Source organism: Mesocricetus auratus, unplaced genomic scaffold (genome assembly GCF_017639785.1).
Source record: "Mesocricetus auratus isolate SY011 unplaced genomic scaffold, BCM_Maur_2.0 Super-Scaffold_15014, whole genome shotgun sequence".
In the NCBI taxonomy this organism is placed as follows: Eukaryota; Metazoa; Chordata; class Mammalia; order Rodentia; family Cricetidae; genus Mesocricetus; species Mesocricetus auratus.
This window is the reverse complement of record NW_024429186.1, coordinates 63,541,059-63,602,006: the sequence shown is the minus strand read 5'-3', so window position 1 is coordinate 63,602,006 and position 60,948 is coordinate 63,541,059. Positions and strand designations below refer to the sequence as shown.

Sequence of the window (60,948 nt, the reverse complement as noted above, 5' to 3'; positions counted from 1 at the left end):
GTTTGGGGATGCCACGACTGTGTCTACCTCTAACTCTGCCTGTAGGAGGAAAACATTGCCGCCATTAACCATGTGACTTACAGATGAGGTAATAAAAGAGCGGTTTACCACACCGCTAACCACACCCACTTTAAGCATGACTAAAGATGAATACGGACATAGGCGGTGAACTACGTCACTAGCCATGCCCATGGCTATGGGCGTTACGGGGGAAGGTATAAAAGACTTAACAACGGAAGTCTCGGTCTCTTTTTCCGGCTTTCAGCTTCCATTTCGGCAGCAGAAAACTACTTGGCTCATCTGGGTTACTTGTTTGGTCTCTTGTGAGTAATTTCTACAATAAATACTTACTCTTTCAGTAAGTGCACCGGTTATCGTTGCGGCATCATCCACCTGTTCTTTTTGAGGTGAGTTCTCTCTCAGACTCTGCCCCACCCCCACCCCCAGCTTCAGTTACAGGCATATATGTGTGTGTGGTTCCCAGCTTATTACATGGTGCTGGGTTCAGAGCTTTGCGTCTGATGATCACACAGCGAGTATTCTTACCATGAGTCATCTCTCTAGATTCTCAAAAGTTTTTATGTTTAAAAATGTGCACACCAGCCGGGCGGTGGTGGCACACGCCTTTAATCCCAGCACTCGAGAGGCAGAGGCAGGCGGATCTCTGTGAGTTCGAGGCCGGGCTGGACCGATAGCCTCCGAAACAATACAGAGAAACCCTGTCTTGTAAAAACCAAAAAAAAAAAAAAAAAAAAAAAAAAATGTGCACACCTTTGGCGTAAAATCGAGAAGATACAAAAAGGCTTTCACGAAACGTAATTCTCCCTCTTATAAGTGTCCACTTCTTTTTTTTTTTTTTTTGGTTTTCATTTTTATGTGAAAGAAAAGGTCTAAGAATCCCAGAAACCCAGCCTGACTGAAAATCTATTGTGATTTGGGATTTTGGGTTGATTAAGTGTTATAAAATTGAAAAAAATAGAAATCTTAGGAATAGTCCATGCATATTTGGACACCTGAGCTATGACAAAATGGTATTGCTGAGGTATGTAGAAAGAGAATGAACCCTGTCACATGCTATGTAAAATCAATTTTTAAGGCAAAGATTTAAAACCAAGGGGAGAAAAGGGTATTTTGTGACCACAGGAAAGAGGGATCCCTTATTAGATTACAAAAGACACTGGTTATGAAAGGAGAGATTATGTCCAGTGAAGATGCCTCTTTGGTAAAAGAGAACATACAAAATGAGCAGACAGGACACAGCCAGTATGGTACCAGGTATCTGGAATAATTCAAGAACTCTTGTAAAGCAACAGAGGGAAAATGTATTTCAGCTGAAAACCAGCTAATAGCAGCGAAAAGCATTTGATAGAGGAAAAAAATGTCAACAGATAGTAAGCGTAAGAAAAGCTCAAAAGAAAGCCAGTGATATGCCCTTTCATACCCACTAGATGCTAAAAGTCAGAAGTCTAAGCAAGGGTTGAAAGATATGTGACTTGCTGGGAATGCAGAAAAAAAAAAAAAAACATTGGTGCAATGCTACAATAAGGTCCCTAACCACTGCTCCCGGAACACCTGGAGGTGTATATACATGTCACTTGAAGATACCCATAATGTTTAGGGCAGCACTGTTGAAAATATCAAAGACCTGCAGACAACTCAGCTGTCTGCTGCTGCTGCGGTTTGAACACACGTGCTGTCCTCTTGTTTGGCTGTAGTTTCCATGCCCCACAAGGGCCCACTGTGGTAGATAGTCTGGTCCACAGATGGTGCTGTGAGGTGGTAGAACCTTAGGAGGCGGGGCCTTGTGGAGGTTCATGGTCACTGGGGATGACTGTGCTTCAGAACATAGTTCTTGTGAGGCTTGGAAGTTCTCCAGCACTCTGTGCCTGCGATGAGATGCACACGCTTGCTCACTCCTGCCACTGCTGTCTCCTGGGATAGCATGCTGACAAGAAGTGAGCCCATGCAGGTGCCATGCCGTTGAATTTCCAAAACCGCGAGCTTAGTAAACATTGTCTGCTTCTCAAGTATTTCACTGTGGTGACCAAAACCGGACTAATGCTAACGGATGCTCCAAAATTCATGATGACATCCTAACTCAAAGAGTGATAGTATTAAGACACAGGGCTTCTGGGAGATGGGGACTCCATAGACTTAACGCCTTTGTGGAGAGATCCCAGAAAGCTAGCTGCTGCCTCCCACCATTTGAAGTTACAGCGATGATTAACTGTCTGCAATACAGTAATGCACCTTCAGCCGAAAGCTTTATCTTAGACTTTTCAGCCTCTAATTTATAGGATTTGCATCCTATATAGTGTCTTTTTTTGTTTGTTTGTTTGTTTGTTTTGCATCTTAAACAGACTAAGACATCTGATGACAGAAGAGTGGATAAAGTCACTGTAAGAGTCACACAGAAAACTATACACCAGTGCCTGATGCCTCCGAAACTGGAGTTATAAACAGTTGTGAGCCATGTGAATGCTGGGGATTGAACCCAGGTCCTCTGCAAGAGCAGCCAGTGGTCTTCATCACTGAATCATTTCTTCATCCCCAACAAGTGCTACTTTTAAAGAATGGATGAGTCTCAAAAAGCAAAACAAAACAAAAAACTGCATGTTAAACAATTTTCAATAAAGCATTTCATAAAATTTAATTTCAACTTAGTTCTAAGTTAGCCATATGTAATATGTGTGATAAAACGTTTAAAACATAGGATTAAAAAAAATAAAATCATGCCAGGCATTGGTGGCGCACACCTTTAATCCCAGCATTCAGGAGGCAGAGGCAGGCAGATCTCTATGAGTTTGAGACCAGCCTGGTCTATAGAGTGAGTGCCAGGATAGGCTCCAAAATTACACAGAGATACCCTGCCTCGAAAAACAAACAAACAAATAAATAAAAAACAAATTCATGTAAAATTGCAGCAGAAGCATGCTGACCCACAGGATCAGATACAAGTTATTTTGGGTGTGTGAAACAGAAGCATCAGAATGTCTTGGCCTCCAGATTCCCATGCATACCTGTGCACACACAGCCTGTGCACAGACACACCCATATACACACATACTCACAAGAGAGTGAGACAACACAAAGGATCTGGACTGCAGTAATAAGAAAGTATGTGGAATGCTACAATTTGCATTAAAACATGGGACACAAGTATTTATCTTTTAAAGGTTACCAAGAATTGGCACTCATAAGTTCTTGCCTCTTGACATGACTTATAAAAACTAATTTTTTTTAAGAATGAAAACCGTATGTAGGAAATGAGATGTTAATGATGGCATGAGAGAGTGGGATTCAGTATCAAGGCTAGTGAAACCCATCACAGGGATGTAACTGAGAGAGCAAGGACCTGGAAGGGGATGGCAGCTGGGGACGTATGAACACATGCCTACTTGTGCCAGATAGGAACCAGTGACAGGCGAGTCCAACGTGGTGCATTAGTGAGTTTATTACTTATAGGACTGTTGGTGGGGGGTTAGTTACAAGAGTATAAGTGAATCAAAGGTAAATGTGTCACTGAAAGTCCCCCAAGCATAGGTGAATGACCCTTTCACAGGGCTCACCTAAGACCATCAGAAAACATAGATGTTAACATTGTAATTCATAACAGTAGCAAAATTGCAGTCATGAAGGAGCAACAAAAATAATGTTATGGTTAGGGTCACCACAACGCGAGGATCTGTATTAAAGGGTCACAACGTGTGGAAGGTTCAGAACCACTGCCATCATAACTGCATGCCTGAAGCCCTGTGCACAACTTGCAGGCAGCTGCAGACTCCTTACCAACAGTTGTTTGCTCTTTGTATGACTTTGGGAAGTGGTTTTTATGAATGTTTTAAGTTTCAGGAGCCATCTGAGACATGTTGAGTTTTGTTTACTTCCTGAATCTTGGAGCCTTCATGGGCCTCTCTCCAGGACAGAATATTTCATTTTGGAGGACAATGCTACCCAACATTCTATTCTTGTATTTGACTCTTGTATTATTTCTTCCCCCCTCTTCTACAGTGTTTCCTGAGCTTTGAAGACTATGCCTACGCCTATACCATAGTATAGATGTCAGACTATTTTCCTCAGTATATGACTGAGAACTATACCACACTAACAGTCAATCTCAGGAGACTGACTAGTTATGAGTCTCTGCAGTATACCTCCCATTGCAAAACAGAATTTTCCTTCCATGCCTGATTGATACTAATGGCAACAACAATCTATAGGTATAAGCATGAATGTTTAGAAAGCAGAGTGAAAATTATATCACATCAATTCAAGTACCAGTTGCTTTCCAAGTGGTCTTATGACCACCTTATAATCATGAGCTTTTTCTGTTGCTTAAAATATCAGATGTGAGTTCTTTCTTGTGTAGCAAGCCTTAAATCCAATTGTGAAATTGTTGCTTGTACCCATAACAAGCCACTACTACACCTGTGGACACATCTTGCCTAACACGTTGGTATTATAGCACACACAGTCTATAACTGTGGTGGTTTGAAGAGAAACACGTGTTCAAATGCTTGGTCCACAGGGAGTGGCACCATTAGGAGGTGTGGCCTTGTTGAAGTGCGTGTGATCTTGTTGGAGGAAGTGTGCCACTGTAGAAATGGGCTTTGAGGTGTTATGTGCTCAAGCTAATCCTAGTGTGTCATACAGTCTCCTTCTACTGCCTGCAGATCAAGAGATAGCACTCTCAGATCCTTCTCCAACACTATCTGCCTGCATGCCATCATGCTTCCAGTCATGACAACAAAGGACTAAACCTCTGAAACTGTAAGCCAGCTCCAACTAAATGTTTCCTTTATAAGAGCTGCTGTGGTCATGGCATCTCTTCATGGCAATAGAATACTAAGACAGAAGTTGCTATCAGGAACTGGGGGTATTGCTGCGATAGGCCTGAACATGTTTTTGTTTGGAGGAATATGGACTTTGGGTTAGAAAAGCAGTTGAATACTTTAAGTGGGGCTTAATGGGCTATTCTAGTAGGAACATGGAAGACAGTGGTGCTGAGGGTGATTTGAAGTGTGTGGACCCAGCTCAAGAGGTTTCAGAGGAGATTAATGTTAGTAGGTGATCTAGAGGCTGGCCTGTGATATTTTGGTGAAAAACAGGGCTGCTTTTTGCCCTTGTCTGAAAAGTCTGCCAGTGCTAAAGAGTTTGGATTCATTCTGTTGGCAGAGGAAATCTCAAACAGCCCAGTATTGACTTGTTGTGTAGTTATTACTGTTCACTCTTATAAAGATCTATAAAGAATAGGAACAAACCCGGGCAGGTGATGAAAATACAAAATGTACAGATTGAGGAGAAAAGGGGTACCCAGAAGTGGAATGGAGATAAGTCCGTGTTCAAGGAGATAAACAGATTAATAAATGGAATAAAGAGTATGTTGACCTCAGGACAAGGCCCCACCCAGCTAAGCTTCCTACTTGTGAAAAGGAATTAAAGAAAAGTTTAGTGCCACGTGTGATGGTACACAGAAGGCAGATGCTGGAGGATCTCTGAGTTTGAGGCCAGGCTGGTCTACTGAGCAAGTTCCAGGACATCCAAGCTTAGTCAGTGAAGGAAACCACTGAAGACAGAAAGCTGGTAAAGATGTAATGGAGAGATCTCTGATTTCAAGGCCAGAGAAAGTTCCAGGATAGCTAAGCTTAGCCAGTGAAGGAAATCATCAAAAAACAGGAAGCTGGTGGAGATGTAATTGAACAAGGGCCATGTTCCAGCCTCAGCAAAGTAGCAGAACTTGGCAGCTTGGCCACATGCTTCTGGCTTTAGAATCAGACAGATGAACCAGGTTGTGGAATCTCCTTCTGAGACTAAGGAAAGTCACTGGGGCAAGCCTCCATTAATTTTTTTTCATTTGTACGAGTTGCTGTGATCATGATGTCTTTTCACAGCAATAAAACCCTAACTAAGACAATAACTAAGCAAGACTATTGATGAAAATGTTCCCCCAGCAGTCCTCCTGGTACCTTCGAGCACTGTGAAATCCTGCCATCAGGAAGAAGCTTCTCATTCAGTCCTAGCTTGGTTTCTCCAAATCCTGTAACCAAAGCGTGAGATGTTGTGGTGGTTTGAATAAAAATGGCTTCTATGGGCTCTTGTATTTAAATGCTCGATCATTAGGGAGTGGTGCTATTTGACACAGATTAGGAGGTGTGGCCTTGTTGGAGGAAGTGTGTCATTGGGAGTGGGCTTTCAAATGCTTTAAGCCAGGTCCAGTGTCTCTCTTTCTCCTGTCTGTCCATCCGATGTAGAACTCTCAGCTACCTCTCCAGCACCATGTCTGCCTGTGTGCTGCATGAGGATAATGGAGCAAATCCCTGTAAGCCAGCCTCAAATAAATGTTTTCCTTTATAAGAGTTGCTGTGGTTACAGCAATGTAACTGACCAAGACAGATTGTATCTGTAACAGGAACTTGTAATGCTGTTCTTGCATGTAACCAATAGCAGTAACAATGGTTTGTAGGGCCAGGGGAACCTCCTTGGCCAACAACTTCAAAGTGAACATTTGTTGTCTATCTGGAATGAGTAGACATTTGTCTCCCCAGGAAGAGTTGTACATCATGACTGGTACCCAAACAGGGACCAGTAGAACCCAAGATAGCTTGGGGAGGAGTGGATGCATGGCCCCTACAGTGAGTGCCAAGACATGCACCCAAACACCCTGCCTAATTGCTGTTGTCAAAATCCAGCAGTCTAAAAGATCACATAAAAGTCTATTTTAGACCTGTCAAATGTATATATTTTATTATTAATGGCCTGTTAGAGTCAAGGTGTGACTATGATTTCTGACATCATAAATGGTCTTCAGATCTTGTGGACTCTCCTTTTATATTAATGTCAAAGGGAGTGAATCTTCCTTGATTTGCTCAATAAGCTACTCTCAATCATCATAACAAGGTTTAATGGATGCATTTTTGGTGAGATTTGAAAAATGTTCGCCTCTTCATGTGCCCTAAGGATCCATGTCACAGCCCCTCTTCTAATCGGGCACCTAATTTAAGTGAGGGAACTTTTAAGCAGAAAAGGGTGTCAGGGTTTATTCTCTTGACATCTATAATTAAATTTAATGAAGCTTCTATTTTAGTCCATTTGGGATAATAGAGCTAAGTATCCCAGACTGGGTAATTTGTAAATAATAGCAGTTTATTTCTCATGTGGCTGGAGCTTAGAGTATAATATCAAATTACCAGCAGATTTGGTGCCTGGTAAAGATGTCTTTTATTTAAAGTCGGTACCTTATTGTCTTCATGTAGTAGAAGAGAAGGGCTATTAATATATTATTACTTCTATAAAATAATGAGTCGTTAATATTATTACTCATGTTTATAATATACCTTGATAACATTCACTCCACCCCTTTAATCCCCTATTCCATTCCTAAAAATTCCCTTTCTGTTTTCATGTCTTTTAAACAGTGTGTATAAATTATTTTTCATAATATTTACAATGAAATATAAAAAACCTTCCAGTCATCCCTAATACTACCCCTGCTAAGTTCAACACACACACACACACACACACACACACACACACACACACACACACACGATGTGGCTGTTACTCTCATGAACTCAGTAGCTGTGGCTACTTGTACAAGATCCCATCTTTGAGGATGTGGGCCCGGGTAGGGGTCCCATGCTCCGGTGGATGCCCCACACCCTTGTACATATGGACAGTGTTAATTGGATTCAGTGGGTCATCAAAACTATTTTAATTGAGTTTTTGAGACAGGGTCTCATATGGCCCCATTTCACCTCAAACTTGCTATGTCGCTGAAGACGACCTTCAAATGGGCCTCTTGCCTTCTTCTCCCGAGATCCGGGGTCACAGGCTTGCACCTGGTTTTTATGAAGTGGAGGGGATTGGTTACCCAGGGCTTTGTGCCTGATACGCAAGCATATACCCTGGCCTTACATCCCCAGGCCTTCCTTGTCTTTATTATTATTTTAATCCAGTGTCTGGATATGAAAGAAAACATGGTATTTGTTTTTCTGAATCTGACTTTTCTTAATGTGTTGACTCCCAGTTCCATTTCCCTTAAAATGACATGATTTTGCTCTTTATAGCTAAATAGTGCTCAATTATGATATATATCACACTCTAGCCATTCATCTGTTGATGGTCACGTAGACTCATTCCATAGTTGGCTAATATGAATCATGGCAGGCTTCTGTTTTTAGAGGTGTGTGTGTGTGTGTGTGTGTGTGTGTGTGTGTGTGTGTGTGTGTGTGTGTGTGTGTGTTTATGTGTACCATCTGCATGCAGCTGCCTGAGGAGGCCAGAGAGCATTGGATCCCCTGGAACTGAAGTTACTGGCTATTGTGTGTTTCTAGGTGTTGGTTCTGGGGACTGAATTCCAATCCTCTGGAAAAGCAATGTGTGCCCCTAACTGCTGAGTCATCTCTCCAGCCCCCAGGACACTTTTATAATGGCATCAATCCAACTCTTGATAGCAGAGGTCTGTTATCCTAATCGTCTGATTAAGAGTCCATCTTAACCTGAGCATAGACACACTCCAGGCACAGCATATTATAAACTTTGCCTCTTTCCAGTTACTGTTTGTTATGATATGGATTTTCACATTGTAGGACTGTTCATTTTTCTTAATTTGTCCTATCAGTGTTAGCACACACACCTTTCTGCTAACTTTTATTAAAAACAGAAAAGCAGCTGGCATTTGTCACACCTCTCCTCATTTCTTGTACACCTCACCATCATGGCTGTCCTCACAGTTCGTGTTTAGCCAGTGCGAGCCTGGAGCTAGCTGTATTCAGATATTGATTGTGATGTTTTGTGTGGCGGCCTCCTGTCGTCTCCTTGGGGCCCTCAGGTAGAGTTGTCACTGGAGATAAACAGATGCTTTTTTGGAGATCTTTGCACATCTGTTGCACAACTTCACCCCATTTGTGTCACCCAGACACCCACCTAAAGGTTTCTCTCTCACACCACTGGGGTTTCTTGAATTCCTGCTCTTTCCTGTGGCTCAGATTGTTTCGTTTTTTTTTCCAGCAGAAGACCTGAGGAAGGATCTAAATGCTTCCTTTGATCGAATAAAGTTTATTTTGGGAACTGGAATTGGAGGTCTTCCCTCCCTGTTTACTCGATGTTTCCTTGCGGAAGAACGTGTGGGACCTTAGGTGGGTCACATGCTTCTGCACCAACCAGCGTTTCTCTCTCTGACAAGAAAACGTGTCCTGACCTTGTGCTTCAAATGCCTACCTAGGTGAGTTTTGGAGGAGGGACAAACATCCTCTCCGTGTCTCCTCACTGGCATCATCAACCTCCAGGAGTGCTTACATCAGAAGCACTTTAGTCCCCCTGTGCCGTTTTATGAACATTAGCTGCGACCTCACCAATAAGCAAAACCATGCAAACTCATTATTAGTTTGTCAGTGTTTTCTGATGAAGGAAGTTCTTCTGTCTTGAATTAGTGAGTGATTACTTTCTATTGACCCACAATGGAGGAATTTTCATATAAACAAGCCTCCGTTATCTATCTCAGGCTTCTGAATAATGACAGTTTTCATTATGTTATCAAAAATGAGGAATCACAATACCCCTCCTCATGGGTATGGAGCAGCTTAGGAGGAGTGCTGGGTTGGAAAGACATGTCACCTCACCACCGAGGCTAGGACCTGAATCAGCTTATTTTGGAATGATGGCTTTTGCATCACAGGCTTCTAGAAGCAAGTGTGGTTGTGGCCCATATACATATTCCTGAGCATATTTTCCAGACATGGATTTTGTGATGTCCTTTGGTTTTGGTTTTACTTTACAGCTCTATTAATAAAAATCCTTGTTTCAAACTTATTGTCTTTGACAAATCCTAGCAGCCCTAGTAGGCTACTGTTTAATATAATAGAGTTATTGGTTCCCACTTAAGTAAGAACACTTCAGTTGACTGAAGAAGGAAGAGGGGTTAATATTTTGATAAAGGAGAGACCAAATTATGGGCATAATTTCCTTTTTGTGTGGTTAATTTATCTGTATGTGACCATACTTAACAACATGGATTTTTAAAAATTAATTCTTTGGAAATTTCATACACGTGTATATTATATTTGATCACATCTACCCCTTTCCTTCCCTCAAATCACAAGGCTTCCTTCCCAACAGGTTTCCCTCCCTACTTCATGTTCATTTTTTAAAAATGTGAAACCCACTGGGTTCAATTAGTATTCCATATATTCACATTAATGTGGGGTCATCCATTGGGTCAACCTACCGGTAGCTACCCCCCAAAATGACTTTCCCTCCCCCAGTAGCTATCAGATGTCAATAGCTCCTCGGTTGGGGTGGGGGTGCCAGGGGGTGCTTATAAGCTCCTTCCACTTCATGTCGAGATTTTTACCTCATTTAATCTTGGACAGGTCTTGAGAAGGTACCCACAGCTGCTGTGAATTCACAGTGCTGCAGCCATGGCATCTCCAGAGGACAGTTTTTCCCAGCACCCTGTCCCTCATCCTCCAGCTCTTTGAATCTTTCTGTCATCTCTCCCGTGATGTTCCGTCAGCATTTGTGGAGGAGGGTTGCTATCACATCCCATTGGCTAAGCACTCACAATTGCTTATGTTCAGCACTTCCAACTAATGTATCTCCATATTAACCATTATCCACTCTAAAAAAAAAAAGGTCTCTGATCAAGGTTTGGAGGAGTACAAAAACAAGTATTTTGAAAGTAGTTTGATCACCTAGCAAAACAATATCAATACATCCTCGTCTTGAGGCTATGACATCCCTAGTTATGGACCATGTTGACAGTAGCAGATATGAATTTCCTCCTGTGGTGCAGGCCTCAAATCCAACCAAGAGAGTGGTTGGTTATCCTATACCCTACTTTGTCTCTATTGTATCAATGAGCACATCTTGCCTAAAAGGTTGTAACCGTTTGCAGCAGGCAGGATCCGGTGTTAGGTAATGGATGTCTTTTCTCTCCCAGCAGCCTACATTGCTCTTTCCAGGACTGAGAGCTAGCCAGTGGGGAGAGCTTCCTAGCCAATTCAAGATTGATTTTTCTATGCTCTGCATCCAAAGCATGTGGTTTCTTCTGCAATGGGGTTTTCCTATCCAGTTATGGTGGACTTCTAAGAGCAGTGCAATAACCTGTATTATGTGGATTGCTTTGGGGCCTCCCTGACCAATAAGCCATGGGGAGGTGATTCTCAACATGAGTGTTTTTTCCTTGTATTTTCTCCATTTACTGTTGAGTGTAAGATACTTGCTTTCAGGTGGAAGAAGGAGGTTTAGAAAGGCCCATCAATTTACTCTGGTTTAACTATTAAAGAGGACTACACTCAGGAATTATGACACGCCTATATTCTTTGGAATAGTCTATAGTAAGAAATAGGTATCTGTTGATGGGATCTTTATTTTTAATGTGTAAATCAAATCAAAGCCTGCGCTTGCTAAACAAGCACTACACCACTGAGCTCTGTCTTCAGCCTTGTGTGACTCAGATACCATATACCTCACCCCGTGTTACTCATTTGTATTACCTTAATGTACTTCCTGGAGTACTAAATATGAACCCCAAGAGAAATTTTAACTCAAACAAACCTAATGATAAATTGGAAAATGTTTAAGTGCCATTCTTGCTGTACTAAGTGCTAGTCAAGAATTTATTTACTTATTGCTCTTACTCGTTTACTAAAACCATCCTCTAGAAGATTTATTGTGTAGCTTACAGTAACACTTTCTTTTTCCAACTTTATTTTTCATGCATATCTGTTTTTTATAATTGTGTTGTGAAAGTTTTCAGGCCATGTTGGCATCTGGGAGAAATGAGTTTGTCTCTTGGTTCTGCCATCATGAATTCTGGTGGAGAGGAAGTGTGGAATGCTTGAAGTGATTAAATTTTCTGGGCCATCTGGTCATCAAGAAAAGACTGTGTTTTCAATTTCACAGTGAATAAGAAGTTATTAAGGAAAGAGAATATTTAGTTTAAGGAAGAAAGAAATCATACTTTACGCCTACCTCTAAATGCTTCCTCCTGCTTTAACTGTGGACAGAAGGGCAAGCTAGGAGGAGCAGCCTTAGGTGGAGCTACATGGTGGTGCTGTCCGTGCCTCAAAGGAAAGCGTGGAGGCCATGGTCTCTGATAGATGGACAAAGTGTAAGGGGCAGCCACTCGCAAAGCAATCATTCCTAATGGTCTCCTTTCTCCCCAAACAATTCTTATGGAAGGAAAGTGAATCACAGGGGTGAATTTTTCTCATGCCACAAAGGAAGTTAGAGCACCTGGCTCCTTCAAGTGTGCTGCCAGGGCCTCTGATGCATGCATCAGTTGGGGAGTGATGAGTCACATGCAATTGGTGAGCATCTGTCCACTCCTCTGCTTATCGTACTACTTCATGCTTTAAACATCCAAACAAGGCTTATGTTTTATTTACTACTCCGTAAGTACAGCACCAACTTCAAAAGAGACTTGGAAAATCAACACAGAAAGCACTAAACATTGAAATCGGAAATCTGGTAGAGATGATGGTAGACAAGATTATAAAAAAGAAAAGCGCTTGGAAATGAGCTTGTCTACTGCCTGCTCTTGCATGCCACCATCTCTGCAAGTCCCCCTTGTTCCACCTAACACACACACACACACACACACACACACACACACACACACACACACACACACACACGGAGTTCACACCCTAGGGCGTGCGTGGGATGGGGCCACCCACAACTTCGCGATAGATTTGTAGCCCCGCGGCTATACAGATGTGGTTGACTTCCTTCAAAGTTCACTTAGTTACCAAGCACAGAAAGACTGGTTCTTGACGGTTGCCCTGATAGCCTTTGGAACACTGGAGTGCCTCTCAATGCAAGAATCCTCCTGGGTTTCATTCAAAGCCTCCATAAGGAAAGCAAGGGATAGGGCAGGAGCAGAGGCCAGACAAGAGGACTAGAATGGGGAGTCTTGACAGCCAAGAGTGCAGTCAGTTTCCAGATGAGTGGCTGAAACCAGGCTGGGCTGGGGCTTGACAGAGCTGATCTGGGATGGCGCAAAGGACCGAGTCAGGGAGGGAGGACCTTCATCCAACGTGAAGACATTAGACCATATTCCCAGCTAATAGTGGAGAATTTTAACGGCACTGTCCCTGCCTGCAACATGACTCACATTTCCCTGTCTTCCCAAACCCATCATTCAAGCTGGGGCACAGATCCTCAGCTTGTGGGGCCCCTCCAGATGCAAGAGTACTGTGTCCAGCACAAGCCTCGAGGTTCTCTCATGTCCTCTCTACTGCTCATGTGTACTCTGCACTTGAAATCTGAGCCTTTCCTAAAGCCGGGTGTAATGACCCCCAGCCTTCCTGCTCCCATCCTTCCTTCTGCCTCCTGACTTACTCCCATGTTAACCAGGGTTCTTTGGAGAAGTGGAACTAGCAGGAGGTGTGGATAAAGGCAGATGCTTGCTTTAAGGGGTTAGCTTCTGCAAGTATAGAGAATGGTAAGTCTAGATTCTATGGGTGGGCTGGCAGGCCAGAGACCCAGAAGGACTCCATATTATGGTCCAGGTCTACAGCTATCTGTGAACAGAATTCCTTCTTGCTTGGATGAAAAGCAGTCTCCTCATTAGGTTTTCTAAGAATGGAGTAAGGCCTACATTATGGGTGACAGAGTACTCAGAATCCACAGTTTCCACCCATCTGCCCCCCATGCACAAATATACCTCACTTTGTGTTTGACCGAGTATTTGGTCTCTGTAGCCCATTCATATTGACATAAGAAGATCACCATCACACTGTTTCTTTTCTAGCTGTGACTACCTAGTAACTGGTTTCCTTCCCTTCTTTCTCTCTCACTGTGTAAGCACTGAATCTGCTGTATGTCTGTCAACACTTACGTCACTCCTGGATCTTACATCACTCTTGGATCTTATGTCACTCCTCAGATCTTACATCACTCCTCAGATCTTATGTCACTCCTGGATCTTATGTCACTCCTTAGATCTTACATCACTCCTCAGATCTTACGTCACTCCTCAGATCTTACGTCATTCCTGGGTCTTACGTCACTCCTCAGATCTCACACCACTCTCGGATCTGCCTTTCTGCTGAAGCTGCTTCACACAGAAAACAAAACAAAAAAAAGCCCAAGTGCAACAGTGACACAAGCATGTGGTTTCTGGCCCGTGGGGTTGATGGGAAGGCAGTACATGATTCACAAATCAACCTCCTCTTTCAGACACAGAGAGTTGCATGGATATTCCAGATTCTGGCCTAATGCACCACCCACTGCTCAACTCTCTGCTCTTCCTCACTGCCCTGGACCTTTGAGTGGTCTTGCTTCAGTTGCAGGAGACAAGTCAGGAGCTGATAAAGCCCAGTAGCTGTTCACACCCTTTCTTCAGAATACACCCAGAGCTCTGCCTCTTCTCCATTTTAACTTTCCCAGTGAAGAATTTCCCGCATTAGCTCCTCACCAGTGTTCTCTCAGTGTGCTAACTTCTGACTTTTGTACTGCTCAAGGTTATGTTTGATGGCTGCTTCATTCAGAAAGTCACAGGATGCAGTAGCTAAAATATCCGGGCTTCAATACCTGGCTCTCTGTGTTCCACCAGAGAACACAGTTGATCATCTAACCCTGAGACCAGTGTCTGCAGCAATTACACACATCCGGGAGACTTCTGACATCCTCTAGTGCCTACTCCTGAGGTTTCTCTTTGGAGGCCTGAAGCCATTATCACCTGACTTCTGATTCTATTGTCCCTGCTGTGGTAGTCTATTCTGTCTTTCAACTTGACTTCCCTGTCAGATGTCCACCTTTCACTCATACATTTGTCCCAACAACTCAAGAGCAGGCAACCTCCAATATGTTTGGAAGTGATAGGGCACGACAGTGTGTAGTTAGGCAGATGCTACCAGTCACAGAGTAACAATGGGAGGAAGAGGAGCTGGTGTGTTAGAAGGAATATGCTGTATGTTGGCCTTGTTACGTCTCAGGTATTTGAGGAGCATGTGTAACTGTTGTGACCTCTTTAGGACTTTTATTATTCTAGATCAAATTCCTACCAGAAAGGCCATGGAGTTCACTTTTCATCTGAAAAGTATAAATGAAAGGGACAGTGATAATTTCTCACCCCAGTAACGTAAAGAAGAAAGGATTTGTTCTATGTAACTGAAGTCTCTCCTACAGCAGGGATGCTATGCACACTCTTCAGAGGAAAGACTTAACTCCAGCAGTTTCAGCCATCTCTCCTCTATGATATCTCCCTTACGACCTTTGCATAACTGCTAGTGTGCTGAAGTTCATTGTGAAGGCGTGGACTCTGAGGCCAGTGAGCTAAGAGCAGGGGGAAGACACCTCTGAAAGCAGCAAGTTTTATTATTTTATTATTACTAGTTTCTGTGGAATTATCCAATAAGGTTCCTTTAAAAATGTCTCTACCATTTATTCATCAGTTTTTCTGGGCATGTGATACCATTTCTTTTTCAAAAGTGTTAGCCAACAGGGAGAGTAATGAGGATCCACAGGCATCTAAAGGAGTCCATCACTTGGCCACTGGTAACACTAGCTTTGCCTCCAAGACAGGCTTGACAGAAAACATGTGCTCAGACAACTGACTCTGGCTCCCATCCTGTATAGACTCATCGGCCACATGTCCACATTTCACTCCTGCACATGGCGCTGCTCAAGGGTAAGGGGCCTCCAGAACGTTTGGAAGTGGTAGGGCACGATGATGTGTATGTGATGTGCTCTCACCCTTCAGGGCCATTTCCGGGATCAATGATAGCAGATACTAAGTGTTACATATGTGCATATGTGCCCATGCACATGTAATGTGATGGCTGAGCATTTGAAACAGGCCTTGTCTCCTCTGACCTGCCACAGAGATCGTGTCAGGATGGCAGGTACATGTGCAGCCTCAACAGGAGCTCACAGATCATGGCATGCTGGGCGTGGGGCAGAAGGCTTTGTTATTTCTTAGGTACTTTCCCCATTCTTCTGCACCCAAGTCCCTTCATACAAGAGCTTCAGGAGACAGTACAACTCTTTAAAAATAAGGGATGTGGCCATTTTCCCCATTATCACACTGTTATGAACACACTGCTATAGGAAATCAATAACTCTTTCAGTGGGATATTGTAAAATTTTAAATGAGGAACATTTTAAAACTATTTTTAGTTTCGGCGAGACTGGAGAGGGAATAGAAGACTGGAGAGGTCCTGTAGATGTCCTACAAGCCTGATCCTTGATGCATTTACACTCAGAAAGGAGTCAGTAGAATGTGAAGAAAAGGAGAGAAGTCAACTGACCTGCTTTCAAATACTGAAGTATATCTAATGGTACACCCAAGTCCCAAAATGACAGAACTAGGTGGCGAATACATGAATGAGTCCGCCAGTGATTCTGAGAGTAAGTTGGGCTCTGTGGGATGTCCCTTATCCTCATCAGCTAACTTACAAATTATTGCCATGTGCTCTAGAGCCTGGGGGCTCCTTGCTATTCCTAAAATGGAAGTGAAAAATGATGGTGCTAACATCCTCATTAATTCATTAGCTAATTCTGCCACCAAGTAATCATTGTCACTCACCTAGTTTTTGTCTTTTTCTCTAATGTATAGAGTCACTCCACATAATATATGCTTGTCATTCAGTCTGTGTGTCAATATTCCAGAAGCAGTAGTGTCCCTGGGCCAGGAAGCTAACCTTCTGAAGCTGGTGACAATAGATCTTTCATTGATGAAACCAAATACATTCTACTAAGAATATTGATGAAGCTGTGGGAGCAGCTTCCACAGAGGCTATCCATACAGATAAATCAGGAGAAGACATATAGCAAATATGGGTGATCCTGGTGTCATGGCCTTTGACAGTTTCTTATTACTTTAATATTTTTTTCTATCATCTATGGGTGTGAGTATGTGCCAGGCTACACTGAATTTTCCTCTGCTTCCTGGAATTGCAATGGTCAATTTTATGTATTAATTCTTAAAGAATAATGTATTTTTCTGTGAGGAGGTGGTATTTCAACTCAGTAATATGACTTTACTTTCTAAATACACTAAACTAAATTAGTTGAAACATTGAATTATTGGAGCCATCCTAAACAAAATTTTTATTTATCCATGCTATAAATTATTTTTCAGTCTATTCAATTTGTCATCTACTGATTAATTCACATTTTCTTATACTTCAGGATATGAAGCAATCATTTATGTTTCAACTGTAATTAATGTCTACTTATACATATATGCATATATGAGAAAGTAATTACATTCTCTTTATTTCCAAGATAAAGTCTGAGAATTGGAGTTAAAACAACACTAGTATCCTGTATTCCCACTTGTTTCCCTTTGGTTGCCTCTTTAACCTCAGGGCTCACTGAGTACTGTCTCAAATTCAATTTGGGGATTTAGTTAGTTGAGGTTTTCAGATCGCTCTTAATATTTTCCCATCTCGACTGGAAGTTGGGCATTTTAATAAAATATGTTTAAGTTGCTGACTAAGGCAAAGACATAAGTTCTACCAAGAATTTCTTAAAACTAAATCCTAAATTAGATTACCTTAGATGTGAGCTACCTGATGATTGAATACTGTAATCGTCTCCGGCTTTTCTCCTAACTGCTCATCCATTGTTGAGGCTATGAATATTTATCAAGTGTCTACAACCTGTCAGACAGCGTGAGATGCTGGGGAAATGTAGATGACAAACCACAGTCTATGCCCTCAGTTGTACTTAGGAGGCTGGCAAGGCTGTGTGGGAATTCACTGGCTAATGGAATCAAGGCTAGATTTCAAGTTTTTGTTCTCTGTCAATTAAAACAAAATTTAGCAGCCTTCCTGGAAAAATCAAGCTTGCCTCTGGCCGCCAAAGTTTCCAAGAGACTTGCAATATGGTTGTTGTAAATCAATATTCTCACACCCGAAACGGGCCTAATCTTACCGTGGGGCCTGATAAATAGATTCCCATGCCCTGTGCAAGTGGTCTGACTCAGTAGATCTGAGGTTGGAGTGACATTAATTTGGGTTTCTTTTTTTTCATATTTTTTTATTTAACTTTTTACTAATTTGGGTTTCTAGCAGGTCCACAGGCCAAGCAGTGGACTCTAGGGAGCTCAGTTTGGTCACCCTTGCTCTAAATTATCATGTTGCTTGATGGTCTATTCTTAGGGACAGCAGCGATGCTAACAACGGCGATGAGAAGAGAGAACATTTAGTGAGCGTTTGTGGAATGTCAACTGTTTTGCCCCTTGTGTTGACCCTTATGTTTAACCCTCACAACAATTGTGACGTGGACTCTGCCAGTTCTTTCTATAAGTGAGAAAATGAGTTTGTGGAGGGGCCAATGTTCACAAGGTTCCAGGGTTCATAAGTGGCAGAGGTCAGGACTTAATCTTTAGGTCATTCATGTACTCCAACCATCAGGCTCTCCTACCCTCCTGTGATAGCCAGCACATCTGTGCAGTGAACACTGTGATGCCCCTTGACAGATGCATGGGCAGGGGCTAGACCTGTCTGCACTCAACCCTGCACCTTGTAGGATTCTGAATAGATCGCTCTCCAGGCTCCTGGGGAAGAGCTTCAGTCAGTTGTCTATTCTAGTGGCTAGGAGGCTTTTGAGATGGGAACTTCCTGTTTAATTAGGAAAAATTCTTCCCTTTTACAGATTTTTAAAACATTAAATGACTTTTTTAAAGATTAAAAATGATTTTAAAAAAGCTAACTATAGCACAGTACACTGGTGAATGAACGCATCTCTAGACCAAAGCAAACATGACCAGGAGGGCTGGAACGAGGTTTGCTGCCTCTTCTGGAAGGTCAGACAACCCCTTCCCGAAGCTCCTTGTCCACATTCGGCCTGTTGACAAGGTGTCTGCAGAGTGAGGCTTCATTCTCCTGACCTGTCCCCATTAAAGTTCGTTTCTGTTCTTGTCCTGATGTGAAAATAGCAGGTATCTGCTATATTAATTAACAGTTCTCTGGGGAGGGTTCAATGGCTCTCCTTCCCCCAGGGTAAGGAACGGCAAAGAATGTGCTAGAGTGTCCGTCAACAAGCCAGGAAGGGTGTCTTGTTTCCTGGTTAGATGCTGTGGCTTTCACTGCAGGGTTACTAACCAGAGTCTGCTCCCACCCACAGAGCAGGGAGCGCTTTCAGTGCGTGCTCAGAAACACGGCCGGCTATGCAACTCCGTCCTGACTCTTCCCTTTCCCTTCATATTTTATCCTTCTATTTTTTTTTCCACAAACTATTACTAAGTCCCATCACTCTTCAAGGGATTACATTGTTTCCCATATCTGGTGGCTGATCGTTCTCTGTGTCTCTTGTCTTTTCAGTGATAATTATACACCTACATTGTGTTGAGTGGAGACTGGCTGTCTTTATTTACCAGACACCAAGCTTTAAAAATGAACTCCTGTCCAAGAGACTATCTCATAGCCTGTCCAGTCCAGCTGTTAAGCTCAAGGAGACCATGATGATGACAGTTATTACAAGTAAAGCGTGGGTACAGGAAAAAGCCACGGAAAGATTGTAGACTGACCAAGTTATTCTGAATTTGACGTTCATGAAAATGGGGTCCGATCGAAGAACAGAACTTTGTCACTCGGCCCCTCCCGTATGTATGCCCCATTCCATCACAGGTCCCTCGGCCCTAATAAAAGTCACCATGTCCTAGCTGTGTCACAATCAATCTTGTATCCTCACGGTGTGGTTCTGCAAGCTGACCTCTACACCCGCGCCAAGGCGTGCTTGTATGTGCACATCATGCGTATTGACTAACTAAAGACACAGCTCAAGCAGGGAAAGGGCAAATGCTTGTTCTCCTTTGTTTACTAAAGCCCAAGGCAAGGAACTGGTCTTTATCGTGTTTCAAAGGCTGCTAATTCCTTTCTAGAAGGCCATCCTAAGAACTCTGTAGGTGGAGGCTGGAGGAATGACTCAATAGTTATGAGCACGTGTTACTCTTTTTTTTTTCCGAGACAGGATTTCTCTGTGGCTTTGGAGGCTGTCCTGGAACTCACTCTATAGACCAGGTTGGTCTCGAACTCACAGAGATCCGCCTGCCTCTGCCTCCCGAGTGCTGGGATTAAAGGCGTGCTCCACCACCACTCGGCTATACGTGTTATTGTAGAGGATAGGGGTTCAGTTCTCAGCAACTACATAGAGGCTCACAAACACCTTTAATTACAGTTCCAGGGGATCCAGCATCTGCTTCTGACCTCTTCGGGAACAAGCACACATGTAGCAAAATGCTTATACACATAAAATAAATCTTATTTAAAAAAAACAAGAAACAAAACCTCATGGATGTAAACTCATTTAACAGATTTCAATATTCTGCATTTAATACCACACTGCAGCTTAAAACTGTAACATCTCTGACCCTCAGAAGTCTCTTCATAGTGCTCCCAAGCCCCTCCCACACAATCCATGTGATTAATGAAACTTCTCCAATGAGATGTTCTAGGCTTACCTTGTAGCCTCTCTGCACCCCACCTGGAATCTGCTGTTTCTTTGCCAAGGCTGGGTTCTTTTAGTGAGACAATAGGTCTTTCAACTGCTTCTTCCAATGTGTTCTGCATCATTGGGGAAAGTTTTCTGACTTCCCCAAGCTCCCTCCACTGTAGCTTGATGTGGTGGTTTGAAAGAAAATGATCCCCAAAAGGAGTGGCACTATTAGCAGGTGTGGCCTTGCTGGAGGAAGTGTGCCACTGTAGGGGTGGGCTTTGAGATCTCTTTTTCTTTATGTGCATGTGTGCCTGTGTGGGAGTATTGCACGCCAGTGCAGGTACTCCCAGACACCAGAGAGTGCCAGTCACACTGAAGCAGTTACAGGCAGTTGTACCTCACCTGGCATGGGCGTGGGAACCAAACTTGATTGAGTTCTTAGCTTCTGATCCTTCTCCCCAGCCCCAAGAAGTGTTCTTAACACATACGTTCCATGGGGGAAATGGGAGGGCTAGGATTTATTCTTTTATGTATGAAACGGCCTCTCATGAGCATAAAAATGCAGACTTGCTGCAAGATGGCTCCTCTCTCTTGCCTCTGGAGGACGGCAGCCCTGAAATTGAAGTCAACATTCTCTCCTCCAGCCTGGCAGGCCCTGTGTCCTTGTAAGGGACTGTGAAGTCACAGCCTCTGTAGTTTTCTGAGCTGGTGCTGGCCGTCTTCGCTGATCCCAGTGCCGTGCTGCTTGGAGCTGTTGCTGACGGTTTCTTTTGAGTATGGACAAGGCCGGAGGCCACCTTTGATTGGCATTTCCTTTATTAGCTGGGAACACTGAAACAATAGGCCCTTAGACTGCGTGCCAGCGCTGGTGTTTGGCCCACAAGTGTCTCTTGGTGACCTTTATTTGCATTGGCCTGCAGATAATAGTCAGTTTCCTTAGTGAGGAGGAGGTAAGAGGCACATGCGAAGCCTAAGTATCAACTCTGAGGACTTAAGTATAGGATGTTCGGAGGGCGCTGGCAGCCTCTGTTCCTCTGCCTTTTATGAAATGGACAAAGGCTGTGTCGTTAGCTGCCTGGCCAGGCATCGCCACTGGGCACTGATGGGTCAAAGACTGTAGAGATTAAGCCACCAGTGTCTTCAGGAGGTCCCCAGAACAGGGGCCACACCTGGTAAGTCAGGAAGGGTGTCAAACCTTGCCAGTTGCCAACCAGCAGCCTGCAGAGGAGCTGCGCCTGGCCACCACGGAGTTAAAGATACTTAAAGATCTGCCAGCATTTAAATATCAGGAGACTTCATGCTTTTGTGTCAAGATAAAGGTCAATCTTGAGCTCTCTGAGAAGGCAGAGGGCCTGGTGCTACACTCGGCAGGTGCTGACTGGCAGGCATTTCCTGCTGTCATGGTCCTATGTCCTCTTTTCTCTGGATTGTTCCTGTGAGCACATGAGCAGATTGGTATTTCTCCTTTCTTAAAAAAATCATCAAACTCTCCCTACCGCACATCATGGACCATTCCGTTGGCTTTCTTCTCTTGGCAGCAAGAGCTCAAAAGAGTTGTTCACAGGCAGTGGGAGCCACTGTTTCCACATTTGCTAGCATGTTCTGCTTGCAGCTTTGGCCCCCAGGCTCCTCCCCCGCAGAGTACACTGGGAGCTGCCCGAGGTGGGCATCGCCCACCTGTCAGACTCTTGCTCCCGCTGCCCCTTCTCTCTGGCCCCTGTGCTAGGTAAAACCTTTCTGTCCATGGCATCCACCTCTCCCCTTTGTGAAGAGGGCTGTATGGCTTTGCCCCTAGTTCATTTCTCCAGCTGAAGCTGGAGACCCGGCTGTCTGCCCGACCTTCTCCTTTATGTTTCACAATGCTCTTGATCTGACACATCAGAACTGAGCTCTCTCCTCCCTGCCTCTGGTGGCGTCGGTGTGTTTCTCCGCTGCCTTCCTGGGGGAGCGGAGGGGTGCGTGCTCTGCAACTCTCTAGTTTCTGCCTTAACAAATGCCAGCAGACAGGGGAAGGAGTCATGGTGTTCATTCTTCAGGGTGGCCCTGGGCTGGGTGTGTCCCTCTCTCAGAGGTAGTTAGTTCAGCACTGCCATCTCCACGGGATTCTTTCCTGTCTGGATTTCCTAAGTCTCCCTCAAGCCCACGGTTGGTCACAGTCCAACTGTTGCTTTCCCTGAACCCTGCCCACACCTGTGTAAACGGCCCCTTCATTATGCCCTCTATTAATTTTCTCGACGCGTACCATCTGTTGCCTGGTGGACCTTGCCTGTACACCATATTGTCACCAATTCTATTTGAAAAGGTGGTACAGAGAGTGGATAGCCGCTGTGTACGGACAGTTAGATACACGTGTCCATCATTTCCCATCACTAGAAGCCTGAGGGGAAGACAGAGCGACATGCTCATCCCAAGAAATGTCTGTGATGAGACGTTTTCCCTGGACAAGTGAGAGCCCAGGGCCAGAGCACAGGAGCTGAGAGCAGGGGCCTCAGACGTGGTCTGTACAGCACTCCACGCAGGCATCCCCTGCTAAGTGGTCCACGCCAGCCATTGGAATGCATACTAAGTTGTAACTCAGTGAAACCTTCAAAGAAGTCTGGGACCTGCAATCCTGTGCATTTCCTGCCTTGTTTTACCAAGATGCATGTCACAGAGGCTGTCACGTTTCCATAATTCGAATTATGGGCACTCACTAGCCGTCCAAGATAGAAACATTATTAAGTTATATACAGGCACTGACCCAGGCCACTCAATAAGCAGGGGACCAATGAGAGGCTCCCGTTTGACTGAGACCGTTGTTTACCTTGGCTGATGCTGTTTATGGCCTCAGGAAAGACAGAAGCTAGAGCTCTACCTTTTGAAGCTTCTCCTTCGAAATGTTCTTTTTTTTTTTTGTTTTGTTTTTGTTTTTACGAGACAGGGTTTCTCTGTATTGTTTTGGAGGCTATCGGTCCAGCCCAGCCTCGAACTCACAGAGATCCGCCTGCCTCTGCCTCCCGAGTGCTGGGATTAAAGGCGTGCGCCACCACCGCCCGGCTCCTTCGCACTGTTCTAAAAGCCCAGGTGTGGTGGTTCCTCCTGGATGGTTGGGGCACCCAGGAGAGGCTTCCGTGACAGGAACAAGTTTGAAGTAGAGAGTTTATTTCTAACTTCACATCCATGTCCACTACCTCCTCGTCTCCTCAGAGCCACCGCACCTGCAGCTTCTAGGACTCAGATGCGACCTCTCTTCTTCAGTCTGCAAACTAAACAGCTTGTAGAATGAATTAATGTAAAAGCCTGAGAGAGAAAAATCTACAGGCAAAGGGGCCAGTTTTGTTTTTAAAATACAAGAAAAATGCTATAAAGAATCCTATGAAATGTCAATCAAGATAAAATAAATATAGGTTATTTGTATTATCTGGGAAGGTCAAAAATTAATTTTTTTAAAATTCCGTTTTGGAGAAGCTTAAATAAGAATGGAAGGAAAGAGAGCAAAAGTCAAAGAGTTACATCCTTGGGGATTTGTTCCAGTGGAGCAACAGAAATATTCTGTAATAGAGGAATTCTTAGATAAACTCACATAAATACATATATGTATCAGCTAAATATATATACATATATGTTAGTTAAATGTGTTTTCACACACAAGCACACATCGAGCATTATTTTCTCAATATTTATTTGAATGAATAATAAGGTAAAAATTAGGAAGAAAAACATCTGTATGTTTATTATTGTAACTGTTCTGATTATATATGTGTACCTCTGTATTATAGCTAAGAAATTGGAGGCACATGTGACAAACTATTAGCAGTGCTTACCTCTTAGATAACTAGCTTTCTAGTGCTGAGATGAAAAGCAGCTTGGAGAGAAAGGGGTTGTTTCACTTACATTTCCTATCACAGCCCTTGTCCAAGGCAGGAGCTGAAGGCAGGAACTGAAGCAGAGGCCACAGGGGATGCTGATTCGTTCCCTGGTGTGCTGAGCCTGCCTCCTCCTACATCCAGGACCACCAGCCCAGGGGAACAGCCACTCACAATGGACTGGGTCCTCCACGTCAATCATCAATCAAGAAGATGCCCCACGGGCTTGCCCACCGGCCAGTCTGCGGCATTTCTCAACTGAGGTTCCCTCTTCCCAAATGACTCTATCTGTGCTAAGTTGACATATAACTAAGCGGCACATCTTTGGATGAGGATGCATCTGGTTGCTTCTAAGTTTGCATTTTAGTTTTTTAATTAATTTTTTATCTACTTAGTGTATATGTGTGCATTTGTCAGGGAGTCAGCTTCTGCCATGCGGGTGCTGGGAATCAAATTCAGGTCCCTGGGTTTGGCATCAGGTGTGGTCTCACTGGCTCACTGTATATTTTACATCTTTTCCCAGTTGCCATGCATATGTATCAGCTTAATAACTGAACGCGAAAAATAACTCTTGGAAGGAGATGTCGTTGCTCTACAAAAAGGGCTGGTGGCTACAAGGAAGGGTATTTTGTGTGCCTTCTACTACACACAATAGATGACTGTAATTAGCAGGATTCATAGAAGAATAAATAGTGGACCTTTATTGCACACCTGCCATGTGCAGGCACCGACACACCTTGGGCTGACTCTGTTACACTGACTCCTTCACAGATTCTCTTTAATTCTTTTCTAACAGCACCATGAAGGTAGATACTAGAATAGTCTGGAGAGGCAGCTGGGGTTTAGAGAAGTTAAGTAGACTTATTAGGATAAAGCCAATGCTGTGACAAACTTATTTTTTTAAGCATCTAAAAATCCATTGGCAGCAACACCGGGACTGAGGGTGGGTTTAGTTTCCACTCTGTATACTGACGGGGCCTCTGCTGGACTCCAGTGCTGCTCGAGATATTCCTCCCAGGCCAGTGGTCAGGATAATTGAGACAGCGGAGGCCAGTGTGGCATTTATGGCTTGGCCCTGGAAGTGGTGTCTGGAAATGAGCCACGTGGTCACTTCTACCTGCAGGGGAAACTAGAAAGAGTCTGGTTGTGTCCCAGAAGGGAAAAACAAGCATTCCCGGGTGTTCTGCGATGCTTTGCATTCTGTGAGTGATCTTCCCAGAGTCAACGATAGCGAGGCTGTGAGTGTAGTCGGTCCTGTTAAACTCAGAGCCAGGCAGCCACACTAAGAGATGTGTTTGTAGATGGTGCCACCATGATGTCTGGCTTCGTCCCCACCACTGCCACCCCTGCTGCCCTGAGCTGGTCTCACCTCACTCGGTATTTTATTTTTTAGAAGTGTTTAGTGTAAAGGGAGGCTTTCCCGCCAGCCTGTTCCAGAGCCGCATCAGTCCCAAATGAACACACAGGAGGCTATATTAATTATGAAGCTGTTGGCCTTGCTTGTTTCTTACTGGCTAGCTCTGACTTAAGTAATTACCTCATAATTGTTAATCTAAGTATTTCTCTTACCGGAGAAGTTTCCGGGCTTCCTACCCCATGGTGTTACATCTTGACTCCTGTGTTTCTCTTTCCCAGAGTCCTCCTGGACTCCTAGTCCCACCTATCTTGGTTCCCTATTGGCCAACAGTGCTTTATTGACATATACACAGGAGTTCCCCCATCAGTTTAGGACTTGCCTCTTTTGCTTTTTGTGTGTGAATTCTTGGCCTGCATACACGTGTGTGCAATTCCATGCGTGCCTGCTGGATTCCCTGGAACTGGGGAGTGGCTGGGATCCACCATGTGGGAGCTGAGAATGAAACCCAGGTCCTCTGTGTGCGCTGGGAACCAAACCTGGGCCTCTGCAAGAGCAGCAAGTGCCCTTAGCCACTGAGCCACCTCTCCAGGCCCCTTTGGTCAGGGTTTCTTGCCAGGATCCGTTCAGTCTCCTTTAGATGTGCCGCAGCGCCAGCTGCGCTAGCCTCTGTGTCACAGCTCTGCAAGCATGTCCTATGAGCATGCAAATATGCTTATATAACTTCTGGGCTTACAAGTTCCAGTAAGTTCCACGAATAAAACTCAGCATGCCGGGCTAACACAGGCCCTGAGGAATGCACGCCTGCCCGCCCCCTTTCTGGTCCTTTTCGTGAACCCCACCCAGTTCTCTGGACACCTCACTCTCTTCTTCACCTCCCTGGCTTTCACTGGACTACATTTCCCGCTTCTCCACTTGTCTGAGTTACATGCATCCCTCAATGCCATCAAGCGTTATCTTTCCAGGGACCTTTTCCCGACCACCTCCAGCTAACACTAACTGTCCCTTTGCTTCACTTGGGGATTAGCTGCAGCTAACAGCAGTCAGCAGCAACTGTTCAGCCAGCTTTAGGAAAAGCCAGTCAGTGGAGAGGATTAGGCGCCCATAAAATTATTGGGAGGGTAGAGGAGTAGGAAGGGTGTAGGCATTTTCCAGGAACAATTCCCAAGTTGACACTGCAGAATTTGCCCACCAAGGGCATATGCCTCAGCCACAACTGGAACTCTAGGAAACGCGGAAGGTACTGAAGGCAGAGGGGGTTCACACTGCCTCTGGTGAGGTCAGCATCAGCGTGGGACCCAAAGCTAGGGGCAGTACACCCGCACTGTGGCCAGGACAATGGGCTTAGTCTCTCACTGGCTCACTAGCAAAATACTCTTATAACACCACACACACACACACACACACACACACACACACACACACACACACACACACACACACCAGACATCCCCCCCCAAAGCTCTCATCGTCTCTCTACTGTGCTAGCCTCATACTGAGTTCTGTGATCTTGCTCCTTTCTGTAGCATAAACTCAGTATCACCACTATGCCCACCCTTCTAAACCACAGGTGTCATTATGTCTCTCCAAGCTCCCAGTAACTGATGCTTCCTTTAGGAAAAGTACAGATTCTTCAGCTTAACACTCGCGCTATTCTTCTTTCCTCCACCGTGGCCCGTGGCTTCAGCTCACACCCCTGTCTGCTAAAGTGCCTGGCCGCTGTGTTTGCCCAGTTTCCTAGCCTTATTCATCCTGGAGACCGGACTTGAATGTCCTCCCACTGGGGATGGTGGCTGTTACCTGCCCTTAACCCCGCACTCCACATCACATGGGCAGGTCTTTTCGTACTGAAGTTCCACAGCACCGGCTTGTACAGTGTGTGCAGGGCCGTCAGGCCCCATGAAAATGTGTCTAGGACCTCTAAAGGGAATAGAGAAAGACCAGCAAGGGACGTTCTGACCTCCCTGTCATAGTTCAGCCAGCACAGCTCTGCTCAGCCGAATTCATCTGTTGTTTCCTCTAATTTTCATGACAAAAGTTTTTATTTCCATGGAAAAGAGAAAAACACTTTTAAATGGAAGTTTGGGTGAGGAGTGTGTGTGTGTGTGTGTGTGTGTGTGTGTGTGTGCGTGCCCGTGCGCGCACATTGCATAGGTGTGCACGTTTGTTTAGATATACACACCTACACGTGCACATTTGAAGGCCAGTTGATGTCTGGTGACTTCCTTTGTCATTCTCTAGTGTTTTGACACAGCGTTCCTCACCAAACCCGGAAGTCTGCTGTTTAAGCCAGACTGGCTGATCAGCAAGTCCCAGAATCAACCTGACTTCTCCCTCCCCCCAGTGCTAGCAATGTAAACTGAGGTCCTGATACTTCACCCACTCAGCCATCCCCCTCGCCCTTGGTATTGTTTCTCATAGTATTGGGAGTTGAGCCCCTGCTCGCCCTTGGTATTGTTTCTCATAGTATTGGGAGTTGAGCCCCTGCTCGCCCTTGGTATTGTTTCTCATAGTATTGGGAGTTGAACCCCTTCTTGCCCTTGGTATTGTTTCTCATAGTATTGGGAGTTGAGCCCCTGCTCGCCCTTGGTATTGTTTCTCATAGTATTGGGAGTTGAACCCCTTCTTGCCCTTGGTATTGTTTCTCATAGTATTGGGAGTTGAGCCCCTGCTCGCCCTTGGTATTGTTTCTCATAGTATTGGGAGTTGAGCCCCTGCTCGCCCTTGGTATTGTTTCTCATAGTATTGGGAGTTGAGCCCCTGGTATAATGTGTGATAGGCAAGCACCCTTCCGCTAGGCTACACTGCCAACCGGAAAGTGAGTTTTAAAGGAGCTTGTAGGCATAGCACTCATCCTTGTGCATGAAGTTTAATTCTGTGTGTCTACCACTTGGTCTTGCTTGAAGCACTTGTGTGTAATCAGATGGAGACAGCCAAGATACATGTGTTCATTTGAAGTGGGGAGATAAGGCTTAGGGAAAACAATGGACACCATGTAAAGGCATTTGTTTTAAGTTTCTCCATTACAGCTGAAGTGGCTTCCAGAGGCTGTGTTATAGGACTGTGAGTCCCAATGCACCCAGCAAATGTCAGGTTGCACCAAGCAGTGAGAGGCTGCCTTCCAAAGGCTCCCTGAAGGGAGGGTCAGCACCATGAATGACACGGATCTCACAGTGACGCTGGCCCTTCTACAGAGGACCCTGGAGGTCCTTTTGACCTCAATGCCCCCCTAGTCTCCTGTTGTAATTAGAGACAGGCCACACTGAGCCTCCAGATGGCCCAGTCTCAGGGTGGTTTTTGAGACTGTAATATCAGCAGTATTTCTTTTTTAACTTGGAAAACAAATTGGTCTGATGCCTTTATATTGAATTGCTTGTTGTTTGCCTCTGACTAAATGTCCCCCAAGGCAATTTTAGGAAGGCAGCCCTAAGCCTGCCATGTCTGGTACTTGGGCCAATGCAGTTTCTGAGGCCAGCTTGGCATCCTCTGGGCAAAGATTTGCTGGGGCAGCACATTTAGAGGAGGATTTAGAGCTTTTGCTCCTTAGTAGTAAATGGGAACTCACTGGAAGGCAGCGGTGAATCGTGGGGCCCTTAGCTCTCTCTGTGGGTGAGCTGAGTGTTTCGCTTGCCCATTTCACATGGGCTTTGACGAGTTTTAATCCCCCCACTTACAGGTTGAGTAAACATAAATTTCATTCCCAGAACAACTAGCTCTCTACCAGAAACCAAGAAAATTGTGTTTTATTTCCTGTCTTGGGACCTTCCTTGGGCATTTTGGAACATATGAGCAGGGGGAAATTAAGGTAATCTTAGGATTGCCACAGTTCTAAAAGAGTTTTGACACAGTAAATTTAGAAACAATTTATTTGTTTTCTTAACTGGAACAAATCTCAATCTTTTCTGGAAATATTTTATAGAATGAGTAAGTATTAGGTGTACCTTGATAATTTAGTTTTATTAATATCATTTCAAGTAATTATTAAATACCTGCCTAATGTCTTCAGGGAAGAATGGTTGGCCCAATTAATTCATTGAATTTCATTTTACCTTTCTATTTACAGAGATGTTGGCTTAATTAAAGGCTAATTGCATCATATTTTTGTTAATAGAGAGAAGTATTTGATTTCATTACTTTCATGTGTTAGATTAAGGAAACATATTCAGCAAATCATCTTTGAAGAACTTACCTTCATATCAAGACAGAATACCCTTTTACTCAGCCTCGTGGTAAAAGACTGCCCAGAAGTAGAATGTATGAATCACATTATAGATATTGGCCGACACTGACAGTTATGTTAAATGCGTGGCTTACATGCACATTGTGGATTTGTGATATCAGAATAATTTTTCAGTGGCTTACTCTGTCTGCTGTCCCTTAGCTTGTTTTATACATATGCTCCATTCTGTCTTTGCTTCCTAATCCTGGCTGTTGCCCTGCTGCCTTTGAACTGGTCACTGTGGGATGGATTTTCCTTTGCACTCATCCACTGTCCTATACCTAAGTATCCCTTCTCAAAGTCTGGAAAAATCATTAGGTATTCCACTGCTTATATTTGATGCTTCATTAACAAAATAGTTCTGTAAAATCTCTGACTTAGTGAATAAGAATTTATTTAATTGCCCATGTCTTAAGTTAATAGGATTAGAAACCCAGATAGTATATGTTATAAACATATGGCCCCTCTCTATGACTCATCACTTGAGATATGTAAATGGTGTCACCATGGAAGCAGCAGAAGGAAATATGAAAATATGTGATATAATTATGTTTCCGAAAAGAAATAGCCAATTATGTTATCCAAGACCAGCTCTAAAAGAATCAAGAAACTTCTTGTGTGGCTAAAGATAAAACAGTGCTTTATTTTGTATGCTCAAACAAGTAAGTTCCAAATGCAAAGTCCAGGATTAAAAGGACTGTCATAAGGGATGCAGAAATGCTCAGCACAGACGCAATCTTGCATGCAAATGTCACAGTTCCAAAAATCCTCTGGTAGCACTAGGCAGCCTTTGAAATTTGGTTCATGTGCTGGGCTCGTCAATAACCCACCCATTCTGTCAGAGGCTTAAAACTGGTTCATTTTAGGTTCATACAGGATGGAGGAAGAAATGTAAGAGTTGTTGCTTATTCATCATGTGTTCAAGGCAACATCTGTTCTCTGCTAATGTTTTGCTTGTACTTCTGCTTCCTGAGTACATTAGGTAACCATAGAAATGAACTTTCTGGTAACCCGAAGGTGCAAATAGATAGGAGGACACACTGCTTAGACTAATGTCAGCTGAGATGCACCGAATGTGAAGATGCAGAACCCTTCCCTGTGGTAGGTAAATGATTATGATCCTATACCCACCTCCCTGTCTAATAGTTCTGCCTGCCCTACCCGCTGTGTCAGACTCTCTAGACCTTCTGCAATAGCAACTGAAGGGATAATATCTAACACACGAGAGGCTCCAGAATGCTGCTGGAGCATTAATGATCTTTGCTAGCACTCTGGAATGTTACCAAATTTTTCAGAAAGTTGACTTCCAAAACAAGAGTAGAACATTTCTGCCCCTCAGTTTGGAACAATACAGCATCACCCAGTTATGGTCCTAACTGGAAAGGGATGGCATTACTGAAAATAAGATAATCTAGTAATATTTTCAGAGATATACATGGGTTGGTGTAGAAAAATCACATGACTATTCCATGTATAACCTGGCACTAGAGCAGCGAAATTGACTGCACCCTGGGCCTTTTTGATAGGGAGAAGTGAACTTAAGTCAAGGGCAGTAGTCAAGAAACAAGTCAGGGACCTGGGATTTCTGGTTAGTTGTGGAATGGATTTGGACATGACCATGCAGAAGCTATCGGCAGCTCACAGAGAGCTTTCTCTATCATGTCCAAAGCCTAGTGGGTAGCTGGGAATGCCAGTGCCCAGTGACCATCTGTAGGTTTTCTCTCCTGGGGTAGTGCTGAATAAAGGGGTGGGAAAGATTAGGGGAAGACACCAGTCCACCATCTAAATGTCCTATGACATTTTCAAATAGTTCATGTCCTACCCCCCCACCCCCATGAAATGCTCTACACTTCATAAGGAGGATATGTTAAAGATTTTACTTGTGTCTATTGTTTTGGATTAAGAAATGTATTCTTTTATTCTATTAACTCACTTCATTCTTGGTATTATGTTTAATACCAAATCTAAGGCTTATCTGTCAAGTTGATTTTCACAGTTGGCCAGGGTCTCGGAAAGTTTCGGTATTAGGATGCTAACAACAACCAAAAGGCATGCAGTTCTCTGCAGAGATTCTTGAAAACAGAGTTCCAGAAACCAGTAGATGGCAAGGTTCCAGGGATTGAGTCGGGTGATCATTCATTTGCAGTAAGATCCGGGAGAGTCCTCCCTCGTCAAACACACCCCTGTCTTAAAGAGGTCAGTTACTTCTGACAACACTGCCCCATTTTCTCGTCCATGCAAGAGCAGACATTCTGCCTATTAGAACAAGAAGTGGATGATAGGCCCAAAGGACATTATGGTGCTGCTGAGCCACTGCCCCTCCTCCTCTTCCCTCCTCCTCCTCTTCCCTCCTCCCCTTCTTCCCTCCTTCTCTCCTTCCCTCCTCCTCTTCTTCCCTCCTCCTCCTCTTCTTCCCTCCTCCTCCTCTTCCCTCCTCTTCTTATTCCCTCCTTCTCTCCTTCCCTCCTCCTCTTCTTCCCTCCTCCTCTTCTTCCCTCCTCCCCTTCTCTTCCTCCTCCTCCTCTTTTTCTTCTTCTCCACTCTGTTCTTTCTAGTCACCCTTCCACGATGTTGGCCACACAGGGATTATACTGCCTGCCCTTCGCCTCCGGGTTCCCACAAGTTGCTGTAGCCATATGAGTTCTTTGGGCAGCTTTGGTCTTTGAGGAGGCATCACAGGATGAAGCACCTGGTGGTACAGCAATTGGGAGTGCTAAGAGTCTATATCTCTATAGCTGGTGACAAAGAGTTGAGTTCTAGATCGTTTGCCCTCTTGCAAGATCAGGGCTCTTATTTGACTTTGATGCTCACAGATGGGCATAGTAGAATGCACTTGAACACCCAACTACATGAGAACTGTGACAGAGTGAAGCCTTAAATCCAAGGGTTTAAAGCCAGCCTGGGTAACATAGCAAGACTCCCATCTATTAAAAATAAGAATGATTGATTTTTAAAGAGAGGATGATTCAGTAACATAGTGTCTTCCCTGACTAGAGGGAGCACATTTCTTTCTCCAAGGTCCTAAGAGGCCATGTTTACTTCTCTGTTATCTGCAGATTTGTGTTCATGATGATCTCAGCCCTCCTTGGCGCTGCACTCAGACAATTATAATGCCCTCACTTCCTAGGGATGTAATCGAATACAAAGACATACACACAGCCTCGTATTTGGACAAGTGTTTCTTCCAAACGGAGGGGAAAGGAAAGTGAGTTTCGAAGTTTCCTAAACACAGAGGGTTTCCCCCCAACCCCAGCTCTTTGTATCAATTGTATAACCAAAAAACAGACAATGGAAAAATTACAAGTAATTATAAGTCATTAATTGTGAAGGACCTACTAGAGTGCCCAGCTAAGACAGTGATGAACTGTGATGCTGAGCTTGGTCTCAAGGAGCTCATAGTCTGGAAGAGAAGATATTTACACTTGGGTCCACAGAGGGTAGAGTTGGGAATGTTTAGCTGTTAGAGTAGAAACAGAAAAAGATTCTTAGAAGGGGTAACATCTGGCCGGGTGGTGGTGGCACACGCCTTTAATCCCAGCACTCGGGAGGCAGAGGCAGGTGGATCTCTGTGAATTCAAGGCCAGGCTGGACTGGCAGCCTCCAAAATAATACAGAGAAACCCTGTCTCGTAAAACAAAAAAAAAAAAAAAAAAAAAAAAACAAAGAAGAAGGGGTAACATCTGAGATGGACTTTGGAGGATGAATATTAAGCAGAAAGTTGAGCAAAAGCACAAGGCGTGGAAAACTGAGTGGTTGGTCCAAAGAAGGCATGGTTGGGAGGATGGCTGTAGTCGGTAAGGAGACTGTAAGGGAGGAAGGACCTAGTGCCGGGGGTTTGGACTTCATCATTCTAAGGAGAACCAGTCAGTGTATGGTTTTAACCAGGTGGAGGCAAAGCCAGTTTGACATTCTCAAAGCCATCAGCCTCATGTGTGTATAAGGACAAGCTAGATATCCCTAATTCTAAACATGGCCTTGGACCTTAGCTTATACTAAAAAGATTTCTAATTTGCTGTAATTTAAGTCCATAACAGAATTAACTGCATATAAGTTGGGCAACAGAAACCACATTGGTTATTTTAACGGGGAGAATTTAACATAAATTATTAAGAAAACACTGAAGAACCAAAGGGCAAACAGTGTGGTAAATAACATGGTTCTAGTTGCCAGAGGAAATATTACCAGCTCTGAGGTTGGAGAAACACTGGAAGAGGCCAGAGTTATTAACACGGTGCATTCTTTCACGGTGGCCACTCTGCAGGTTTAGAATACATTACAGTTCCTGAAGTAGAAGCTATTATGGCCAGGGTGGAGAAGAAGGCCTGTGGAGGCCCAGGCAAATAAAGCACAACCAAGCAAACAGGAAGAAAATGGGGCCTTTCTCCCCTCCCCAACCTTTCTTCTCTGCTCAGCTCTCCGTGGCAGAGAGCCTGCGAGGGAGTTGGCAGGCCAGACTCCCAGGGCAGAACCACAAAGCAGAATGAGAGATTAGAGCTAAGCATCCAGGTCCCAGGGTGTGTGGCTCTGCTGGGAGGAAATGGGCTGGGTGTCCCAGAAACTGAGTCCCCTAAAATGCTAGCGGGTAATAAATCACCTTTGGACTTGCTTTCATTCTCAGCCTGGGAGCGGCAGTTGTGGCCTCTGATTTTCTTTTTCTTCGGTGTCTTAGGAATTCTTTTTTTTTTTTCAGTGAATTCATTGATTTTATTTTTGAGACAGAGTCACACCCCATAGCCCAGGCTGACTTACATTGCACAGCAGTCCACTTGCCCCAGATCCCAAGGGCTGGGGTTCTAGGCATGAACCACCAAACCTGATGTTCCTAGGGCTTTCTGATCACAGCTTCTGGACTTGTCCGATGCCAAGCCATGTCCTGCAGATTACAGAACACCATTCTGTCCAGGAGTCCCTGCAGTGGGCCAGCACCATCTGTGCAAGGCTTAGTTTAGCCACCAGGTGACAGTCTTCTCAGCCCAGTGCTGCCTGGTGAGTTTAGTCACTGGAATTAAGTTCAAATCCCAGCTCTGATAGGAATTAAACAACTGCAGACAGTAATCTCTGAAGCGCAGCTCCTCATTTTCAAAATAATTTGCACTGTCATCCTCCAAACCCAGAACTTGGCACTTGGGCATATTCAGGCAGTCAACTCTCCTTCTCTTATTTGTTGTCATTAACATTCAGGACCAAATTGCCAAAACAGAGAAACTTAGTCTTTTTTGGAGGAAAACTGAAATATAGTCGTTATGTAGTTCTTCTCTCCAGGCATCTAGAACACTGAGTACACCAACAACAGTTTTAAAAATATATAGAGAATAGCTGGAAGTTATTTCTAAAGAGGAAGGCTGTCTTCAGTGTATGCAGACACCAGCGGATCCCCTGTAAGAACAATAGCTTTTCATTGTATTTCAAAGCTGCCACCAGCAGCCAGTGTTCCAGTGTAATTCCCATACAAACAAATCTCCAGCAAACTTTCCATGACCGTGTGACTTGGTGTAAACAGCTCTGTAGCAAGTGCTTCCTACATGGATGCCCGTGCTGTCCATGCAAATGTGCCGGTTCCGAGGGAGTCTTAGAAACACCGTTTCAGAGTTGATGATTTTTACAAAACAAGACAGAAAACAAATTCTCCTCAGCCCTGCCCTCGGGACTGTGGTTTGCTGCAGAGGACACCTGGGAAAAGGTCCCTTCCATCAGAGCTGTGGATAGAAGGTGCAGCATTGGAACAATTCTTTAACGTCACCAAGGCCCGGAAAGGCTGACCAAGGCATGCAGGCTGCCAACAGTCCTGACTCTTGGGCCAATGAATAATGGCAGGCTTTTTATTTTTAAGTAGTAGTTAGAATTTGATGGCACTTAATATTTGCAGTGACCTTTACAGCTATTGTTATTAGCTATTCCTCCCAGAGGCTCTTTGAACTAAAGGACATAACTATTTTTACTCAGCAAGCCCCCCCTCCCACTTCTTCTGTGAGCGTGGTGGGCTCTCTGAATGTAATAATGACATTTGCCTGGAGGTAAGCGTCATTTCCTGTGGGCCGTGGTGTCAGTGATAAAATACATTTCCAAGTGAATACAGTGTGTTTAAATATACTCCATGTAAATCAATTCATATTGTTTCCCTGCTTAAAATCCTGCTATAGTTTACTACTCAGTGAGGAGCCCGTCTCAGGCTTGAAAGGCCTTTAGTCCCTCTTTGCACCTCGCTTCCTCCCCCTGGCACTGTCCTAGTCCATTACCTCTTTGCCACAGCTCCCTGCTGACTCTTGGACTAGGCGTCTGTGCCGGTAGATTCCTGGACCTGACATGCTCGCCCTCCAGGTATGGCTACCTCCTTTGCCCCTAGGAGTTCTTTGCTTAGATGTCACCTCCTCCGTGAGGCCTCTCATGCTGACACAATTTCAAACTGCAGTGGTCAAGTCCTCCCTGCCTGCTAGAATGTAATACATAGCTCACCTGGTTATCACGTTTTCCTGGTTATTTTCTCTCTCCTTCACCTGACATAAAGCAGGGATCTATGGCGGTGTAATTCACTACAGCACACTAAGCATCTAGACCAATAAATGCATGTAGAGAGCATCTAATAAATATTTGTCAAGTGAACAGATACTAGTTCCTTAAAGGTTGTTGTCACGAGGCCTCACCTGCCGGCTGCAATTTCTCAATGTGTGCTTCGTATTCATTTTCCTTAGTGAAGGCCCCTGGGCTACTTTTCCAGCCCTGACAAGCGACTCATTCTCATAGCAGTTTTGTTCAGCTAAACGAAACCCACCAATCCCTAAGGTTGGAAGGAAGTGTGAAATCTCAGTGTTACAGCACAGAAAATGCCTTAGCGAGTGTTACCCCACCGACCCATCACCATGTGGCAGGGTTGCATCAGGCCTCTGAAGGGAGGTGGGCATGTGCAGGACTTGAATGCTCAAGGTCTACTGATGGGTGGTGCAGGTGAGTTCTGCTTCCACAGGTGCCCTCTGCATGACCTTGAGCAGCACTGTAGCCTCTGGACCTCCACTTCCTTTTCTATGAAATAAAGGTAAGGAGAAGTTTCCGCGACGCCATGGGGGTGTAAGGATACATATTTAGATCGTCAGTTATGCTGGGTTAGTAGCGTGGCTGCTCTAGCTTTTCCTTTCATGAGTTCACTAGCCCTGGGTAGTTGGCTGGGTTTCCCTCTGTTTGATCCAGCCTGAAGTCCAAATAGAAACTGTCAGCCACCAGCAAGTATGTATGTCACTACCGCATTCCTAGGGTTATTGCAGCGCCATGCTGGTCATTGCTGTGGTTCACAGCATCATAGCTGCTTAGGACTGTTGGTTGCTTCCTTCCCTTGGAAGCTTGCATTCTGCCTTCTGACACCGTGAAAGCTAGTCCTCGGGGAGGAGGCTTTCAGGTCGGATCCAAGCTCGGTCCTCTCCAAAGTGCATGGTATCTTCAGCAATAGAGATTTATCTTCTACTCCTGGACAGCAACCAAGGGCAACAATAGCCAACAATGTTTTAGGAATCTATTGGACAACCCTGACCTAGAACTCGAAAGGAGCTGTCTCATGTCTGGTGTTAGGGGTCATTACAGAAAACCACAACCCATTGAAATGCAGAGATCAAGTGATCACGTGGTGCTCAGCCCCCAACTGATATATCCACAACACAATTCCCACACCCAAGGCTGGGGCCCTTGTGTAAAAGGAGACAGATGATAAAAATCAGAGGAATAAGAAGCTAACTGTGAGCTTGTGTCTCCTAGAAGTGTCTGTGAGGCTACCCCCAAGAAGTCTCACCAACATGGCTGTCTAAACAAGACCTGAACAATGGACATGGTAATCTGGAAGGTGGAAAATTTGCAGGGCCTCAACCCAAATCAAAGAATCGCACATAACTAGGGTATCCTGGGAGCAGAAGTGTTCTTCAGAGAAGAATCCTTCCAAAGGACTATCTAATCAATACCAAGTGGTCAGCCCCAAGATCATGTACATCCCGGTAACATGATATGGACTGAGGAGATTGTAGTCATGTATTTAGGAATATTTATTATATGAAACCAATAAAGGAAAAAAGAGGTCATGAACTTGAGAGCAAAGGTTGCATGGAAGGGGCTGGAGGGAAGAAAGAGAAGAGAAAATATGGTGATTATAGTATAATTTCAAAAAATAAGAAAATATAAAAAAGAAAATTAATGTAATAATTGTCTAGTTTGTAAAGTTTTCCTGGTTTTTGAATTTCTGATTTTAAAAAACTGTTGGGGCCCATAAAGATGGGACCACTTCATCTTGCCTCAAGGTCGGAGAGTTCAAAACTGTCCTTAGTAAGTCTAAAGACCTAAAGGCCTAACACTTGGTTACTGCAGGATGTCTTATCCAAATAACAACAGACTTGGGCTCAGGTGTGTTTACTCTTGACCCTGAAGCTCAGCTGAATGCCTGGAGGATTAAGGGAAGTAAATCTGTTTGCTCCTTATTCATAATAATAGAAGTCTTCTGTCATGCCCTCCCCACTCCCCCCACCCGAATAAACTAGAGGCGGTCAGTGTTCACTGAGTTGTCCTCCTGACTCTGTCCTATGTCACTGTTTCTCTTAATGTCTTTACCTACCCTTTCTCAATCTACACTCCTCCTCTGAGGTTCAGCCAGGCAAGTTGGCTCACACTGTCTATAGCCCCACAAAGACAGCTTACCACAAAAAAAAACCACACACACAAATTAACCAGTTAACCATATTAACCAATTTTATCTGTGAAGTTCAGTGATAACCCATAATGTGGCACAGTCATTATCACCCATCATTGCAACTTTTCACCTTGCAAAACTAACAGCATGATCACTAAACAGTAGCTCTCCAACCATCCCTCTCTATAGCCCCTGGAAACTACTGTCCTCCCTGTCTGTATGATTTTGTCTCCTAGGAGTCCTTTGTGTAAGTGGCAGCCTATAGCTTTTGTGAGAGTATCTTGAAGATTCATTCATGCTTTAGCATATGTTAGTATTTCTTTCCTTTTTAAGGTTGAACAGTAGTCCATCATACATGTTCACCGTATTTTGTTTATCCATTATCTGCCTCTGGCCACTTGACTTGCTTCCATAACCATGGTTTTGTGATGATTAGTGAGCTAAGGCATGTAAAAGAGTTTGGCATACAATAGGCACTGAATAAATATTGGCTGACATTATTGCTAATATTAACTCTGATTTCTAGACTGTCCTTCAAATTCAGCTCAACCAAGTCTTCAGCTTATAAGACCTGTGTCAACAGATTTGAGGTGGGAAGGGATAAGTCTCTCTCTCTCTCTCTCTCTCTCTCTCTCTCTCTCTCTCTCTCTCTCTCTCTCTCTCACACACACACACACACACACACACACACACACACACTATGATACCACAATTTCCTTTTTGGTGGATAGTGGGGTTCTCAATAAGTAGCCTAGATGCTTCTGAGATCTGCCCACCTCAGCCTCCTGAATTCTAGGGGGCATCCCACCACATGCAGCCGTACACCACAACTCATCTGTTGATGGGCATGTCAGTTGTGTCCATATCTAGGCTGTTGGGAATACCGATTAATGAACACCTAATGCAAACATCTTTGTAAATTAGTGATTTCCTTTGGGGAGGGTCCATAGCTATAGAGAGACTGATGAATCATGAGGTGATTCTATTTTTAGCTTTAGGAACTCCCTGATGATTAGTCATGCTGAGCACCTTTTCACATACTCATTGCCATTTTTATGTCTTCCTTTAAAATGTCTTATTTATGTAGTGTGGGATGTGTATAGGGGAGCATGGCCTATGGGTAGAGCTCAGAGAACAATTTACAAGAGTCACTTCTCTCCTCTGCCATGTGCTGTCAAGGACTGAGCTCCAGCCATCAAGCTTGACAGCAAGCCCTTTGTATTGCGAAGACTTTGTCTGCTTGACGCAAACCTAGACAATCTCTGGGAAGTAGGAATCTTAGTTGGAAAAATGTCTCCATCAGATTATCTTGTGGGCCAGTCAGTGGGGACACTTTTTTGATTAATGGAATCAATGTGGGAGAGTCCAGCCAGCTTTGGGTGGTGCCACCCATGGGCAGGTGGTCCTGGGTTATTGAAGAAAGCAAGCAAAGTGATCTTGAGGAGCAAGCCAGGAAGCAGCTTTCTCTGTGGTCTCTGTGTCAGTTCCTGCCTCCAGACTCCTACGTTGAGTTCTGGCCTGAATTCCCTAAGTGATAGACTGTGATCCTAACCTGTAAGCTATATAGTAGTGAACTGGGTTTCTAGTACCAGGCATGGTTAGCCTTAGGTCCAGCCAGACAGGTGTTGGTTACTGCCAGGATAGAAGTCCCGTTTGTTGCACCTTTTGGGATATTTTGCCATCCTGGTCAGTGTTGTGGTTCGGAGGCATCAATCTGGGTAGGACTACTGACTGCTTTCCTCTCTTGGCAGCTAGCATATCTCCTTGTAGTTCAGTACTGTGAGAGCTAACCCTCAGGGAGGAATTCCAGCACAAGACCTCCGAGTCCTCTGTCCAGATTGTGGTGTTTTCAATGACAGGATCATACCTTCAATTTCTGGGAAGCAACCAAGGGCAATGCAATAGCCTATGTTGTTTTGGAAGTCTCTTGGACTCTACTGACCAATAACTTGAAGGGAGGCTTCCCGTGCCTGGCACTGAAATTCTTGTTGGCTAGTCTATGGCTTTTAGGGTGACACTGTTGCCTCCAAGTGGCATAACCTCATTTAAACTATGTGTATGATTTATGCAAATACACTGGCATATATATAATTTTACATACACTGAGAAGTTCTCTACCACCATGTCCAGTAAGTGGTAGAACTGAGATTCGTCTCTGCTTGGGTTCCATAGCTTGAAGTCACACCTTCCATCTGAGCAGCTGTTTCCTGGTCTTTCACCCAGCAGATGTCAGCAAACTTCCTTTTCCCTCCGAGTCACCTCTGCCCTCTGGAAGACAGGTATTCATAACTGAGTTATGTGCTACTAAGTTCCTTCCACAGACAAATGCTGTCTCCAATCTTTGGTCACTGTCCTTGCAGTTGCCATGGGTGTCTTCAGTGATGCTGCCATGGAGCCTGTGTATCCATGCCTGCCTCACCGAGACTGTGTAGTCTTGTCTATACTATTTCCAGACTAGACAGTGGCTATGGAACACAGGTACCATCTGACATGAGCTTGGCACACAGTGTTTATCTTCCTGGGTCCACAGAAGTATCTCTTCTATGCTAGAATTTTACCAGAAGTTTTGTTTTGTTGTTTTGAGATAGAGTCTCTCTGTGTAGTCCAGGCAGGCCTAGAACTCACTGTAGATCAAGTTGGCTTCAAAGTTAGAGATCTGCCTGACTTTGACTGTCTCCCAAGTGCTGAGATGGAAGGTAGCACCACCACACCAGGCTAGAAGTTTCTACTGATAAAACTGAGACATTTGTGTCTGAATGTTTCTGGGATTATACCACACTTCTCTAGTTTTCATGTGTCATCATCTTGCCAGTATTACCAGGTGATATTAGTGTCCTGGCTAGTTTTTTGTCAACTTGACACGAATTAGTTGTCTGGGAACAGGACTCTCAATTGAGAAAATGCCTCCATAGCTTGCCTGTAGGTAAGTCTGTAGGGCATTTCCTTGATTAAAAATTGAATTGGGAAGACTCAACACACTGTGGGTGGTACCACTCCCTGTCCCATGGTCCTAGATAGTATAAGAAAGCAGGCTAAGCAAACCATAGGGAACAAGCAATGGGGAACAAGCTACTAAGGAGATTTCCTCCATGGCTTCTGCTTTAGTTCCTGCCATGAGTTCCTGTCTCAACTTCCCTCAGTGATGGAGTGTGAACTAAGAGTTAGTTGTAAGCTGAAATAATCCCATTCCTCCACAAGTTGCTTTTGATCGTGGTGCCTTATCAATAGAAACACCATTGAAGACAGAAATTGGTATTGCTATGGCAGACCCAGCCATCTTATTTTGGGGAGGATTGGGGAGAGAGTTTGAAACTTTGGGATAGGAAAGCCATTGAGTATTGAGAGCTTAATGAGCTACTTGGAAGACAATGCTGAGAGCAGTCAGACAATGGAGATGTGGCTTGTGCAGTTCAGAAAGAAGTTTGAGCCCCCCTTAAAGACTCTACTGGGGCTGTTCAATAGTTTGAATTAAGAATCTGGCTGTTCTGGTCAACCAGGGCTTAAAGAATTGGCTATGGCCAACAAGAGACCAGAAATGCAAAAGTGAAATCTTTGCTTTTCCAGGACAGTTTGAAATTGCTGTCATGATTTCTTGTTCTTACAGGGACCTTGGACTCTCTCTCTCTGGCCCTGGCTCTGGCTCTGGCTGTTGTTTGTTTCTCTTATTGCAGTATCTGGGTACATGTTCAGAATAAAGACTGCTGTGGGATGTCATTCATTCAAGCCTGGAGACTGAGGTACCACGGCCAGGTGCCCTCTCCCCATTGCTGCCCTGTCTCAGACTTTCATTTCCTCTTGGCTGGGGTTTTGCTCTCCTTGCTGGCTGAAGATTGTTCTTTATAGAGAAGATGAAAACCAAGTAAGAACTGAGAAAATCTGCTATCACTGTGTCATCTCTAAATTAGCTGTGTCGTCTGCTCAAACAGGAGGCCACTGCGTCTCTTATTCTTTTGCTTATCTTGAGCATCTGCCGGTGGCTCTTAGTGCTATTTGTATGTGCTACCTCACCCCAGCCTTCCAGTTCCATGACTTTGCATCTCTCCTCTGTATCTGCTCTTGACAGCAGAGTCCTTCTTTTGGCCTTAGTGACTGTCATATGGACATAACGATTTCTTTGGCTACCTTTCTCTCCAGAATTATGCATGAATGGATAGGCAGAATAAATTACATGGAGCTTTCTAGAATGAAGTTCTATATGATTGAAGTCACCGGCCAAGGTCTCTCAGAGCATCCGGCCTCATAACTTACGCATTCCCACTAATGACTAACCTTTGCTGAGCATTCACCACACCCTGCGTTCTGTGTTGGGGATTTTCTGTGCACTACCTCATCTCACTGTCAGGAACCATTATGGTTGGTCTAACCATGCGTGATTCAGTGTGGAAGGTGAGATTTGCATGTTTGTGAGAACAAGGCCCAAGTCCTGGTTTCTCCATGATCCTGTGGTAAGCATTAACCTCCACAGAGTTTAGCCTTCCAATCACTTTCTTTTCGGTGGATTTGTGGAGCTATACTCCCTTACAGTCTTGAGAACAGAACACTGTTCATATTCCCTTCACCAACCCTGCAAGTTATGGGATGACAATCCCTATTCAGTCTAGATGCCAGTCACCTCTACTCTAATAATCATCTAGATGGCCAAGAAACGGTCCAGACAGCAGCCCTCGCCATGGCACCCATGTCCCTCTGTCACGTGAAACTATCAACAGAAACAGCCTGAAGAAATGAGATGCTCCTGGCAGGGCTGGCCTCACCTCTGCATAGTTGCTCCTTCACAAAGCACAGATCCTAGCAGGGAATGACAGGTGCGCCCAGTCAGGTGGGCCTGAGGGAGGCCAGCCCTCGCTTCACCTCCTGCTCTATGAATACCACGTTGGTTTGGGGGGCTGTCTTCCAGTGCGATTTATATAGTGCCTTTTTTCTCAGGAAGAAAGTGAAATGGTTCACAATAAAACATGTCTGAAATAGGACAGTTGAAACATATTTTCAAAAGACAGACAGACAAAGAAGGGTCAGAAATCACTTGGTTTGAATCCCTGACAAGAAGTTTTATAGAACAAATGTATTTGATCAATCTCCGGTACAAATGTCTAGGTGTGTGGGGATGGAGGAAAACAAATCCCTCTGCATTTGGGAGAAACACAGAACTCTTCAGCCGGTTCCCTTAAACGCATGTATCTCAGTCAATAGCATCTTGCCTAATGGCATCCATGGAGATGCAGGTCCTCATCTCAGAAAGTCCCAGGGGAAGACAACAGAGGGTGTTCCCAAGCCTTATGGCAGCCGATCTGCCCAGAGGTCAAAGTTACAGCAATTCATCACTGTCACTGACAGAGGACCACAATAAATTTGTCTTTAAATATTAATATCTAGTACTCATCTTAGACAGTAGAGCTCACACTATCCATTTATCTCTTTGTTTTTGAGTACAGAACAGTATATATTATAATGAAACTTCAAAAAAACCATCACAAGGGCCACTTCTTCCCTGGCTTGTCTGTGAAATAATTTTCCAGGAGCAGATGGATAAGCAAGGAATGAATGAATTTGTGCCCACCAGACTTCGTGGTACTGGTGAGTGGATGAGTCTCACATTAGCTGTGTTTCTGCATTCAGGGCCAAGCTTGACCTTGGACATCACTCAGTGTCGTGATGTAGGCTGGCACGAAGACAACCTGAGTCATAGCCAGCAAGATGACATGGGTGTCATAGGGCATGTGAAGGAGCACCGGGCCTCTCTGCCCCCTGTCTGCACACATGTCCACCCTCACCCTGATAGTTTACCCATGACCATGTCTATGCTCTAGCTACATGAGAAAATACACAAGAAATGTTAGTGAGGAGAACTGGCTTCTGAATTTCAGTTTCAAGACATACATCAAAAGGAGATTCACTGACATTTCCGGTGGACATTTTTCTTCTCCCCTCTAATTCCATAGGGGTTTCCATTTCATGTGCATGTATGTGCTATGTCTATGCATGTATGTATGTTTGTACCTGTATGTACACATGTAAATGCCCATGTACATGTGAAGGCTTGGGATTGATATTGGAAGTCTCCCTCAATTACTCTTCACTTTTTTCTTTGAGGCAGGTTTAATCCAAATCAGAACTCTAGGCTGGGCTAGTCTCACTAGCCAGCTTGCTGCAGGGATCTCTGTGCCAGCCTTCTGAATCTGGAATTACAAGCAGGCTGCCATGTCACCCAGCCATCATTTCCATGGGTTCCAGGGATCTGAACTTTGGTTCTCTTGCTCGTGTTGCTTTAAGTACTGAACCATCTTTCCAACCCTCCATAAGGACAAAGGTTGTAGAGCAGAGTCAGCATACTAAGGCAACCTAGAAACTAAATATTGACAAGCTTCCGTTAAAAGCAAATAAACAATAAAATGCCAGGCAATGAGTCTACCTAAAACTGTATTCTTGCTGTAATGTGAGGGTTCTAAGAATGTAGGTGTCTGTGGGAAAGTAGACAATACTTGAGCTACAGGAAGTCATTACAGGTGGAAATGATCAGGACAGGGAAATGCCATCGGTGAGTCAGAGTGTGACTAGTTTTCTGTCAGCTTGATAGACTTTGGTCATGCTTTGTCTGGACTGAAATTGTAATTTAAAACCCCTGAGATGTTACTAAACACATGAATGTACACATACAATCACATATGTGCCCACCTACATGCAATATCTCCACTAGTGTAGTTTTATATATTATCACTTAGCCTACAGATTCCCTCAATTAATGAAATGTCTGTTGGTAACCTGGCTGTTTATCTCTCTACCCATCCTTTCTTACACCACCATCATTCACATGACGCTTACTGTCCTAAGCAACATGACTGCTGAACTACGGCTTCACACCACTCCCGCTGCCAGGATTCCTATAAAAAAACACCTAGCCCTGAGTGGTTTAGAGCATGGCTGGTTAGAGACAGGGTGTTTAACGAGACCCTTAATGAAATGAATAGAGCTGGCTCCTAACCCACCTGGCTACTGTGACCTTATAAAATGGTGAAATTCTGACAGGCTCACAAAGGAGACTGTGACTAGGAACAGAGAGAAGACCTCTACCAGCAAGTCACAGAAAGAAGACTCAGGGGACATCAATCCTGCGACATCTTCATCTCAGACTTTAGTCTTCTTTTTCCTGTGAGAAGATAAATGTATTAAGCTACCCAGTCTGAGGTATTTTGCCATCATATTCCTAGAAAAGTATATAAGCACCTACAGTGTACATGTCCCTGTTCCATACATGAATGAAGTGTTGTCTCTGCCTTTGGAAAGCTCCTGGTCTACTGGGTAGAAAGCACGCTGAAGCAACTGGCGTGGTGAATCACATGCCCAGTTTGTTAGATCTTAGTTGAGAATGACAAAGCCCCAGTCCTGGTTTGATTATAGCGGCTATGCTTGTGCCCCCATTTTGTTTTCCGTTTGGAACAAAATGTTTCTAGTGAGAGAGGGACTCGGTTGAAGCATTTAGGGACATTCCTCTCAGCCACTGAGGATGTGTGGGAGGTTGAATCCGTGCTTTTAATTCATCGGTATCCGAAGCCAAAATTGGTCTTTAGAGTGTTTGCACTGCTTTAAGCGCATCAGAAATCTCATCTTCACGGTAAAATCTTATCTTCGCAGTGGATCCATTTGCTCCCGGCACACACGGCCTCATCTGATCTCTGAGTAAGCAGAAGGTGAAGCCCTAGCATTCTGTTAGCCCAGTCTCTGTTTAGACGGAGCCACTAACCTAAGTAGAGGGCGTGGAGCAGGACCCTGTGGCTGGGACGTAGAGCACGGTCAAACATTGTAAGGTATAATGTGATCCAAACTAAAGGAGCATGGAATCTGGGAGCTACAGGACCTTTGGATGCTGTGCAATCAAAAGGCTTGATTTGCAGATGTAGAGTAAGAGATACAGGTTAAGTGGTAAATGATTTGTCAGAGGCGGGGAGGGGGAACTAGCTTATTGCAGAAATAGGATGAAGACACTTGTCTCTCCCTTAAAGTACAGCTGTCTCTAATGCACTGTGGGTCTGGGTTTGGAAAATTATAATTCCAGGCAGAAGTTCCCAACAAATAACATGTCTGTAATTTGGGGCACTGGATAGAGAAAGCTCTTGGTCTGAGTAGCTAAGCTTCCTACTGGCACAGTATATTGAGTCAACTAGTATGACCTCTGTTTTTTATTCAGAGAATAGAATAATCTGCTTTTTAAGATCACAAATGTGAAGGAAATACACTTGAAGATTACCTGTGTGGTCCGCCCTGTACTAGCCCATCACAGCAACTTGTGTATGAGAAAAATGCAGGTCAGAGAGATTATGTCTTTTGTCCAAGATCTCACAAGGAAAATAGCTTCAGAGTTGAGAAAGGTGACATTTGTATGTAATCCCAGCACTTGGGAGGTATGGGGGGGGAGAATCAAGAGTTCAAGGTCATCCTCAGCTATAGTCAGCTCAAAGCCAGCCTGGGCACACCTCTCTGCTCCTGTAAGTAACCACAGTAAAACTCATTGGTTCACCAAGCTGGACTTTGGTGGTATCTGTATTTTGGTTTTTCATAGGCTCTCTATCTGGGGTGAGTAGATGTGTGTGTTTTATCTCCCCAGGAAAAGTCTTGTCACACAACAAGTTCTAGCCTCAGAAGAGAATGCCCAGAGCAAACTAGCTAAAGAAACTAACCATGTCTGGGAGCTCTGAGTTTGATACCATTAACCTGCTGCAGAGAATAAAGCTGTTACACTCATAGATCATTGTCCTGCTCGGCCATCATCTGTTTGTTTTGTTTGTATTTATTCTTTTTTAAATGCCTGCTTGTTTTCTAAAGATTGTAAGCGTCAGTGGGGATGGAAGACACCACGGAAACAAGACCTTCTAAACACAACAGGACCAATGCGCATAGGAACTCACAGAGACGGGGAGCATACACGGGGCCTGCACTGGTTTAAGCCAGATGGAGCCAGAACTGAAAGAAGAAGTGAGCACAAGCCCACCCTTAAGTCAGAAGCAATCTCCAATTGATAGTCATCCACAAAGGAAAAATTAGTTTTCTCCAACCAAGTCTCACTGGGTATACAAACCACGCTTAAGGACAGGCCCCATGGCAACAGTGGATGGCCAGAATAAAACAAACTTAGTGGTATTTTTGGAGGATTTTTTTTTGGGTCTCATAATGCTTCGTCCAGACATATTGTTTTGGTTTTTGTTTTTACCGTCCAGGTCTTTCACTTACATATTATGTTTTCCAAATCTTGAGTTTTTATGTGACTTCTGAGTGTGGGAATCTGTTTGTGCATATCTCTGCATCTGTATATGTTTCCTGTGCCTTTTCTTTGCCCCCCCCTTTTCTGTTTGTTTGTTTTGTCCTATTCTGACTTGTTTGTATTTATTCTTTTTTAAATGCCTGTCTGTTTTCTAAATGAGAGAGAGAATCAAAGGATGTGGACTTGGTGGGTGGGGGTGTGGAGAGGGTCTAGAAAACGTGAGGAAGGAGAAACTGTGATTAGAATAAACTATATGAAAAACTATATTTTCAAATAAAAATGAAATAAGAAATTAAAAAAAGATAAGGTGGAAGAGAAAACAAGATCCCCTCCAGCCTTTGGTTTCCACATATATGCACAGACATACACATGAGCCTGTATCCACACATGCCAACTTTTGAGAACATGTCACACGTACACACTAGACACGCATGCAAATGAAAAGAGGAAAAGACCCCGTGCAGGCAGCTCACATTTCCTTTCTTCACAGTAAAAGGAGACAACCTGTGTGGCTCTCAAACCAGGTTTGGCTTTGTTTTTAGCTAAACCACAGCTCCCTGCAAGGAGGTCATTTTCAGAGATGATGGTGGGCATCAGGCTATTCTCCTTGGTGACCTGAGTGCTTAGGCTCCTACAATTTGTCCTTTCTTCCATGGGCAGATAAGAAGAAAAAGATGACAATGTCAATAATGTTGGCTTCTGTTTGGGGGCTCCCTTTTCTATGGAGCTAAAATATTCTGGGTGCTAATGTCCTGGTCACCATATGGTATCCAAGACACCACACTCTTTCTATGGACTGTCTCCCTTTTAACTTGGGGTGACCTCATGCTGCAAGTCTCTATTTTACAAAGGTAAAAGTGTGGTGGTGAATCGCCACTGTTCACTAGATTTTGAACCTCCCAGAACATTCTAGGCATGCATGTAAGGGTCTTCCAGCAAGGTTTAACCAAGGCGAAAGCAAGCAGGGCATTTGCCTTCATCTCTCTCTCTCTCTCTCTCTCTCTCTCTCTCTCTCTCTCTCTCTCTCTCTCTCTCTCTCTCTCTCTCTCTCTCTCTCTCTCTGCTTCCTGACTGTAGACACAATGACTCCAGTCACCTCACTCCCCCACCGCCACGCCCTTCCACCGTGACAGATGCAGTAGTGCCCCCTTAAAACATGAACCCAAACAAAGCTTCATGTTAGGTGTCTGTCTAGTCACAGCAATGAGGAAAGTAGCTCGTCCATCTGTCACCCTGGGTTATGCTGCCACCAAAAAAGCAAAGCAGAGCTTTGAACCCAGGCAGGGACTTTAGCCTACATGCTGCCTCCCCGCTCCTGGTTTCTTTATTCTCTAGTTGAGAGGGGTTTTCTTGACTGCCTGTTTGTTTTCCATGATTCTTACTCTCAGGACAGATGATTTCCAAGGTCCCTTTGAGTACTGAGATTCTATAACTGATTAAAGTTGTGATTCATTCAGTTCGATAAATTTGTACTAATACACAAATTCATTTACCGTGTTAATTCTTCCGTGAAGATTCCAACAGGTTTTTAGTTTATATACAGCTCTCCTTCTGATGTGAAAGGGACTATATTGCTTTTCCTAGAATAATATTTAAAACTCCAATTTGAAACATAAGCTTTAAGAACATATCTGAAGTTTTTTTTCCATGCACACAGCACATCATCTTTCCATGTGGACAGAAATAGTCGTTGTGAGCGTCTGTTCTCTTGATCATCTCTCCCTAGTCTCGCAGAGTTGGTGCTAATTGCTTGCAGCTTCAGATCCTCCCTAACACAAGGGAACAATTTGAGCATCCCAAGCTGAAGCACTGTGTTAGCCAGACCTGCTAGGTCTGGAATTGGCATTGGCCAGTTAGAATGATGAACCTGGGCACGGATCAACTCACCAGAGCTTCAGGAAGCTAATGGAAAATCTGTGGCATTCCTACATCTGGGACACCTGCTGGCCAGACTCGGTAGCTTTAGGCGATGGCTGCTTTGGATCAGTACAGGTGTTTGAATCTGTACAGTCAAGCTGTGCAGGCTGAAAGACAGTTCTGGATGTGATGCTCATCTGGGGCCTGCCAACTGGGCTGTCTTCAAGCGTCTGATAGGCTACAAAGAAAGACTCTCACAGGCTCACATATTTGCATGTTTGGCCCCAGTTGGTGGAACTGTTTGGGAAGGGTTAGGAGGTGTGGCCTTGTTGGAGGAGGCGTGGCCTTGTTGGAGGAGGTGTGGCCTTGTTGGAGGAGGTGTGGCACTGGGGGTGGGCTTTGAGGTCCAGAAGTCCACTCTATTCCCAGGTACTCTTGCTCTCTCTAGGGGTTGTGGCTGCAACTCTCAGCTGCTGCTCCAGCACCATGCCTGCCTGACTGCTGCCATGCTCCTCCCACCGTGCTGGTCACATGATCATTCTCTGAAACTGTAAGCAAGGCCCCAATTAAATACTTTATCAGTTGCCTTGGTCATGATGTCGCTTCACAGCAATAGAAAAGTAACTACCATCCCACTTGGGACACATTTTCTAAAACTTGCTCTGATTGAACTTGCGGGGAGGAGAAGAAAAAGAAAGAAAATGTCAGGAGTCCCAAATCCTAGCTGAAAGGAGTCATGCGGTGTGTTTGAAGACTGTCACAACTTTACAAGAAAGCTTTGTGCTTCCTTTGTAATTTCGGTCTTTGGAGTCAGGCAACTTGATTCTAACCAGGCCCTGCTGCCAATAAGAGCTCACTTGACAGTCCCCAGCCTCCGATCCATGTCCTTACCTGTAGTGACATGCCGCCTGGAAAAGTCTTTAGTGACAGCAACATGTGACAGTGCAGTAATTCTCTGGACACCCTGTGCTTAACGTGGCCACCATGCTGTCAACAGCTATGCGATGCTATTTTCACTCCATTCCCTTACTCCCTCAGGACACACTCCTTAGAAAAATACACATGCAAATGAGCAGTTGAAGAGCACTTATGCAGCAGACATGGGGCATGTGGGCTTTCTGAAGGTATGCAGGACATGCTACTCTACAAAGACAGCAACAGTATTGGTTTCATTTCGGACTTTTAACATTCTGTGTTTTTACGAACTGAGAGACCTTTCTCACCCAACCCGCAGGAGTCTAGCCACCAGCTAACGGTTTTGCCTCCTGGGCCAGACACAGTCATTCCTGGGGACATTCCTCCAGAATCTTGGCTCATTTATTGGTGGCTGTCAGGGGCTGGCTACTCTTTAATGTAGACAGTTCCTATCAGTGGTGGGCAGAAGCAGCCTACAGCTGCCCAAGACTTGAATTGGAATGTTGACATTAGAGGGTCAAAAGTGCCCATCAGAGAACTAGCAGAGGGAAAGAGATCACCCTCACGGCAGCTGTCTGAGCTCCCTTGGGGTGAGGGTGGTTTTCCACCGATTGAATCCCCCAGTATAGCCGTAGGTAGCATGAGATTCGTGCACAACACATAGGAACAAGCAATGATAAGTGTTATTACAAATGTTATTACTGTTGTCACAGGCTTGTTCCAGGGCTCTGGTGTATGCCTGAGGGTTACCATCTTACAGGGCTTCTCTACAAGCTGCCTCAGACTCTCTGTACACATTTCCCCCCTAAATTACTTCCCTACTGTCTGGCTCCCGAGGGGCCCTGCTGATATACCTGGGCTTGTGTGTTTTCCTGCACTCTGTGAAGGAATAAGCATGCTGCCGTGGATTCATCACATAGGCTGCGGAAGTGGCATGCAGCCAGACTAAGTCCACACTGTCTGCATTTAGTCTTTAGAAATCCACTTATGAAAATGCATGCCTTGCAGGGCAACTTTGATTTTTCAACAAAATAATGCCGCCCCGGTTCTGGGTAATCTAAAGCATGGGACAACTAGGGTAGAAAGAGTCCAGGATCCATAGATCTGAATCTTGGCTGGGGAGATGGCAAAGAACCAAAGCGCCAGATGTCTGGCATCCTTCCAAGTGTTTGGCACCCTAATGCCAGGGCTGTGGACTGGGCAGCCCATCCTCCCCCTTCTTCTCCCTGCTTCTCGGAATTTCCATAGGCTGGAGAGCCCTGGGGCCTACTGACCCAGAGAGAGGGCGGTGAGACCCAGTGAGACCCAGGAGCCAGCCGCCAAGGCCTTCCGTGGATGATCTTGCTGCCTGTGAAACGGAAGGGCTGCCCCTGGACTTTGAGCCCCAGGCGCTGCCCATTCCACCTGGGTGTGGCCCTTGTTCCCTGGAGCCTCCATTGCCCCTCTCGCACAAGGGAGGGAGAGAAGATGAGGGTTAGGGCTGTTTCCAGGAAATAGAAAGGCCTGCTGTGGCCAGTGACTCGGAGCCAATAGAAAGGAGGACAGCTGTTTACCCACTGTTGTTTCTTCTCTGTCCCATCCTCACCCCTTCCCCTTTATCCTGTGAACCCACGCAACTAGGCCTGCTTGGACACCCCAGATTGCGCCATGGGCCCTACAGCTGACAGTCCCTTAATCTGAGTGTTCGGAGTGCACTTCCAGGTCTTGTCCTTCCGGGAGCGACTGCAGCACTTTCCTGGGGCACCTGCCGCTTGGGCGGTTATTGCTGTTCGGTCTGTGGTGGCTCTCTTCTTCCCAGAGATTAGTACTACATCAGGTCTGTGGGGCAACTGTTTCGGGGTTTCTGTGCACCTGCCTTTGTGAGGTGCTACAAAAGAGAAGAATCCCCCAGTCGTCCTGCTCCCCAACATACCCGTGCTTTAAACTGTGGTTTAGTGTGACAAGAGTGACTGTCACTGTTTTATTGTTTGTTGCTGGTGGTCAAGCATGCACTGAGGACAAAGTAGGTCTAGAAGCCAGGAGGGTGGCATAGGGGCCGACTGTGTGTCATAGAGGCTGACTGTGTGTCATAGGGGCTGACTGTGTGTCATAGGGACTGACTGTATGTCATAGGGGCTGACTGTGTGTCATAGGGGCTGACTGTGTGTCATAGAGGCTGACTGTGTGTCATAGGGGCTGACTGTGTGTCATAGGGGCTGACTGTGTGTCATAGGGGCTGACTGTGTGTCATAGGGGCTGACTGTGTGTCATAGGGTCTGACTGTGTGTCATAGGGGCTGACTGTGTGTCATAGGGGCTGACTGTGTGTCATAGGGGCTGACTGTGTGTCATAGGGGCTGACTGTATGTCATAGAGGCTGACTGTGTGTCATAGGGGCTGACTGTGTGTCATAGGGGTTGACTGTGTGTCATAGGGGCTGACTATGTGCGGGGGCCATATGGTGCTGTGGCTTTCCTGCCATGTGTCGGGAGTCCACTCAGGCAGGCTGCTGCAATGTGCTTGACTATGGGTACAATGTGGCAGCCTGACCACCCCAGCTGTTCCTGGGACCATGACTAGAAATGTTTTCCAGGGGTTCTCATGGACTGTCCCAGAAACATGGCAAGGGAGGGAAGTAAAACCTAGCCCTGGTTTAGGATGCCCTTTCCTGACCCTTACTACAACATGGTGTTCACCAACTTTGGGCTAACAATGATCTGACACCTCTTGGGAAATCATAACAAACAATAGCATCATTGGACCAGAAGGGATCTTTGAGTTCATCTAGTTCAACCCTTTTGTCTTAGAAGAGGAAACTGGGGTGAGAGATGAGCCCCAGGCAACAAGCCTCTTTGGGCCTCCACTAAGTGGGCGTGGCTGCTGGCTAGGTCATGTTGAACAATGCCCTACACTGTTTTCACCCCAGTCTTACTGACTCATAGTCACTCTGTTGATGCTGGAAACCTGCTTCCCCAAATGTGTTATTTGCACTGTTCATTTCCTCTGTACACATGTATCCTAATATTGGCCTGCCTTGCATTATTAGAAAATATTTATGTTTTCTGCTCATTTCCACTTCCTTCCAGGGAATGGAAAGATCAATCTGTGTGCCATTAAGAGAAAATCCCCTGTAGAAGATTGCTGGTGGCAGTGGATCTGTCCCCTAACTTACTTTCTTTTACTGAGTCACTGCCATAGTTCTCCCACAGGCATGAGACCTAGTGGTATTCCCTGTCTGAATGCAAGCCTTTTCCTGACTTGTCAAATTTTCATTCCACTGTTAAGTGGCCATCCGCTGATCCCATCTCTACACTGACTAATTAGTTTCCAAAATCCTTTGTATTGACCCAGTGATATTGGCTTATTTCATTTGTGTCAAGAATCTTCTAAGAATCCTTCCTACAGACTCTGAAAGATGCCCTTTCTGCTGCCCTGTTGGAGCTATCTCTAGGGAGTGGGAGGTTATCCTTCATGCCATCTCTTGAATTGCGTGGGGTAAATGCCAAAATGATGGCTCTGTTCGCTCTGCCTGGTAACTAGGTGGGGTTTTCATGTGCTCCTTCTGGAAACCCTTGGGACTACTGTCTTCCCACTTCTGGAGGTTGTCTCGATGGTTCCGAGCATCAGACATGGCCTGTCGAGATGCAGCCTGCTTGCCCCTGGGTCATAGCACAGCCTGCTGGCTGTCCATCTTGCCCCTGGGTCATAATAGTCCCACAGCTCTGAAAGCAGGCCACGTGATTATAAACGCCTGCCTCTTTTGATGGACTTTGATCCTCTCAGGAAAAATGGGAGTAAAAGTCTCAATGCTGAATGTTTTCTAATCTGTCACAGAGAGAATGGGAAGAATGTCACAAGAGGCCTTACAGGGTAGAAGGACATTTAGCTACTCGCTGTATGCACGGCTGACTCACGGCTCTCCCTAAAGTGTCTCATAGGGTATGGTTACTCACTGCCTGGCTGGAATTAAGACTGCAATAGCTGCTTTCCCCACCAGCAACCACCAGGATGTGGAGGATTTGTTTATTTACCACCATTAACTCCTCTATGCATACATGCCTCCCTTAGGATGGCTTTCTTGAAAGTGTGCATATGTGCTCTTAGAATCTCAAAATGTCCCCACACCTCCAAGACTGCCTGCCTGGGTGAGGCTGGGAGGGCCAGGCCCAGAGGCATTTCATAGATCTCTGTCAGGCAAAGTCAGTTGCAGCCAGACCCTGCCCATCCCCCTCGGAGCAGCCTCCCAGCAGGCAGGCTGGGCCCAGGGAGCAGGCTGCACAGGCTGCAGAGTTTGGCTGATTCATTTGTCTTCATTAATGTTGCTTATAGCCGAGGCCTTTGTCACACGTATGATTATGTGAGATTCAATTCTCTCGAATGTGTAAACATGGAGCTCTAGCGTGAGGCTCCAGGCCAGCAGCGGCCTAAAGAAATTTCCTGCTGTTGGGGGGTGGGGGTGGCTTGTGCTTTCAGCTGCAGGGATAGACCCAGCCTGGGGAACCTTGTCTCTAATCTCTGGAAGTTGTTCTTGCAGTGAGGAGGGCTAGGAAGGTTAGTTTGCCTTGCTCCCCGTCCCCAAGGCCTTGGCTCCATGGAGTGTGTGTCCCACTCTCCTCCCGCAATATCAAGTGAGCCCCACTCTCCTCCAGAGATCTGTCAAGCTCACTTACCTATGGCTGCTAGGACCTCGCCATTATCCATCCCTCCTCTCCCCTCCTCCGCTCTTCATCTAAGGCCACCACCGCCCGTGGCTGGTTCCTGAACAGCCTCACTATTTCTCTCTCCTTCCCTCCTAAACCACATCACACCCTGCTGACAGCATAGCCTTTGTAAAATAAGTGCTGGTTTAGATCAGTCTCCATCCCTGGAAAAGGGTAAACTGATCCTCCTCAGATACTGGCTATCAGCCCTGAGGCTCTGGCAAGCTTCAGTCCCGCCAATATGGCCACGTCTTGCTCTGTCCCTCCCTTCCTCCCTCTGTTGGGGGTTTCTTCTTTGTCCCAGGGTTCCGTGGCAGTTTCATCTGCTGCCTAATGTTGCGGGCTGTTACATGAATCGGATTGAAGAGTCTAACCTCCTCCACTGTTTCTCAGATGAAGACAAGGGACCGTGGGAAAGTGAGCTAAATGAAGTGTCTAGGCCAATGTTGCACGGCGCATTGTTGTCTAGGGCCTGAACTTGCCCTTTTGGGCCACCATACCCGGGTCAGGTTAGGCACATGAAAAAGAACGAATTGCTGGGGGAAAGAGGAAGGACAGTCACTAAAAGTTACTCGCTGCTGGGAACCCAGGGATGGATGTCTGGCTCAGGAAAGGACAGTTCTAGGCCCAACTCTCCCTCCACCCCCAAGTTTACTTGCTTTTGCTTGCTCAGTTTTCTCTGAATATTCGTTTTGTATACACCCTAAAATGGTAGGTGGCATCATCTCTACGTGAGTTTCACAGCCGTACCCACTACCCACTTCAGCCTCCCACTGTCTAAAAAGACTGCTGGTCCTGCTGCTCCCTGAACCAGGCCAGCCTTCGGATCAGTCTGGACTGGGCACTCCCCCAGCCCCCAGCTTCGACAAGGGAGTGGGGTTGGGGGTACCCTGCCCTCTTGTATCTCCAAAGACTCGATTTCCAAATAAGATCCCATCTGCTGGTAGTGGAGTCAGGATTTTCTCCATGCTTTTGAGGAGACACGATTACAGTGGCCGAGGGCAGGGCCTCCCCTTGCCAGTCCTGAAGGTATGACCAGGAAGGAGAAGAAAGGAATCGGATTCAGATTAAGGCTGTGTGTGCAAGCACAAGGGAACAGGTAGACTCCAGGCAAACACTCCTCATGCTTCCCCGGCCCCAAATACGACCTTGATGTTTTTAAGAGTTCTAAGGAAATACTATGACAAAGCTGGTCTCTATTGAGATAAAAAAAGAAGAAGAGGAAGGGTATGATGGAGAAGTGTTATTGTAGATAAAAGGAGAGCATAGCCAGAGGCAGGGACATCTCGGAGAGGCCAGAGTGGACATGACCCTGAGTCAGCCATGTGAGGAGGGGGGTGGGGGGGAGAGGGGAGAGCAGGAGACCTGGAGAGTAACGGGGAGACAAAAGGGCTGGGTTATATAGGGAAGGGCAGCTCAGACCCTGGGCTGGAGAAGTTTAAGGTAGGGGGTGGGGTATGCCAGCCACACCCTGCAGCAGGTAAGGACTGAGGGATGCTGGGGGAACCTGGCAGCCAGGTCTGTTTTGATATGTTCAATAGGCACCTAGAGTATTGTCCCAAGTTTGAGACCTAGCCACACCTAGCCCTGAGAGGAACTGTTAGCCGGCTCTTTGATAATAATTACAATGCAATTATAATACTGGTGCCTGGGAAGTGTCAGAATGTTTATACATACAGTTTGAGCACTGCAATGTGCTTTATTAGCTAAAATAAGTGTGTTTGTTGTTATTGTATGTCTCAGATTGTGTCTCAGTTTCCTCATGCGTAAAATGAAGGTGCTGAGGAGATCCACTTAGAGGTTGTTGCATGGGTTAGATGCTTAACAGCAGGGAGGCGGGGCTCCCCAGGACTGGCCTACATGGCTCAGGGTACCATAGACTGAACCCACAGAGGAGACCCCTCCTCTGTCTAGCCCCTCTCTCTGTGGCTCACACAGTGCCATTTTCTTTAAACTGTGTTTTCGTTTATTTTATTTCCTGTCAAAGCTATTTTGTCATTTACTAAAGTTAGAATAATACAAAGAAAAACAGATTTTAGGATAAAATAACCCACTGTTCCTTAGTTGTGTCTCCAGTATGTGAAAGACACAGTGCAATCCTTACCAGAAGAAAGGGAAAGCATACAGCTACATGTTAGTGCACGCACGTACACACACACACACACACACACACACACACACACACACGCACGCACGCATGCACGCACGCACTCACACCTACCTTTTATTATTTTAAGACATGGGACGGGGAAGTCGGCCCTTTCCAGTCCCTGTGTCATCCTGTTTGGTCCTGTTTGTGTTTCTTCTCTATCTACCTCCTTGTCAGTTGTTTGGAAACATCCTCCTCACAAGTTCACAGATCTCCCAGATGTCTCGGGTTCTCCAGAGGCCCCTGGGAGTTGAAGAACCAGGTGAATGTGGTTTACTGGGCGGCATTTTTCAGGAACAAGGGGGCAATGGAGAAGGATGAAGGGGAACTCTACCCGAGTGCACTCTGGAAGCCGGAGGCAGCCGCACCTGAGAGTCATTCTCACTGAGGGTTGGAGGAGCTGAAGCAGCTGTTACTTATCGGTTGCTAGAAGCTTCCTCTCCGCCCACTCCTCTCCCTCCTGCATGGAAGTCCCAGGGTACCACAGTGGTCTGTGAGCAGACCTCCCCACCAGAACAGTGACTACTGCTGGGGATGAAGGCCCAGTCAGCTGTGCGGTGACGACGGTGCCCGCTGTGGTGAGTTCTGCAGTTCCGGTTCCTGACTCCTTCAGCAGTAGCTAAGATCTGCAGACGAGGGCCAGGGCGCCTTCACCCCCTAGTAGATGGCTGCGAAGTACACATGCCTTCCTGCTGCTCACCCCCAACACTGGTTCTCCGGGCAGAGCTCTGATATGCTTCATGCTAAACAGTATCTGCTTTTTGTTTGTTTGTTTTTAAACTTAGCAAATTTAGAGAAGGGGGTGATAAGAATGAGCTGGAAGGGGACCCCACAGAGCCATAAGGATCGATGTGTTTAATTTTATCTTCTTGATTTTTACATAAAAGTAGGGATTGATGGGGGAGCTTTTTATGGTGATTACACGTATGTCCCAGGTCCACAGACCTGCCGCCTGCCCTTTGGAAGGTTCCTGGTTCACTGTCCAATGACCCTACCTTCCACCCCCGATCCGGCACCATGACCCATGGACCACACCACATCTTCCTCTTTGTTTTCCTTCCTTTCTCTTCCTTCTGGATATAGTTGATCTGGATTTCTCCATTTCCATCTTTTCTTTCAAAGCCATGGGCTAATACTAGGGGACAGCTGCTTCACCTAGTGAGTTGAACATTCAGGCTCAGCCATATGGGGGATCGAGGTTAGAAGAGGTGGGGAAACTTCCATTTCCCCATGGCAGGAGTGGAAAGTTTTATTCACTAATGCAAGCTAGAGACGAAGTGGCTGCTGTCTCTGGATGTCAGAGGGCTACTCAACACCAGACACCCTTCAGATGAGGAGGGTGGGCTCTCCCCAGTGAAATGCAGAGCCGTGCTTGGCAAGGAGGTGGCTGTGAGTGTCAGTACCTGGGACAGGGAACTGAGTCGCCCACTCTCTCTGCCTCTTGGCAGAAAGACAGAGTACTTGCTAATGGAGACTGATGAAGCTGGAGCTCTGGAGATAATGAGCTGAAGCAGGGTTCCTTTCTGAACTGAGAGTAGGGCTGGAGGTAATGAATGCAGTTGTCTCTATTGCGCCTCGAAGCTCCGCTGTGCGTGGGTCTTGGTGAAATGAGGCCTTCCTTGTAAAACAACAGATTGTAAGGGGAGGAACCTATGTTTCAACTGCTGTCCAACTGAGCTAAGAAAAGTCCAGCAACAGCCTCCCCAACTCAACAGAATCCAGCAAGCTGAGTGCTCAGAAACTGCCCAGGGGTGTGAAGACCCCTCAGATCTTCTGGAAACCTGCGACCATTTTCCAAGTTATTTCTCTGGTTGGAGGAACACATCTCAGGTCAGAAGCAACACAAAGCATTATTAAAACTTCAGGTGTATGCACTTTACAACTCTAGATATCTAGATATGTTCTCCTGGGTTGGAGGGTAGAGCCATTAAAGAAGGAATTGTAGGAATGTGCATGGAGAGATGTCAAGGAAAGGTAACAAATATAGGGACCTGGGACACTAGTGCAACCCAGGATCTGCTGTGTGTAGACAGCAAAGCCTTGATTCCTTTAAAGATGGATACTGTACTTGTTGTTTTAAAATGGATGATACACCTGTTATAGCATTTGCTATTTGCATCCTGAATTTTTGGCTCCTGCTCCTCATGCCTCCAAATGGAATGTACAGTTTGTGATTTACAAAACTGTGTGTTAGTTGAGTATAATTTTATAGTTTCAGAGTGATAGCAACACCCCATCTATAAATTACTTCCAAGGTTCACAGAGAATTTTAGTATGTAGGATCTCACTTTGCATGGCGTCTTTGTGAGGAAGTGTTGGCATCTCTATTTTCCAGATGAGGAAACTAAGACTCCGAGGGATTGAAGGATGTGCCCAGCCTTCTGCTGCTTCCTGGCATGTGTTCAGAAGCCAGCTCTCCTGGCTGCAAGTCTGGACTTGTTAATTAGAAACTTCCTTCATGGAGAATATTCATTCTGCCAGTGTGGCTCTCTGCGTGCATATGTGAATAAATACTCAAGTTACTTTTAGGTAGGTTATTGTTGCTGAAGTTTTCTTGCCAGCCTGGTCCTCCTGCCACTTCAGCCCCAAATGAGCACACAGAGACACTATATTAATTATTAAATTGTTGGCCGATGGCTAGGCTTCTTTTTTTTTTGTTTTGTTTTGTTTTGTTTTTTCGAGACAAGGTTTCTCTGTATTGTTTTGGAGGCTGTTCTGGAACTCGCTCGGTAGACCAGGCTGGCCTTGAACTCACAGAGATCCACCTGCCTCTGCCTCCCGAGTGCTGGGATTAAAGGCGTGCACCACCAACACCGGGCTTGGCTAGGGCTTCTTATTAGCTAGCCCCGTCTTAATTATTAACCTATTCCTATTAATCTAAGTATTTCCACGTGATCTTATCTTACTGAAGAAGGGTCTGGACCTGTTGCTCCCTCCTAAGCTACATAGCATCTCTTTGTGGTCTCTCTCTGACTACCTTTCCCAGAATTCTCCTCGTCTCCTAGTCCTGCCTATCTTCCTGCCTCTATTGGCCAAACAGTGTTTTATTCATCAACCAATAAGAGAAGCACATATACAGAAGGACATCCCCCATTAAGAAAACAAAAGAACAAGTAACTTGGTGAAGGTTGGTGTCAGTCTCTTGGTAGGTGAAAAGAACACACCCATGGTTTTCATTTGATGTTTTGGTAAGGTGCTCATAGTATTGCCCACAAGAACATTTGCAGAAGCATAAAATGTGAGCTTCCATAAAGCCTAGAGACAGGCCGGGCGGTCACCACCTTTAAACCCAGCACTCGGGAGGCAGAGACAGGCGGATCTCTGTGAGTTTGAGGCCAGGCTGGATTGACAGCCTCCAAAACAATACAGAGAAACCCTGTCACGTAAAACCAAAAAAAAAAAAAAAAAAAAAAAAAAAAAGCCTAGAGACAGACCCAAGTAATACAGTTCAGAAGACCAGTTTTAGGAAAAGAAAGAATGCGAAGGCATCTGAAGCTTCAATAGCTTCATAGTAAATCCCCTTCTGCCAAGGTCTGCCAGGAGTGCTCTGGTGCCTGTATCCAGGCTGTCACCACAGAGTTGATAATCATCCATGACGCTATGCCCTGAAGAGATGGGTGAATCTCCA

At 45.2% G+C, this 60,948-nt stretch overlaps 4 long non-coding RNA genes across 5 annotated transcripts; all 4 read left to right on the top strand.

Annotated features, from left to right (window-relative positions):
* The first annotated feature begins 260 nt into the window (after positions 1–260).
* LOC121139386 lies at positions 261–19,640 on the top strand. 2 transcript variants are annotated; one of them, XR_005876346.1, is made up of 3 exons: positions 261–407; positions 9,013–9,223; positions 19,278–19,640. It is a non-coding gene; the product is annotated as an uncharacterized LOC121139386 (long non-coding RNA). The 2 variants fall into 2 exon arrangements; XR_005876345.1 differs by having other exon boundaries at positions 9,010–9,223.
* Positions 19,641–21,401: 1,761 nt separating this feature from the next.
* On the top strand, positions 21,402–37,914 carry LOC121139493. The gene is made up of 3 exons (XR_005876447.1): positions 21,402–21,563; positions 36,771–36,839; positions 37,550–37,914. It is a non-coding gene; the product is annotated as an uncharacterized LOC121139493 (long non-coding RNA).
* Positions 37,915–45,166: 7,252 nt separating this feature from the next.
* On the top strand, positions 45,167–47,600 carry LOC110342057. The gene is made up of 2 exons (XR_002384048.2): positions 45,167–45,650; positions 47,286–47,600. It is a non-coding gene; the product is annotated as an uncharacterized LOC110342057 (long non-coding RNA).
* Positions 47,601–57,772: 10,172 nt separating this feature from the next.
* Positions 57,773–59,883, top strand: LOC110342049. Its single transcript, XR_002384040.2, has 3 exons — positions 57,773–57,898; positions 58,954–59,150; positions 59,656–59,883. It is a non-coding gene; the product is annotated as an uncharacterized LOC110342049 (long non-coding RNA).
* Positions 59,884–60,948: the final 1,065 nt, after the last annotated feature.